This window comes from Xyrauchen texanus, chromosome 22, assembly GCF_025860055.1.
Source record: "Xyrauchen texanus isolate HMW12.3.18 chromosome 22, RBS_HiC_50CHRs, whole genome shotgun sequence".
In the NCBI taxonomy this organism is placed as follows: domain Eukaryota; kingdom Metazoa; phylum Chordata; class Actinopteri; order Cypriniformes; family Catostomidae; genus Xyrauchen; species Xyrauchen texanus.
In genome coordinates this window covers 22,106,417-22,167,364 of record NC_068297.1, presented here as the reverse complement: position 1 = coordinate 22,167,364, position 60,948 = coordinate 22,106,417, and the positions used below count along the sequence as shown (strand labels likewise).

The 60,948-nt window shown below is 37.4% G+C and overlaps 1 protein-coding gene across 2 annotated transcripts; it reads left to right on the top strand.

Annotated features, from left to right (window-relative positions):
• The first annotated feature begins 802 nt into the window (after positions 1-802).
• Positions 803-49,812, top strand: LOC127662638 (bromo adjacent homology domain-containing 1 protein-like). 2 transcript variants are annotated; one of them, XM_052153916.1, is made up of 7 exons: positions 803-1,136; positions 34,367-35,962; positions 41,167-41,534; positions 45,253-45,412; positions 45,564-45,643; positions 45,962-46,053; positions 48,221-49,812. In XM_052153916.1, the coding sequence occupies exons 2-7, from the start codon at positions 34,387-34,389 to the stop codon at positions 48,402-48,404; spliced, it is 2,460 nt and encodes an 819-aa protein (XP_052009876.1). In that variant the 5' UTR covers positions 803-1,136; positions 34,367-34,386; the 3' UTR covers positions 48,405-49,812. The 2 variants fall into 2 exon arrangements, with proteins under 2 accessions (XP_052009876.1, XP_052009877.1); XM_052153917.1 differs by lacking the exon at positions 803-1,136 and adding an exon at positions 26,998-27,216.
• Positions 49,813-60,948: the final 11,136 nt, after the last annotated feature.

Sequence of the window (60,948 nt, the reverse complement as noted above, 5' to 3'; positions counted from 1 at the left end):
CATAGATTTGTTGTGCGTTTGAGGACCTTTTAGATTATTGCACCTTTTTGCACACTAGTCGATTGCCTCACTCTCTCTTTCCTTCTCTTACTTTTTCTTCCTTATTTACCTAGTATCTCATCTCGCTTTGACCCAGTCCCCATTGCATTGGCTGCAGACATGCAGCTGGGTTCCTCTTTCTTCCTCTTAGACCATATCATGTTTTTCATGAATCAGCAACACAAACTACCTCACAGGGCTGCAGGCCTTTTCCAAAAGGACCTGCTTGAATCAAGATTTCTGAACTACTACTTCACATTTCTAAAGATTAAAAAGAGAAAGAAACAAAAAAACATCTAAATGATTAAAACATCTGAACATGTCTTCATTTAATGGTGTTAAATAAAGGAAGATTTCAATAAAAATAAAAAAAAATCACAAAAGGAGGAATTTATTTCTTATCCCCAATTGGATATTTTTAAATATGTTTTGAGAATCAATCAATTTCAATGGATTTGCTGATTTTGTTTAATCACATGACTAACTTTATTTAAATCAGAAAATAATCTGAAATTCACATTTGCTCTTATCAAGACAGTTCCGTTTAGCACACTGCAATTAACTTCATCTAAATAAACATTAATGGTTTGCTTAAAATGTGCTCATAGCCCTTTAAGAAACTCCATGATGTCCAAGCATGTGATACTTCAACACACTGGCTGTGGTGCAAAACCAAGTTAGCTGGCTACCTAGATAGTGTTATTAGGTGTCATGGGCGCGTGCTAAGTTCCGCGTTGCGAGCACGTTTGGCATCATATGCACGTGCAATATTTTTTTGGAAATCAGATGAGTTTAGCAAACTCAAAATGCAGCTATTGCGCTTACATATGCTATCTAGATAGTCAGATCACTAGGTTTTGAGAACACCGCCATTTTAAAGCGGATGGTGGTGTTACGTAAAATCCATGGCAAAAAGTGTTTGTGTCAGTTCTACATGAGTCTGCTCTATTCCAGGTGTTCTCCTCGGGATGACAGTAGAATGTGAGCTCGCTTTTCCATGTAGTTAAAAGATCAACCCGAAGTCAGAGACTACATCGGATAACATCAGTGTGTGGCGAATAAAGGCTGTCAATTAAATCCGCTGCACACAACACAAGGTAAGAAAAATTGTACATTTTGAAGAACGGAGGTTTCTATGGCATTTGGATTTTCTGTACGCGTACGTTTTTCAGCACAAGAGGCTACTTATTTAGCGCGGTGTCCTCCAATTTTATGTTATTTTGTCTTTATTGCAATATTGCACATTGTTAATTAATTTAGAGGTCAATTAATTTCCTTAATTATTCACGAGAAAGATTTATAAGGTTAAATAAAGTCTAATTAGGCCTATGCATCTTTTTCGTTTCCTAAAATTAATCACAATGGCGATGTATCTTTGCATCACATTCCGTCGCGACGCAACACAATTAGAACGCTCCGATTAGGGGTCCGTTCACGCCAAACGCGTGTTTTCGTTCGTCCGCTCTGTTTTTCAATTGCTTTTCTTTGTAATCCTTCGCTAAACGGACTGCTAAACGAATGTTGCGCCGTGTTTAGTTGTTTTTCCAGTGTCTTGGAAAACTTTAACTTTTAAAAATGCGTCTCGTGACACCTGCTTTCTACTCTATTCTTGGCGATGTGTCTTGGTTTTTTCCTGTTTACAATGTTATCAACTCATCTTTTCGAGCCCACTCGCTGACAGGATATACAGCTGCGCCGATTATAATGAGAGCATTCTAGTATGTCGCGTCGCAAACATAGTGCATAGAGTGTACATGCATCTGATCTTTTGTTAGCAATCTTTTGCATAGACACTGGTGGTTGTTCCCTGTTGAAAACACTAGAACATCAACTTGAATCTGACATTTTTGCCTTGTTCACCCTATCTTACGTCAAGAGCCCCTTTTTTAAGCAAGTGAAGTTTGTTTGGTATGTGATGTGCTGTAGGCTGTATCACTGATACATGTCTGAGACTGATGTTTGTCCGCTACCTCCTTCAAAGCTTTATCTTGGCTCTTTATATGGTTCAGTGTTGAATGCCATGAATGCCTTCCATAAGAAGGGTAAATTGTTGCCCTCTATGTGACTTTTGAGAATTTAGGTGCTCTACAGTTTCCTAGAATTTTTTTCTCATGTAAAAAAAGATACCTGAAGTTATAACATGATTATGAATGTGTAATAACATGTTATACATGAAGAAGGTCACTGTTCAATAACTGACTGGTTTCAGTGAATAGGATTATTATTTTTTGAACAGATCATTTGGAACAGTCACATTTTCAGTTTAGGCTACATGGTTGTGCATTAAGTCAAGTCAGTTTTATTTGTATAGCGCTTTTCACAACACATATAGTTTAAAAGCAGCTGTACAGGAAATCATGCATTAATAAAAACAACAAAAAAATGAAACTGTAATATCTATAATGTCTTACAGTGTTCATTGTGTAGTTTGATTAAGTATGATTGTAAAATGTGTATAGAAATTGAATAATAATTGTATTTATAACCCCAGTGAGCAAGCCGAAGGTGACTGTGGCAAGGAACAAAAATCTCCATAAGATGTTGGTTAATGGAGAAAAGGTTTTAAGTAAGCGTTAAATTCCAGTGTTTATAAAATAAAAAGGTTTAATGACTAATGTCTTTGAAGTCCATCCTGGATCAACTGCAGAAGTTCACATAGATGCATTGTCCTTTGTAAGTTGTCTGATGAAGGCTTTTGTTGGCAATTAATTGATAGTCTATGTATTCGATTATATGAGTGTAGTCCATCAATAGACAAAGGTGATGTAGGCAGAGATCAATGATGAGGTTCATTGCAGTTCAACCTGAAGGCCATTTTGGTGAGGTTCGGTGGGGTCCATCCTAAGTCCAAAGTTTTGGCAGTGGCATATGAAGCATCCAATGTCTTAAAGTTGGAGTTGGCATCAGTTTATCCTCTGAAGTCAAAAAAGTGAAGTGATGTCTGGCTAGAACCGGCAGTAGTTTGTCATCATCTCTCAGCGACACGTACCAGTGGAGTCCATCACCAAGCAGGAATGGAGCTGGATCTGTCAGGCTCTGGTAACCTCTGGATATGAATCCTGAGGTTGAGACATGGAAACAAATAGAATAATATTAGCGTAGAGTCCATTCAGTTTTATGCAGAGTTATAGATCATGATCACTGTTTCTTGTTCCGGCAGAACCAGACATAGTTTAGGAGCCAAATATTGAAAGGATCTACCTCCTTTTGTGAATTTTGATATTCTTGGCATTATAAACAAGCCAGAATTTTGCGATCGTAATGAATGTGATGGAATATAGTGTGGTAGAAGGTCACTTAAGTACTGTGGAGCTAGACCATTCAAAGCTTTGTACGTAGTTAACAGAATTTTAAAATGAATACAAAATTACAGGTAGCCAATGTAACGAAGATAAAATGGGGCTAATATGATCATATTTCTTGGTTCTAGTCAGCAGTCTGACAGCTGCATTTTGAACCAATTTAATTTTTTTATTGAACTCCCAGTAATGCATTACAATAATCTAGTCTTGAATGAATGCATTAATTCGTTTTTCAGCATCAGCAACAGAAAGCATGTGCTGTAACTTAGTAATATTTATGAGGTGGAAGAATGCTGTTCTACGAACATTGGACATTTGATTTTCAAAGGACAGATTGGTATCAAATATATCACCAAAGTTCTTCTCTGTAGAAGACGACATAACATTACAAGTTTTTGGTCCAACAAGTAGTATCTCTGTTTTGTCGGAATTGAGATGAAGGACATTTCTGGCCATCCAAACTTTGATTTCATTGATACACTGCTATTTTCACACTGTGAATTTTTGTTTGGTTTTGCAGACATATAAAGTTGTGTATCGTCTGCATAACTGTGGAAACTTATTCCACGATTCCTGATAATATCTCCCAGGGGAAGCATGTATAAGGAGAAAAGCAGAGGCCCTAAAACTGATCCCTGTGGCACCCAATATTTTACTTTTGTTTGATTTGACAAATCCTTGTTTACATAAAGTGCTAGCGGTCTGATAAATAGGACCTAAACCATGCTAATGCAACATAATTCTCCAGCCTATTCAAGAGAATGTCGTGATCTATGGTGTCGAAGGCATCACTAAGATAAAAAAGCACTAGAAGAGAAATGCAGCCGCGATCAGATGATAAAAGCAAGTCATTTGTATCTCTGATAAGTGTAGTCTCTGTACTGTAATGGGGCCTAAATCCTGATGGAAATTATTCATATATTCAATTTATCTGTAGAAATGAACATATTTGTGAGGATACTAGTCATGTTATAGTCATACATGCCAGTTGTCCAGGATCAAGCTGTGGCTTCTTAATATCAGTTTGATAACTGCCATTTTAAAGTTTCTTGGGACATGTCCTAAGGATAGCGAGCAGTTAATAATATTAAGAAGAGGTTCTGAGATTACAGGAGATACCTCTTTTAAGAGCTTATTTGCTTATATTGGATCTAAAATACATGTTGTGGCTTTAGTTGTTTTGATAAGTTTTGTTAGCACTTCATGACCTATGACAGTGAAGGATTAAAGTTGCTTGTGAGAACAATTATGAGACACTGTTTTCTGAGGTATTGTGACAGATGATTGCATAATTCCAATTTTATTTCTGATTTTTTCAATTTTATCAGTAAAGAAATGTATGAAGTCATTACTAATGTGCTGCGATGGAATATTTGGTTCTGTCAATGCTTTATTCCTAACCAATTTAGCCACAGTAATGAATAAACATCTAGGATTGTTGTGCTTACTTTCTATGAGTTTGCTAAAATATTCTGACCTGGCAGCTTTTAATGCTGGTCTGTAGCTACAGACACTATCCTTCCATGCACCGCGAAATACCTCTAATTATGTATTCTTCCACTTTTGCTTCATTTTCCGAGCTGCTCTCTTGAGAGCCTTAGTGTGATAATTGTACCATGATGGAAGGCTTTTTTCTTTAATCATAGGGGGCCAACAATATCAAGATTGTATTTATAGAAGACTGTATTTATATTTTCTGTTATTACATCAAGTTCTTCTAGGCTTTTTGGCTTACTGAGTATGTGATACAATTCTGGAAGGTTATTAGTGAAGTTATCTTTATTGGTCGAAAGAATAGTTCTACCTGAACGATAGCATGGTGGAAATTAAGTGACATTAGCTGATAGCAGCTGAACAGCATACAAGAGATGAGGTAATGATCTGAGATGTTATCACTCTGTGGTATAATTCTATAGTATCAACATCAACTCCATATGACAGAATTAAATCTAGCGTATAATTATTGCGATGAGTTTGTAATGTCACGTTTTGTCTGACTCCAGAGAGTTGAGAATATCAATAAATGCTAATCCCAATGTGTAATTTTCATTATCTACGTGAATGTTGAATTCACCAACAATTAAAGCTCTATCCACAGTAAATGCAAGATCAGATATAAAATGTTCAAATTCACCAAGGAAACCAGAGTAAGGCCCGGGTGATCTATATACTGTAGCAAGGGCAACAGATGACAGAGATTTTTATTTATATCCGACGATGTCATATTAAGCATTATTAGTTCAAAAGACTTAATCTTATATCATGTCCTCTGAGTAACACCCATTAATGGGAAATTGTTTTGTTATTTTTATCAATATTTAATCCCCTTTTTTTTTTTTTTTACTATAAATTGTCCTCCCTGCCCAGTGGGTGGCGATATTCAAGAAGAATGTGAAATGCCAAAAATAAAAGAAGAAAGGGGATAGTAAAAAAGGAGTTAAATATTTATGTGTTTTTCACCCACACTTATCATATCACTTCTGAAGACATGGATTAAACCACTGGAGTCTTATGTACTACATTTATGCTGCCTTTATGTGCTTTTGGAGCTTCACATTTTTGGTATCCATTCACTTGCATTGGGAGGACTAACAGAGCTGAAATATTCTTCTAAAATCTTCATTTGTGTTCAGCAAATGAAGTAAGTCATTCACATCTGGCATGGCATGTGGGTGAGTAAATGTAAAGAGAATTTTCATTTTGGGGTGAACTATCCCTTTAAGATTTGCTCTATAATGCTTATTTATTCATAGTATTCTTCAATAGTTTTTACATTAGCACGTACATTTATTTATAGCATAGGTTAGTTTGGTCAGTTAGCTAACTTTGTTTTTCCATGTTAGTTATCCATTTGAACATATACACACAGTATACAACTAATTTTATGCTTTCCAATTAGGACTGCATTCCTGAATTATGTTTTGTTACGTAGTTCAAGATGCAGTGTGGCTTAATACACATTCATTTATATTGGGTTGTTCATGTTAAGTGCCTAAACTGAGAAAAATTAGAAAAGATAGGCTGACAGTCAGAATTTATGTTTTATTATTTTTGTATTGGTTTTGTTTGACCTAAATGTCCACATAAAAGTAAATGTGATCTGTAGGTTTACTAAAGTGCATTTAAGGCAATGTTTTGAAATCTTCAATGATCTCCTACCATCCATCCAAAACGGTGGTTTGATTAAACCAACACTGTAAAATGTAACCTTAGGTCTAAATGTCACTATCAAGTCAGGGCATAAATAGCACACAAGCCTGCTGAATATAAAGTGACAGTAATTATGCTATTACGTAGATGGAAAGCTTGAAGTTGAAACCAAAGGGAAATTAAGCCAGCAGCGTGGACAAAGATTATAGAGGGTTTCATTGGGGGTTCAGGATCCATAATAAATAGTGGTCCTCTTGATCATTACCTTCCCTGTAAATATTAGCATTGGCAAATATTTCTGTAATTTCTTAAAAGTAAGTTTGAGTAAGTGAAATATTATAGACTTCAAAGGAACTATTTTAGTGTGTACTATACTCACTGCTAATAGTTTTATTATATAAAAAGGATTATATGAGACCCTCTTAAAACAACAGAGTATTCAACATCCCATTTAATCTTTTTTTCAGTTACACAAAATATAGATTTTAAAGGAGGAAAGTCCGTTTTAAATGTAAACATTTTGCCTCTTGCTACCTGGGGTGATTTTATATATATATATATTTAAAGAAATATCAAACGGAATGTGTAGATGGAAAACATTTTCCATTGCACTTGTCACAGTTTTCTATTCAAATGCGCTTAGATCAGTCTCACACAGAATTTGCATAACTCATATTTAACATGAATTATCACCTCCTGGGAAAAAGAAATCCATCAAACATGTATGCATGATTAGGATATCTTTGCTGAGCAGATCATCAGCAATATCCCATTACAGAGAGCAGTTTATGTGCAGCAAATTTACTTTTAGATTAATGGTCCATAACCACGTTTACCAAATTTGTACAGCATGGAGTGAAATGGGACTACGACTTCTCCAGTTGTTTTACACTAAATCGAAAAATTGACATGGTCAAATAGATTTGAAAAGGCAAAGCTGTAATGATTACACAAGGATTTGTTTTGTATCATATTGTTAGGATAGATTACAAGTGGGGGTACATTAAATACACCAGTTTATCTTTAGTGCATTGATTATTTTGCTGATATGCACCAGATACCAGAGCCTCTATTGATTTTACACAATTTATTTGCTGACCTGCCAGAACAGAACCAAAGTCACTAACAGAATTTGAACCAAGCAGAGCTTTCAAATACCTGTGGCATTATCCTTTTTGTTCTATAAATAATGAATGAATCATACAAATAATCCTAAATAATAATAGTAATAATCTTACCAGATTTATTAAAATAGGGGTGGGCGATATGACCAAAATCTTATATCACGATAATGATATATATCACTATGTAGTTTATATATTAAATAACCATGTTGTTATGCCTATATTTGAAAACCCCAGTCATTGAATTAAATACTTTATAAATGAAAACTATTTCTTCTTATATGATTTTGTCTTTATTTGGAATTTGACAAACATAGAGTAAAAAAAAAAAAAATCAATTGGTGGTAATCAGAAATTTGTAATCAACCTTAACACAATGCTCAGTTTTACATTTTAATCTGATGTTGTTGACTAGTATTATTCCTAAACAATTAATTTGGCTCTTAATGGTTTAAATCATCTATGTAGACAATATTTGAATATCTGAAAGCAAAGCTTTGTTTTCTAATATCTAAAATCATTTGAACTGAATTGTATTAAGGGTGAAGATGTGTAGTTTAAAAAATCAGTTGGCACATAATTGTTGGCGCATGACACATTGTTTGAGGTGTTTTCCTCTTCAGTGTTGGTTAGAATGTCAGGCTCTCTCGTGACTTCCACCAAAGCACTTTAAGGTAAAAAATTCAGTAGAATTCAAATGGGTCACGCAAGTTTTGAAACCGGGTTGAGTAGTGCAAGTGTATGTGGAGCCCAATCAAGAGCAGTTTTTGTTGTTGTTGTAATGTTCATTTATCTTTTCTTCTGCTGTCTTCCTCCTTATCCTGCATTAATAATACATTTTTTGCAATTAGTTCTTTGAATTATTATGTGTAATAAAATGTGTACAAAATGTCAGCTGACTAATCAGTGATGACTAATCACTGTTTTCCCTTGTAGCCAGTGAAAGCTGTTCATTCAAATAATGAAATCATATACAGGCACAATATCTAAACTGTGACACTAAGGTACAGTATAGGGAACAAATGTGTCATTTTCATTAATATAACTTTGGTTGAAGATATCAGTGTTATGTGAATTATAAACTCAGAAAGGCTCACATGAAATCCCTCACCTCCCATCCTTTCACCTCAAATGAAATCCCCAAAGGCAAGAAATTCTTCAGGCTACATCAAAAGTACTTTGATTACATAGTATTTGTATTTGAATGAGGACACTATGTAATGTTCTTCATTACCTCCAGGACTGAGGTAAACTGAGGACCTCCCTGAAATTTTCAATTCGCACATATGTTCGAAGAAGAAGAGTTGTTTCATGTGGCTTATCTTAAACACATCAAACACAATCTGGTCAAAAAAAGCAGCAGCTGTGAAATTTACTAGTCTTTTCAGAGAGAGAGTGGGGTAAGAGTGGCCACTGAAACCAGATTCATCTGTTTGCGGGTTTGCAGCTGTGGTCAATGCCAAGGGGTTGAAGCTCTATATTATCACTGTTAAAATGTTTACACTAAAGGACAGTAAAGCCTGTTCGTGAGCCACACAAAATTTTCCCAAGTGGTTGAGAGACCTCGGGCTTCCACTGATACTTGTGAAGCACACGGTCTTCAAAATCACAGATGGCAACACCCAGTGTGCGAGAACACGACATTCAGCCTCTGTTGTTTGTACTGGTCGTTATTACACAGCTGGAAACCCAGTCAATCTTTTGTTGATTTTTTTCTCAAAATGCTGAAAGCTTTTTAAGGACTTGACAGTCCTGTTAAATCTTAACAGGATTTGTCATAAACTGTATTCTGAGAGAAAATATCCCTAACGCTTCCCTGGGCATGTTGCCCTACATCTCTCACGCCTTTGTAGACACACTTTAACAACTAACAAGAGTTAGACTTCCTGTCTTCTGCCAGTTCAGTGGTGGCAAACTGTCATCTGAGAGGCTGAACTAACAAAGGCAAACAAATTAACATGCTCGGTATATCCAAACTGGCCATTTCTCCTCTCCTTCTCTTTTTATAATCAATTTAAAGACTGCAAATTATGCAACTCTTTGGGGATTTGTTAAATGTGTGTGTAGTGCCTTGCATGTGGATTCTATATTCACATTTATTTGGCTATGCACTGTGAATTTGATGACAGAAGTTTGAAAGCACTTTTAATGGAAATTTGTTAAAAAAACATCTGCCCCCAGTGGCCGAAGCTGTTAGTGTTGTTAAACGAATAGGCACTTGTGAGTAGGGCTGGGCGATATGATGATATTTATTGAGGCGATGATATAAAGTGTCAGACGATAGAGATTTTGAAATATCGAGTATATTGCGATATGTAAATTTCCATGTGCGCTGTATATTTTTCAGTTGGCAGGGCTTCACGTGAGACTTAGGGTGAAATTAATTGCGGCCGGTAAAAGCACCGGTATGCACGCATTCATTTAGTGCCCAATTCACTAAAGGAATTATGCAGATCCGGCAACGGAACAAATGCGGCCACAAACTCATTGCTGAACACAATAGGCCTTTTTCCACCTACAGTCCTGGTACTTATCCCTTAGTAACGATGTAGATGAGAACTCTTAAGAGGAACGGAACTCCCGTGGACACTTTTCCACTCTTGCATTCCGACTCACAATAGAAACCCTCGTAGTGACAACATCTAGTATCAACCATTTTTATTTTGCCATTATTTGCACAAGTCATTCAGTAGCAACAACAGCAAAAAATCTAAATTAACACCAACAGAGGATGCTGGGATTGGAGCAATGCTTTTGTTTGTTTAGGGCTCTTTTATACAACTCAGGCTGCATCGGAAAACAGGCAGCTGCCTTATCAGGTAACTGTTTAAACAACAGCAGTTTTGGATGAATGGAACTCTCTGGACAGTTTAAAAGGCACCTTTTTTCATCCTAATTTAATCCATCCTTAAACAGCCTCCGAAGGCAGCATTTTATTCAGGTTACAGTTTAAACTGAGCTCATGAGCCGCGCATGCAATGCTCCGTGCGGCACCCGGAGTGAACTCAGCAGACAGCATGTGAAAATGCACTATAAACCTATTGTGACGAGGTGGAGGGCGTGGCTGGGCCGTGAGGGTGCACGCCTGGCACTGAGTTGCCCAAATCAGCTGGAGAGAGATATAAGGAAGACCGGGGATGCCAAAGAGAGAGAGAGAGAAAGAGAGAGAGAGACACACACGGCAGTGTGTGAGTGTGTGTGTGTGTGTGTGTGTGTGTGTGTGTGTGTGTGTGTGTGTGTGTGTGTGTGTAGTTGTCAGTGTGAAGCAGTGTGTTATTGTGAGCAACTGAAAAGTGCAACAATAAATGTCTGTGTACTGTTCAATCCGGTCCCAGCTTCCTCCTTCCCACACAACAACAAACCTATTTATCAACACAATCTTTTACAATAAAGGCTTTTATCACTCAACATAAATTACTGCACTGAAATACTCACTCATTGACTTAAAAAAGATGCCTTGATGCAAGTTAATAACACAGTAACAGGCACGCAATACTTTCTGTTAAGGGAATTATAAAATTAGCGCAATACTCTGAATAGTAGGCTAGCAACTAGTTTGTGTAAATATGGCAGCTGTGGTGCACCTCTCCTTTTTCAATGCTTTGTGAGTCATAGGTTTTTGACCAGTCATGGACTGCAGCACCTCCCACAGTCTGCCACAGTCCCTATATGCCCCCAAAAGTACCTACCCCTGGGTAGGAGCTAAAATGTCCCCTTAAACGGCTTCGAGGAGCTATAGTTCCTCAGGTGTGAAAGCGATGAAAAGCACTAGTCCCTGGGAAAAGCACCTTTAATGGGCATGGTAATTTTGGCCTAATTTACACATGCAACGATCTTGTGAGGCGATTCTGAGTGATATGTAGCTGAAGATGCTGCAGACTACCATGATCTGACAAACTCTGCTGTGCAGTGTCACTGTGACTATAACATGCCAAAAATGCACATGGCAACACTGCACATCTGTACTTCTCCATCATTTGATCATTATTTTATCAAGAATTGCTGATATGATCGATAGAAACGTCAAGAAATTGAAAAAGAGATGCAACATCTTTGGTGTTAGTTCACAAAAGCCGACACGGAGCAGAAAAATGCAATCTGCAAACCGTGTCGTGCAAAGATAATCACTTGTGGCAATATAAGCAATATGTTTCACCACTTCAAAATGAAGCATGCTAAAGAAAATGATGAAAGCCAAAAGATGCACTCTGCATTAATTCATTTCTTCTCAGTCATTGTTTTGATGTTTTATTTTTTGCAAGAAGTGTTTATTTTTATTTGCTATTTAATTTCTGCAAGAAATGCTCGTTTCATTGGGTATTTTTTATTGTGTATTATTATTATCTATTTTCTATGTTGCATTCTTTTGAGAAGATCTTAATGAAAGTTTATAATAATAATAAAAATAATATTCAACAACATATCAGACTGAAATGTGGCATCATGTGAAATTGAGCATTATAGGTGGATTTAAAACCTTTCAAATAAAGGGAGGATTATATTAGTAGTTTAATTTATAAAGTTTTTAATTCACTGACTGGATTTTCCAAAAATAGGCATTACAGTATGTTTTTTTTAATATATTAACCAATTTTTGAGTTTACAGAAAAATTATTATATTGTGATTCATACTGTTATCGTGACATAAAATTACTCTTTTCGTGAAATAAGGTTTTGGTCATACCGCCCACCCCTTCTTGTGAGCTCCAGTTTCTGGGTGAAATGTCCACAGAGTTGCTCCACAAGCGAGTTGTATTTTTAGTTGTTAATTATGTAATACAGTCAAGAGGAATGCATATCAGAATCAGAATCATCTTTATTGCCAAGTATGCTTATGCTTGGAAGCTTCCAGTGCACAAACAATACAACAAGACAGAGATAATAATTAAAAAAGAATAAAAAATAAAAAGTAAATATAAAATATAAGTATATATAGAAATACACAATAAGACATATATATATATATATATATATATATATATATATATATATATATATATATATATATATATATATATATATATATGTTAACTTATATACAGATGGAAGAGAATGTATGGCAGAAGAGGTAGATGTGTTGGATGAATATAAATAGACTAAGCTGTGTATTGCACATAATTGTTGCTCAATGGGGCAGTTTTAACTGTTCATGAGATGGATAGCCTTCGGGAAAAAAAACTGTTCCGGTTCCTGAAGGTGCCTTGTCCTGAAGGTGATTTTTCCAGCCCTTTTCCTCACTCTAGAAGTGTACAGTTCTTCAACAGTTCCTCTCAGCAGTCCAAACTGTCCTTTGTATTCTTCTGATGTCTGATTTCGTAGCTGAACCAAACCAGACATATAAACAAGATATATTATTAACTCTACACCCTAATCCCAAACTCAACCTTAAACCAAACCATCAGTGGAGAAATTGTTTTTATTATAGAGTGAAAATGCAACCTCAGAATCACCCTCAACATTATTTGTATGAAAGCAATTACTGCCTGGTTTCCATAGGACCAGAACCTGTGTCTTTTGGTTGCTCACGCAACCTGCTATCAGTAGAGCTAGAGGAAAAAGTTAATATGTTTAAGTTGATGCAAATATTTCTGATGAGGGATGACGCTTGTCAGTAATCCAGAAAATGGGGTCGATTTCAGGGGACATGAACATTTGAAACAAACATGTCGATATCCCATGTGAGCATGTTGCAGCAGAATGCAGCAGGTCTTTTGTGGAGTGCTAAATATGGTTTGGTGACTCTACTAGGAATTTAGAGAGTGAGTTTGGTTGATGTGTGCTGTATGAATGGAACAGCAACAAGCTGTCTGTCACCAAATTGACAAGCTGGATGATATAAGGACATTTCATGGGTTTTTCTTTCTTGTCAGTTTCTAATTGTAGTGCTGCCAAGCTCTCTCAGGTCATTAAAAATGGCAGAAAATATTGCTATTGTTTGGTGATGTTAGAAAATATTGGGTATTGGAGTGAGACAAAACACCTGCAAGTGTTAAAGTGGCATTTAAAACCTGAATCCTGAACTACTGCCCCACCAGATTTTCTCGACGCATGCATGTGCCACCCATTGACTCTACTTATAGAGTATTGTAAAGAAGCTGTAGTGGGCATGCATCAAACGTGTTAGTATTCACTCACGGTCAGAAGAGTATACTCACAAACTTAAAGAGGCAATACAAAGTTTTGATATTTACAATCATTATCTGTCATTAGATTAAGGGAATGATATTGGCTACCTAATCATAAAGACCATATTGAATCTACTACTGTCTGCTGTTGTATGTACAGGACAATTTGAAAATCACACCTGTTAGTCAATACAGATATCAATCCCAAACATTGACTGTGTAAACAGCCTTGGAGCGCGTACACTTACATTGAAGCTTGCTTATTTTTTATATCAGTAATGATGAGGGGGAGTTGGAGAGCTAGACAGCATCCCTTTATTACAACTCTTCAGCTTTTCTTATTTGCCTATTAGAGTGTAATTGTATAATAATAATGAGATTTGATTCCATTAAATATTATTGGACTTTACATCAAGTTCTTCTCATGTGAAATCTTCTATTTGTTTTTCTATTGTTCACTTTGACTCTGTGCTTGTTCTTATACACAGATAACATAAGAGCATAGGTTATAATGTTATCATGTCAGCTTGATTGTGCATGATGTATTATCTCGATGTAGCTAGATGTATTTGCTCTAGATGAATTAGATGCATTAGCACAGACAACATCATTTTGGCCTTTGTCCTTGTGTTAATGGAAGATGAAAGTGTTGGCTATTGAGGAAGATCTTTTGGTGTTCCATCTCAGAAGACCAGCCAGAGTATCTTGTTTCCTCAAGCATCTTGACATGTGGAGTGGTGGTGGCGTAGTGAGGTTAAGCACTAAACTGTTAAGCAGAAGGTTGTCACAGCCACCACAGTCTTTGAGCAAGGCACTTAACTCCAGGTTGCTCCAGGGGGATTGTCCCTTTAATAAGGGCTCTGTAAGTCGCTTTAGATAAAAGCGTCTGCCAAATGCATAAAAAAATCTTGACTATACAACTGCTGAATAGGGAGCAACAGTGAAAAGGAAAGGCTCACTTGTTTCTCAATATGTTACTAGTGTGTTTTTTTCCCCACATGTGTGTCTTTAATTGGTTTGTCGATTTATCATCATTTTGGAACTCAAATCATCTATAGAAATTGGCATTAATGAACAATGATAATGTTTAATAGTAAAAATAAATAAATAAAACACTGAAAAAAGGTGTATTTTTGCTAAATGCTTTCGTCATCAATGCGAGAACCATTGGCAGCTGTTTAGCACTGTCCCCAGGCAGCAGATCTTAAAGGTCCTAAAAACGGAGAACAATGTTCTTTTTTCTTTTCTGGGGATTTAATCGATTAATCTGAAATTGGCTTTCTCCTTACTCAGATTATTTTATGCAAAATTGATTATTGGCCAGCCTCTAATGCAACCTTAATTAAGTCATTACACCCTGTGCATCTTTTGAATTTTATATGTTTTTATTTTTTTTTTATGCTTATGCAACTTTATCCCCATAAATGCATATATCGTTCTAAAAAGAACTAAGTGAAATCTAGATGCTTATTATTTACTTAATAATTATTTAATTAATAATTAACATATTTAAATGGTTGAAATATATTTGTAAAAATTCCAGCCTGATCTCATTAATATACGTAGCTATTTGTAAGTTCATATTTGTAACATTTAAACGTACATGTTTGCATGTTTGTATAGACACTAAAACGTAGAATATTGACATTTGAATGCATCTAAAACTTAAATATTTGTACTTATTTACAGCTTTAGAATTGTTAAATATTGACGAATCCATTACAAATTTGAATACATGAATCGATTATAAATATTTTCCTTTACATTTTTACTGTTTTATACATATTTTAGATATCTATTTGATTTTATTTATTTTACTTTATTCAGTACAAAAGTAGTCCTGAAAAGGTTGATGCTCTGTATCCGATGTGCTCCCTCACAGCATACAAATTGTGTGAGGTAAAGAGTGGGATTTAAATTCTTCACTTTAAATCTTCTCCTGATGTAATCCATACCTCTAGCTGTGATACCTCACTCAAACATATCAAGGCTCGACATTAAGCATTGTCATGAGCTAGTCCTCCAGACAAGTAAATTGGTCGTTCACTTGTCTGAGTAAAAACGTTACTTGTCTCGAGAGAAAAAAGGACATTTAAGTTACATGCTCAAGGAACATGTCAAAGTTTATCTTGTATATTTTTCTCAAATTATGACCGATGCCCAACTTGAGATGCAATCAACTCAATTCTGTGCAACAGAAATGTAAACTGCACTGGGTAGGGGAGGAGGCTATTGTCATAAGATAAATATTTTATTTTATGTATGTAGTCAAATAAAGAAAAGCCTCCATCACCATCATTAACAGCTGGTATGCTCATAGTTCTATGGAATGAGATCTATTTTTTCATCATGTTATTGCAGCAAGATCTACCATGTACAATAAAGGCTATACATTATCACAATACCAACATTTCAGGAGTCTGTAGTGAAATTTGACAATTCTCAATACCAGCATCAAAACCACAACAAATAATAAAACAAACTAACATGTTAATTATGGAAGAATGTTTTCAAGTTCTTAAGTAATTATTCAAGACTAGTAAACAGTCAGTAATAGAGATGTCCCGAAATCGGACGATATTCGTCTTAAGTCCGGGATCACCGATCGGGCCTAGATTTAGGGCCGATCTTATTTGCAGCATGCAGGCAATCACACATACACTGCTCCTCTAATGACTGAGTGCTTGCTCAGCCCTTGATGCATGACAGAATGACTTATGGAGGGTGAGTTGTTGGCAGTTCTAAGCATTCACAAATGTAAACTTTCAGACATGATGTAATTGAGATGAATATGCTGGTTTGTTTTTAAAAATGTGTAAGAATTGCATGTGTATTGATATTAATTGGCACCTTTTCTAGAGTCGTTACGGTAGTTATTTGGACTTGTTGCACAGTGAACAGGAAGAGGATATAGAGGCTGCTAACAGGTTTAAAAACAAATGAAACAACAAATAAACATTCAAATACATGATACATGATGCGAGTTGTTTTGAGTGATAGGGACTGTTTGAGCAATCATGAGCGCTTTTAGCTTCACTCTCTTTAACATGAGCTCTCTCTGTGTCAATCACTTCAGGTGCTCTCAACATCTCATCAGTCTCTCATCCCAATTTAAATCAGATTAATGTTGGTCACAATACCACTAATAATAAATACAACCGTTTAAACTTCAATAACGACACTGCGTCTTCATGCATTTGCTTAATAATTAGTGATTTGTGTTACAGCAAAACTCAAAGACAGTAAACAGTCCATAGATATTAATGATTTCTCACTGGAGCAGTTTTAGAGCTTGCTATGAATATATTTTTCTTATTTTTGAATGTGTCTCTGCGGTGTGTGATGCTTTCATGGTTTTTGGTTGTCTGGTTGTCAGTATGTCACAATGACATTTTGATATTGACAACAGAACTATTAATAACTGTTTCATTGTTGTTGAACTTGGGCCTGTTCAAGTGTAACTGTTTAAGACACTTTTAAGTGGAATTGCGAAATTTTGAATGAGTTTTTTTAGAATAAATTTTTGTTGTGACTATTCAAGTCAAGCTGGTTACACCATTTGTAAGTGTATGTAAGATTTCTATTCATCCATACAGAACTCAATGGATTTGTGATTTATTTTTGTACCTGAATATTAAAGTTAAAATAAGCTATTACACCATTCTAGTAGAAGTTGATTTTATATGTGAGTTTTATAAAAATGCTAGCTGCACTAAGTTATATCTAGGCAAATACAAGTATTGGATTGGGACTCAGTATTGGCAGATAATTAATATTTAAATATCGGATTGGGATCGGGGGTCAAAAAAGCTGATCGCATCCCTAATGACAAACTACAGCATCAGGTCTATTAGATTACATTTATATTCACAAGTCTGACATTATAATATGAATCTGCTTTTTACGTTCACTTTAGACATCACTCTCTGTGTTTACATGAATAACTCACCAAGATGGGGATTTTGGCGGAATTTTGTGATGTATTTGACCATCCAGGTGCTCATTTTCATAACACACACGCATGTTCAGCACACTAGATTGCAAGCAAATTATAAAATTGCACACTCTGGATTATTTTCAACAGCAGAATAAGAATATGAACTTTCTAAGTGACACAGGCCTAGGCTATCACAAATATAGCTGGCTATTTGTTTTGTTATTGACGTTTTAATCAGTCTGCTTGTCCGGTCAGGCAAGTTAAATTCTCTTTCACTTGCCCCTTCAAAAATCCACTTGTCCCAGACAAGCGTTAATGTTGAGCTTTGCATATACATAGCAGAATACGGCATGTCGCAAACGGTCACGAGACACTTGAGAGCCAATGAGCATTCGACACCACTGCTGTAAAATCACTGGTCATAATGTTTTTTGAGGCTGCAATTTTTTAATTTTGAAAATGAAACCAACGCATGTTGATGGTTACGGCAGGCATGATGGCATGGTGGTGGATGGAGATCGTTGAATAAAAGGCTTGAATTTGGGTCTGTTCTTCACAGAAAGTATTTTGATTATTGGTAACAAGTTGTATTATTGGTATATGGTGCTTTTTGTGGTTTATTTATTTTTTTTGGCCTATTCAGAAACTCCTTTTGTGTCCCATAGCAAACTAGTTTTTTTTTCATTTTAACATTTTATTGTTTAGTCTTGGTTAAAATGATATAATCCTTTAAAATGTTGTAAAGGGCAGCAGAAACGGTTTCATTAAAAAACATTTTAATGAAACCGTTAAAATGTCATATTATAATGTCAACTGCATTACAAAAAGATTATAAATTAAATGTAATTAACTGATTAATTCTATGAATTATTCAATATTAATACATTCAAAATAAACATTTGTACGTTTCTATTGGTGTTAATATATAAAAGATAGTTTATCAGTTTAGATGCTGTCAATACCTCAATATTGACGTTTCATTGTAAATTCAGAAGAGTTTCACACACATTGAAAATGAAGCAGGGGTTTAGGGTGAAAGTGTAAACAGCCTGTTTAACAGTTATATGAGCAATTTCCATGTTTGGTGGCAAAATATTAAACATCTCAACAGCTCTACACATAAACAGTGTACTTTTACATATAGATACATATAAGTGTACTTACATATCTTTACAAAAAAACTTTGTTATAAACTTTAAAATGAGAACCTTATGTACTCTATTGCTATAGGCCTATTACTCTAAGCAGCTGAATTTTAAAAATTCAGTTCACATGGTCAAACACACCTTCATTGAGGAATACCTTGAGTGTCTGATCAAAAGACCAATTCATGTAGAAATTATAGTCAAAAAGTAGACAGTTGTATCATTTTTGATCCATATATGCATTTTAGGGTCAATATCTAATTTATTTATTTGTTACTTTTTAAAGGCCAATGTGAAGATTAATATATATATATACAGCTTTTTAAGTGCAAATGTAGAAATATAAAAACAATGTAGTGCTTTGCCGCTTTTTCCTGGAACAACAAAATGCTGAAGAACTGGAGTCTAACAAACCAAAAATAACACATAACACAAATTTCTAATGTGGGTGCCACTTTACACTACTGATTATATAGTCACTACAAATCTTGCAAAGATGGGAAAGATGTCAGAGAGGAGCAGCTGCCTCAATTTTAGGGAATATAATGCTTCACTTAAGTGTTTAGTGAGTCGCTAAACTGGCAGAAGGCCGCACTGTGGTCAGTGAACTCTTGAGGAATGTGTCAGTGCTGGTATCAGACTGTGCTGCTGCACTCTTGGTGTTATGACTCAGTTTAACATTAGTGCCTTTTCAGCCTCTTCTCTGGAAATCTTTTCAAACGTCACTGTGCAAATGAACAGAATGGGACAGCCAGTGTGCTCACTGCCACCTGAACTTACTGTATAGTACAAAGCATCTTTGTTATGCTCATAAGTTGTATCTCCCTGTGCAGTATCATGTGGAATTAAATTAGATCATTTAAAGAAGAATCTTTGGAACTACAGTAACTGGATTAAAATACAATAAATGAAAAACTGCTCACTAATAGTTTATTTACATTGTCACAATTTGTTATACCAACGGATGTAGGCTACTAATATCCAGGACTTGATTTATACCCAAAGGGAAATTCAAATATATTTTCCCTCTTGCCTTTATCAAAAACATATAGCTTTATCTATAGCTATTCTGATCTATCAAAATCATTGAGCTCTTGTTAAATCAGGCTGTATTATGTAAAATAAATGGACTATTTTAAAAAAAATTCTAGTCTAAGTTTAAACTCCTAAACGATTGCATAAACACCATGTTCATGAGAAAGGTTAAGGCTAATCTGCAGGGATAACATCTTTACATTGAGGTTTATGCTATATGTGCGTGTCAGCAAAAAAATTAGCTCAAGAGACTTTCTTTAAATGTTTCTTACTTCTGTTCATTTGTTTACAATTTGGGAGTTATTGACCCCAAAAGAAGGAACTGATTCTGAACACCTGAAACGAGTCGTTAGTAATTCCAGACTTATTGTACTAACCTGGTAATTTGGTAAAAAAAAAAAACACGCCTCTGGTCTTCACTGGCTGCTCGTGAACAGGTTTGACCCGCCCTCAAACACTACACTAAGTGGTAGACCAATCACAACAGACTGAGACATCTGACCAATCAGAGCAGAGTAGACTCTCTGAAAGGAGGAGTTTAGAATGAATGCTTTAGAACGGATCATTGAATGAGTCGTTCCCTTTCAAAAAGCTACACTTATGATGCTGCGCTGAATTAGCGCTTTGGGAACAACTTTAGGTGTGACCAGCTGTGAATATGTGTAACACATCAATGAAAATTGACCGGAATTTATAGCCTCTGCCGGTGACATCATTGGATGCACCTGTAGCAGGGCTATAAATAGATGCGTCACAGGTGCATCGTCAGATCTTTTGTCTTCAGATCACTCTGTGTGTGTGTGTGCGCTTCATGAGCCTGTCAGAAACGTTCTACTTTCCTCTGTTAGGAGGCAGCGCACAGAAACCTTTCCCTTTCTCTTTCTCTTTTCTTAAAAAAGAATGAAAGAATGACTGATAAACAAAGCAAGCGGTGTGTGTTCTCATGTTTACGCTCTATGGCTGAAACAGACTCACACCAATTTTGTTTTTTGTGTTTGGGGGAAGAGCATGCTGCTCTTGCGTTGCGGCAGGGCAGGTGCAGGCACTGCGATCTGTTTACAGTCACAATGCTTCACACTTGTCTCGCTTACTTCCAAGAGCCAGCGCCCTCACTTTCATCGTGGGGCTCTCTATCGTTCGCTCTCTCCCCAGATCTAGCTGATCCTTCTCGTAAGCCTGAAGCGCGCCTCGGTGCCTCTTCGGTTCACGAGGGGACGCTGAACCTCTGTACATTCCACGCACAATAATAAATCGGCTGAGGAATTACTCTAGGTGGTTACTCGGGCTGTGGCCAGACTATAGATAGTCCAACAAGAGACCACCCCAAATGCTCCAAACTAGAAGACAGATTTCTGTCTGGTGGCCAAAAATAAAAAAAATAAAAAAGAGGAACGCTATATCAGTCCCTTCATTTCTTCTATGACCTCCATAACGAGCATTCTCATTCATGGAGGAATCCTTATACTTCCTGTGTCTTTGTGCCCTCATCGTGGGTGCTGAGGCTCGGGGGTATTCGGTGATGCCGCCGGTAGAAGAGACACTTGCGGGTAATCTCTCGCCTGGCTCGGCATCATCGCTAAAGAGACCCACTCTCCCCACAAAGCTGTGAAGGACCACTTCTATGCTTGTGGGGAAGGCTTATCATGCAGCAGGTCAGGCTGGTGCTGCCCTGCACACTATGGCAGTGTTACAGGCATACCAGGCTAATCTGTTGAAGTTTTCGGTGATGCCGCAGGTAGAGGAGACACTTGTGGGTTATCTCTCGCCTGGCTCGGCATCATCGCTAAAGAGACCCACTCTTCCCACAAAGCTGTGCAGGACCACCTCCACGCTTGTGGGGAAGGCTTATCAGGCAGCAGGTCAGGCTGGTGCTGCCCTGCACACTATGGCAGTGTTACAGGCGTACTAGGCTAATCTGTTGAAGGACCTGAGTGCAGACACCACGGTCGAAGACGAGGCTTTCTCTGAGCTTCGTCGAGCCACGGATTTGTCTCCCTGCACGACCAAGCAGATGGCCGGTCCAAGCAGACCAACCATTGGCTGGTCTATGTCTGCTTTAGTCGGCATGGAGAGACACTAATGGCTTAACCTATTGGGCATCAATGACAAGGGCAAAACTTTCCTTCTCGATGCCCCGGTTTCGCCTTCTGGCTTATTTGGTGACGATATGAATATAGCCAGGTTCCAGGAGGCAAAAAGTCACGAGGAAGCCTTAGGGCAATTCCTTCTTTGCCACACTCAGGGGAGGGGCCGTCGGCCACCCAGTCCCGCCCCGGTCCTTCTAGACGGGAGGTTCAGAAACAGAGTGTGGTGAGTCGTGCTCCCCCTCGTAATGACTGGGGACAGGCTCTTCACCCTCAGTAGCCCCCAAAACAAGACCTCAGGGGAGTAATTTCTAAAAAGAGAAAACCCTGATGGCCTTGCACCCAGCCTTGTGGGGGTAGCCCTCCTCGGGACGGGGTGCGTGTATCATCCACTTCGACCCTCCCGGTACCCCCACGAAACCTCTCCATTCCCACCGCCTCTAGTGTTTTGGGAGTTAGAGGCATCCAACGAAATGCTGGGTATACCGCTGCTTCCTGCCTTAGTCCAGGACGCGGAACACTCGACATCTCCTCAACAGGAAGTGTCAAAATTAATACCCATCTCAGACAACCTGGCAGTGTGGAAACTTCTGCCAGGTATTTCTATGTGGGTCCTAAGAACAGTAGAAAATGGCTACAGAATTAAATTCGCTCGCCTCCCTCCATGTTTCAGTGGCGTGGATTCCACTACCGTGAAACCGGAGCAGGCATGTCTACTGTGGAAAGAACTGCAAAATCTAAAGGGGCCATAGAACATGTTCCCCTTCCAGAGAACGAGTCAGGTTTTTACAGCAAATATTTCCTGGTTCCCAAGAAGGGTAGGGGGTTGCGTCCAATCTTAGATCTTCGAGGCTTGAATCACTCAGTCAAGGCGTTCAGGTTCAAGATGCTAACTGTCAAGACGGTTGTATTACAAATCTAACATTACGATTGGTTGGTCACGATCGATCTCATGGAGGTTATCAAGACCATTTTAAGTGCTAGGGCTCCCTCTACCAGAAGAATCTACGCCAATAAATGGGGTGTCTTTGAAAAATGGTGCAGTGCAAATAATGCAGATCCAGTTAACTGCCAGATTGTTTCAGTTCTGGACTTTCTGCAGGAAAGATTGTCAGCAGGCATATGCCCCGCCACTCTCAGGGTCTATGTGGCTGCCATTTCAGCTTGCCAAGCCTTGATGGACGGGGTGCAGTTGGGGAGACATCATCTACTTGCTCACTTCATTCGTGGAGCTATGCAACTGAGGCCTCCTGCTAGGACCAGGACCCCTTCATGGAACTTAGCAATAGTCCTTGAGTGTCTGGTTGAGACCCCCTTCGAACTTCTGGAGTCAGCTTCTGATAAACTTCTGACTCTCAAGATGTTTTTTCTTATGGCAATTACCTCTCTAAAGAGAATTGGGGATCTACAGGCTCTGTCTGTCTTGCCAGCCTGTTTAGATTTTGCCCCAGGAATGGCTAAAGTGATGTTGCACCCTCATTCTGACTACCTGCCTAAGGTGCCTTTCTCGACCTTACATCCGGTTACTCTCGAAGCCTTCTGCTCCCCGCTTTTTACAATGCCGGAGCAGGAAAGACTTCACATACTTTGTCCAGTCCGTGCCCTTCAGACTTATGTTCACCGCACTAGCCAGTGGCGTAAGTAAGGGCAACTATTAGTTTGCCATTGTGGCCACAATAGGGGGGCGGCAGACACCAAGCAGGCTGTCGCATTGGGTTAGGGACGCTATTACCCTGGCCTACGAGGCACGCGGTCAAGCTTCGCCAGTAGGTATCAGGGCTCACTCTACCAGAGGGGTCGCCTCCTCTAAAACCTTGGCTAGAGGTGTCCCTCTGCAGCATTTTTGTGATGCGGCAGGCTGGTCCTCTCCGCACACATTCATTAGATTTTATAGTTTGGATGTTCGTGCCACTCCGGGCTCTTATGTCCTTGAGTCGACATCACAAGCTCATGTCTGAGACCTCTCGCACTCTTGTGAGCACACTACACAACCGTAAGGGGTCCGGACATCCACAGTGCGGCGGCGTGGGTATTCTCGTTCCCAAATCGCTAATTCAGCGCAGCATCATAAGTGTAGCTTTTTGAAAGGGAACGTCTCAGGTTACTTGACTCTAAACCTTGTTCCCTGATAAAAGCGGAACGAGATGCTGCGCTTCATTGCCGCACTGGGATGCCCCAGGACTGTTCCTCAGACAAAATACCTGCCGATGCACCTGTGACGCATCTATTTATAGCCCTGCTACAGGTGCATCCAATGATGTCACCGGCAGAGGCTATAAATTCCGGTCAATTTTCATTGACGTGTTACACACATATTCACAGCTGGTCACACCTAAAGTTGTTCCCAAAGTGCTAATTCAGTGCAGCATCTCGTTCTGCTTTTATCAGGGAACAAGTGTTACAGTCAAGTGACCCAAGACGTTTTTGACACAGGGAAAAAAAGTTAATGCTGCAGTTTAAATTATGAGCAAATTAAAGTGTTTTTTGACCTTGGATGCATGTAAATCTTTTGTATGAGACCTTTAAAACAAAATTAGGCATGTTTAAAAACCATAATAGGTGCTTTTTAAGAGTCACCAGAATAAGAAGGACATTTGAGGTCACTGAAGACAGACATTTGCCTTGCTTTTACATGATTAATTCATAAAGCAGTTAGCCTCAGTTTCAGATTTTTAAAGGTTTTTCCACTCAAGATACTAATGGGCTCAAATGCTCAATATTCATATAAATAATTATTATATTTCCAACTACTTTGTTGCTAAGGTTGATGACGTCATAGTTTGGGCAATGTTTGCCCTTCTGCAACACAAAATTTGTGTTTTTATTATTGTCTTAAACTGGTCTGTAGGATGGGCAGTCATTTTATGCACTTTTCCTTAAACATCTCGATTTGATACTCTCCCAAATCAGAGACACTGCAGACTCAGAAGAAGAATCTTTGAGCATGTAAAAATTCTTGTTAATTTCCTTTTGTATGTCTTAAGTCCTGGCCACAAGCAGGTTTTGTGAAGATTTGCAAGTGCTTATCCGTTTGATCGGTGTAGCTTATTGGTGTAAGTATGGTGTGTTCATTTTTGTGTGAAATTAAACATGTCATATTTCCTGAGGGTATAATACAAAATCTTAATTTAAGTGGAAAATTAAGATTTTAAGTATTAAGGTTTCTTTTGAGATAAGATTTGTATTTGCAGTATCTTATTCTTTTAAACCTGTAGAAGTTATATTGGCTTTTATTGTACAGGAGGATTATACTGCAATTGTGGATTACTCAACTCAACAAGCTCTTAAGCATAAACTATCAAACTTGGTATGTATAGCTTCATATATCCAGTTGTGTATTCATCACTAAGTGTATGGTTGTTCTGGTTTGTTATGTGGCCAAACCCTTTACGGACATCACTCCATGTCTTCATAACAGTAAAAAACGCTGGTGTTTTTAAGCTTCAGTTATTAAATGCTATAGCTTAAACCTATGATCAAATGTCATCAACTATGGCAAAAAAAGTAGTGGTATGATAATATTCAATTCAAAATAGTGACAGCCTATGCGTTTTATACCAAAACATTATTTGCTAGCCACCAGTTATTTTAATTAAATTATAGTTCACCCAAAAAAAGAAGATTCTCTCATCACTTATCTCACCCTAATTCCATCCCAGATGCATGACTTTCTTTCTTGTGCAGAACACAAACAAAGACTTTTTGAAAAATATCTCTGCTCAGTTGGTCAATTGAATGCAAGTGAATGGTATCCAGAACTTTGAAGCTAGAAAAAGCACATAAATGCATCATAAAAGCAATCCATACAACTCTGTGGGAAAATCCATGTCTTCAGAAGCAATATTATAGGTGTGGGTAAGAAACAGATCAGTTTTTAAGTTCTTTTTTTTACTATAAATTCTCCTCTCTTCCCAGTAGGTGGCAATATGCACAAAGAATGCGAATCGCCAAAAACAAAAGAAGAACCCGTAAGAGAGAAGAGAGCTCTTAGGAGGGCTGGTTTAAGTAAAAAAGGACTTCATTATTGATCTGTTTCTCACCCACACCTATCATATTTCTTCCGAAGATATGGATTTAACCACAGGAGTTGTATGGATTATTTTTACGCTGACTTTATGTGCTTCTTGAAGCTTCAGAGTTCTGGTAACCATTCATTTGCATTGAACTGGCCAACAGAGTTGAGTCTTCTAAAAATATTTGTTTGTATTAAGCAGAAGAAAGAAAGTTGTTAAATAAATAAATAATACAATTATATATATTTATATTATAACAAAAGCTGTTAAACAAATGCCATTGTTAATATAAATGTGGGTCTGTCATCCTCTTTATGCAACAACTTTCAATCTCAAACCAATGTGAATCCAATACAGCCTAGTTTGCAAATGAGAGATCTTAGGTAAATTCTTAAAATAAACGTCAGTAAGGGTAGGACAATATGATTTTGAGGAACACTTGTCTGTGTAAAATTTTGTCTATATTTTAGGGGTGCCAAATCAATATTTAGTTGAAATTACCATGTTGATTTTTAAACCCTACAATAGGATTACAGTGATTGCATGTCTTTTACAGTGATTTTGTTTATTAGCCGTATGTACTTGTTTATACATGCATCTCACATTAACGAGTCGAGGACCAGGCTTAAGAGTGACAGGCATCCTCTTGACTTGCTTTAAAGGGAAGGTCAAAATCAACCAGTTTGGATTTATATGTGGGAGATCCAACTAGCTGGATTTGGAATAAAGAGTTCAATATTTTTGAGTAAACTATAATCTCTTTCCATCTTAGAACGTGTACCTGGACAGCTCTGTTAACCTCATGCAAACTTCACCACCCTACAATTATTCCATTATCTATTTGCTGAGTATCACTGGTTGTCCAAGGCAGCCCATTATGTAATAGCTGTTGATCCAAGGCACTTACTGCATGAAGCCAACCACTGACCAACAGTGAGCTTTAATGAGCTATACCTTGATCCGGCTCTCTGCATGTCATTTATGCATTTATCATCATAACTCAACTACCTGAGTGAAACCAACGAGACCTCGTCCCAGCGCAACAGCGGCTGTCGCGAATGCAGCGCATGAATATTATCTCGAGCAGCACGCTACTTCGGAAGTAGGTCACCGATTAAACGTGTCTTGTCAGCTGTGCGTTACTCTCGTTTCGTTTCACTGTTGAACATTGATATTATTATAACAGCCCAACAACAAGAACCTCGTTGCTCGCGGAATGCGATTCTTTTATTGGGAATACAGCGGAGCGAGTGGATGACGAGGTAAAGGAAGGTTTACTCATCTGTTTTATCTTGGTTTTGGGTATGCGCTGCCTCTCTGTCTCTTTGGCGGAGAAATAGCCTGAAACATGACATGATCCGCAATCATTGCGATATTAATTCGGTTCGAGAATCGCTTTTGAGTTAGACTAGAGAAACTGTTCTTTTATCGTGCTCAGGATAGCATCGCGAGCTCGGAAGGGTGAACGCGTGTGTTCTCCGCTTGACGGTTGGTGGTTTAGTGTACATTTCAGAGCTGGTATTAATGGTCGGGTTTGAGTTTAACGTGCATGTTCAGTCGAGGTATGCGGTGGCAGAAATCGCAGATCGAAGAGCGCTGTTTTGAAGCAAATTGTGTGTGTGTGTGTGTGTGTGTGTGTGTGTGTGTGTGTGTGTGTGTGTGTTTGGGTGGTTTACAAGGACATTTTTTTTAGGTTACAAACTGGTAATTACAAGGCCATTATGCTATAAATGTGGTTTGTGAGGACATTTTTAATGTCCCCGTAATTCAAATCGCTTAAAAAAACGTACCAAATTATGTTTTTTAAAATGTTAAAATGCAGAAAGTTTTTGTGAGGTTTAGGGGTAGGGTTAAGGATAGCCGCACCAACGTGTGTGTGTGTGTGTGAGTGAGTGAGAGACGCCCTATGAGCCGCGCGAGCTCGTCTCATCATCATCATCATCATCATCATCATCATCATACACCTTCAGCACGCGCTTTCCGCTTTTATCCAGGATTACTATAATCACGCTGTAAAAGACGGTCTGCGCTGCATTTCTCTCAAGCGTGTTTCCTTCTTTCTTTTTCAGTCTTTCAGATCCACACCTCCCCTTCCCCATATCTGCAGTGGAGGAAAAAGAACAACATACTGAACAGTGAGTGAGTTGGAGGTGAATTTCGAATTGCATGGAGATCCGAGCAACTTTCCGTGTCAGATAACGCGTGAAACCCGCATTTTCGCTCATCATAGCGTTTTGGGAATCATGCACCGAATCATTTATTTCTCTTTAACATTTTTGTTTTAAGTCTGAAACGCCAGATGGCAACACGGTTATTGGCCAGTAAGTCATGTGTTAATACCTCAACCCCAAAAACGGAATGGTGGTCAATGCTGGGCAAGAGTCAGATTCTCTTCACCATTCTAGAAAGTGAGCCTCTAATTTCCCACAAATTCGAGACCCTGGAGTCAGCAATTCATCCTCCAGCCATATTCACTTGAGAGTTTGGATTGTCACTCAATTGGATGTGACCAGCAGTAGTCTATTATTTGATGAGCACCACTTCCAGATCAGTAACTTGTGACATTCACAGAATTGCAGACTGCTGATTTACTATTTGAAAGTCCCTTTGCAATGTAATGTAAAGCTTAATTTGTGAATACACATTGTCGGATTGACTAACAGTAATTATCTATCCTTAAAAAGCATAATCAGACAGAAGTGGTGTGACAGTTTAATTTTATTTGATATTTGGTTATTTTACTTTTGAATGTTGGTCAGTCTTCTCTGTTCGAAATAGTAATTTTTGTGGTTAGTTTAACTACAGAATGCAGTGTTTTCCCTAGGATTTCTTTCAGCAGTGGTGCTGTTGTGCGCGCGTCCACAAGCCCACAACGCTGGACCCATATTAATGCATGTTGGTCAAAGAATAGATTAAAACAGCGGTGTCAAACTCAGTTTCAGCCTGGGCCACATCAGAGTTTATTTGTGCCCTCAAAGGGTCTTTTGAAAATGTGGCACCAGCACCTGCTTTGGTAGCACCCATGCAAATAATATTACATGTTATGTGCATTGAAATGCACATTTGACAGTACAGCATTGATTTTGATGTTGGGATGCAGCTGAAAATGATAAAATTAACAACTGTAACATCTGTGGAAAAAATTAGCATTACATTTTTTATGGCTGAATTGAAATATTCTGACAATGTGAATAAGTTGGGTCTTCTTTATTGATTCCTTTCATCAGGCTGCTACTAATTAAAATACAGTCATGTCTTGGAATTTCTGAAGGTAAACAAAACAACTTTACATTTTCAGAGAGCATTAAAAGAGTACAGATTTTACACAGATGGAAAACTGATAGTATGGTCCATAATTATGAAAATGCACCATAGTTCTTCCATAGTTTTACTTTTAACAATGATATATGTTGGCATGCTGAGTGACTCCAGCCAAGTCTCCTAAGCAACCAAATTGGTCCAGTTGCTAGGGAGGGTAGAGTCACATGGGTAACATCCTTGTGGTCGCTATAATGTGTGGTTCTTGCTCTCAGTGGGGCACATGATGAGTTGTGCCTGGATGCCAAGGAGAACAGCGTGGACTTCGATAACACGCTCAACAAGCCACGTGATAAGATCTGTGGATTGACGATCTCAGACAATTAGGCAACTGAAATTCGTCCTCTACCACCCGGATTGAGGCGAGGCACTATGCCACCATGAGGACTTAAAGAGCATTTGGCAATTGGGCATTCCAAATTGGTGAGAAAAGGAAAAAAAAAAATAAACAAATTCTGATATTTGTAATAGTTAATGTTAACCATAGGTAAAACAGTACAGTTAGTGTTACTACAGTAAATCCAAGGTAAATATTTGTAAGCGTTGTGATCTGTGAATTGAAAAGCCTTCTAATTTATGTTTTCTTTGTCAGTGCCATTTAGAATGTGGGGGCTGTTTGTTTTAAATTAGTTTCATCACAGAGACATAAGAGTTTTGCAACATATACTTCTGTACAGTATTCAAACGGGTTTCGCAATCCCCGCTGCGCATCTCACTGGTTCATAAGCACATTTTAAAAAGTCTGTGCGGTTGAGACCAGTCCAGCACCTGCCCTGCCCTCGCACTGCTATGATTAAGCCGTGTTGATAATTGACCAGTGTTGCGCTGCTTTATTTCCGCTATTGAAGCAAGCAAAATGCGCTCCAAAAACATGCAGATAACAGGGGAAGGCTCATTTATATTCACAAGGGAAGCGCTAACTTATTGTTCAGTGAAATGTTGTAATCCCCTTCCATCCTACATTTAAAAAATGAGCTTGCGGGCCACTTGAAATGAAGCGAGTTTGATACGTGTTGTTATGTGGTGACGTCACTGTAAGTAAGTGCTTGTATTTGTGTGTGTGTGTGTGGTGGGGTCTCTTTCGCAGTGTAGAAAGTGCACAGCTGACTGGGGCTGACAAACGTTGCAAATGTTGCTACAAGAATTTTAAATTATCCATGTGAAATCCCAACAGCGATGCTCATAAATCAGCAGTGGCACACGTGCATATTGGGGAAACACTGGAATGATTCCCCCACTTTATCTGGCATGGTTGAATGAATTCAAGTGGTAGAAACCAGGAGCACAGATGAAGAGGATTGTTACTGAAATGAGAGAATGCTGCACTTGCCAAATATGGTAGATGCATTTCTGTGTCCATATTTTAGAGTTTTGGAATGTGCAAAAAAATCTTTCTTACACGGATGCTGAATGTGCGTTGTTCATTGTAAAGGAGAGTGCTACATCTGAGGTTGACTGATGGTTATGATGACCTCTTTTACTGGACAGATGGAGTATCAAATACAGCAGCTGTCAAACTTAATAACCGAGCACATTAAAAAATGAATCCATTCACACAATCCAAGCAAGAAAATTACATATATTCAAAGTTCTTCTCTTTTATATTGAAACACAGTAATAATAATTATACACAACATAAAACCCAAATTCATGGTTAAAAATTTTGTTATTCATAGAAAAGATGTCCATATCGATGTTAAAAGTCTTTTACAAGAAATAGTGTGTAGGTAAACTGCAGAGTCATCCGGGAAGACTCAAGGATTTTGTTCCATTTATAGGAAGATCTAGTGATCTTCAGAACTTGTCAATAGGTCAAAGCAGTTAGTGTAAGATTTCATATGGAGCCCAGTTAATGTAGTATGTCTCCATTTGTGTTCACCTCCAATTTGACTTAACTTCAAATTAATAAATATGTCCTTGGGCAAAATGTTGGACATGTTGACAGGGTCGAATGCTATTTCGAATGTGATCTGAAAGGTCTGCTCATCCAACGTGATCTCATGAGAACTCATATGTCTTCTTACATAAAATTTGGTTCTGGCATGCGTACATTCTCTTACGTTTGTATAGACACTGAAACGTACAATATTGATGTATTGACTGCATGTAAACATCATCATTTTACGTATTAAAACCTATTGAAACGTACAAAAGTCTATGTATACTGTTTGATTTGAATATTAAATAATTCATAGAATTAATCAGATTATTATTATTATTACATTAATTTATAATCAATGAGATTAGTTAAATGCCATCACGTTTATTTAATGCAGTTGACATTATAATATGACATTTTGGTGGTTTCATTCAGTTCTGCTGCCCTATACAACATTTTTAAAGTATTATATCACTTTAACCAAGACTAAACTTTAAAAGGAATAAAATCTGTGTAATTGTTTAATCATTTATTAAGCTTTTAATTTTATTTTTGTTTGCCATGGGACACAAAAGCCAGAATATGCACACAAAAAAAAACTAAATAAACCACAAAAAGTACCAAAAAAAAACAACAATAAAATGAATCCATACATTTGTAAACTATAAGCCAAATCTTCAGTCTGCTTTCTGTGAAGAACAGACCCAAATTCAATCCTTTTATTCAACAATCTCCGTCTCCATCTGCCACATGCCGTCGTGCCTGCCCTAACCATCAACATGCGTTGGTTTCTTTTCAAAATTAAAAAATTGCAGTCTCAAGCATTACGACCAGCAATTTTACAGCAGTGATGTCGAATGCTCATTGGCTCTCAAGTGTCTCGTTACCATTTGCGACATGCCGTATTCTGCGATGTATATGTTTGAATGAGATATGACAGGGCAGTTATGGAGTGCATCAGGAGATATACAGCGATTAATAATTAAAATTCTACACTCCACCTCACACAATGATATTGTATGTTGTAAGGGAGCACATCGGAATCAGCGCATCACCCTTTGGACTACTTTTGTACTGAAATTTGCCATTTTTTGGAATAAATTATTAAATGTATAAATACAATTATTTAAATGTATAAGCCTTTAACGTAAACATGCTTAATGAATGGTTATGGTTAAGTTTAGGAGTAGATGTGGGATTAGTGGCTGTAAATATATATATAAATCAATATATTTTAGCAAAAATTATTGCTACTGTACATTAATCTACTTGTTACATGTTTAGAGTTTGGTGTAGGGTTAAGGGATCTAAAATATCTTTAAAACAGTAAAAATGTACAATTATATTTATAATCGATTCGCAAATCCAAATATAGTTGTAATGGATTTGTCAATATTTTATGTTTCTAAAGCTGAAAATTCATGACAATGACATGACGGTTTTACGCACACCAGCTCCAGACACTCACAACTCTCCTGTTACTAAATCTAAGATCACAACAACAGCATATCTGGGTTCTGTGAAACATAGCAAAATGTATGTTACCAACCTATCGAGAAAAAAAAGAGCAACTTCTGCATCCGTCTTCAAGCCTTTTACCTTTCTGAGGTCTCTCCAGATGTTAACACGGCTCCTAGCCCTCGATTTATCATAATCCTTCTTTTTTAGTTTATATTCAGCTGACCATTTTCTCTTGGTCTGTTTCTAGGCGATTTGTCCTCCTTAAAGTTTAGAAAATTCACATCAGCCAGATTTGCCATCCCTTTTCTAATTAATTTCCCTCTCGCTGTGCCCTCACCCCCCCATCCTGAGCATGCGGAAGAACCACCCCCTGTTGCTGATTGGCTGGCGTAGTGTTGTGTGGATCAGTCTGATACACTTTGTTTTTGTCCCATTTACAGAGCCAGGGCTGTGTACAAATACTAGATTTTGTTTTCAGACCAACCACTGAATGGACAGCTAGCAGACTGTGAGGAGATATTTGCAGAATATGGCAAAAGGTGTATTGGATTAGAATTACTGAGTGCACCTTTAATGTGAGTTAAGAATGTGCTTTTGTTTTAGTGTTTTGTTTACTGAGACCAGTTACTCTGAAACATAGAAGACATGTAGAGACATGGAGAATAAAGTTATTATTAACATTTCTTTCGAAGTTGTATAATTCATTATTAGTGATTTGAAACAAAGTACAGCACAAAAAGGCAGAATTACCAAACTATTGGTAAGAATCAGATATTGGTATTGACGCACAATGTTTACAATATATATGAGGGTGCATCCTTAATTGATTTCTCATTGCGTCTGTGACATGCCAACTGAATAGGCACACTTCAAAGCAGAATAAACGTTTTTGTGAATTTGAGAAAGCTACCACCTCCTAAAAGTCCTTATCCTTTAAGAATTATAAAAACGTAGAGTTTCATCAGGAGTGCAACAATATGAAGTGGCACTTAAGACACTATTAGAAAAGGACTCACCATTGTCAAGCAACATCTTAAATGATGCAGAACGTCAGATTAAACATGAATTACTGAACTGAGTTTTAAACAATCAATCATAGTAAACACATAGTCATAATAATGTTTTATTGGTTCTCTTAAATGTTTTTGCAATTTCATCCTCATACAGTTGAAAAACAAGTATGGCAGTGTACAAGATGTATTTATTATTAATATGATAAATTCTTGAGCCCTTATTTACTAGAGGAATTTTCAGACCAAAATAGCTTTCAAAAGTTTTTATAACAAGGAATTGTTTATCAGGGTAGTGATATTTGTTAAACACGAGTGAACAGAATAAGTAAAAATGTCAGAAGTGTTCCTAGCTTGTTAACATAAAACATTAAAAGAGCTCAAAGATGATTTATACATTTTACTTATTCAGGTTGAAGGATTTTTGTTTTAAAAAGGACAAGACAACAGATGCTCATTAAATAATCAAATACCCCAACCCCCCACACCCCCCACACATGCTGTTTAGTAACTGTTTTTGCCCCTGCCCAATTACATTTCTTGAAAATGTTGCTTGTCCAGCAACCTGATTAAGATGGTACATAAGGCCACATTCATGCTGGTCACTCAGCATTAGTTTACATAGTCAGCCAATTTGATCTTAATTAGCAATGGTTATGGAAGTCACAATGGTTCCTGTATATTCTACTTTATATCGTTAGAGCTTCCATGGAAATTTAACATGCTTTTTTATTTCTTTTATAGGGTTTGCATGTCAGAATGTGATGACCCATGCACATCAGAGGAACTCTTTATATGGATATAAGAGTGAATCTGTGGACCAGGTGACCTGTCAGACACATGTTGAAACTATGGACAGAACTTGGCCAGAGTGCCCAATGCAAAAGAAGGCTAAAAAATGTTTCGCCAAAAGAGGAAAAAGTAAGGAAATAAAGAACACAGAGAGAGACCGGAAGCTGTACCCCCTCAGGGGAAGGCATGGATTGGGCAAAGTGGGCACGCTTAACTGCAGTGTTGTACTAATGCGCTTGGATGAGAGTGGAACTTGTAAGAACAGAATGAAGTCCTTGCACAAGAGTGAAGGGAAGCAGGTGAAGGAAATGCAGGGAAAGGTGAAAATCTGCAAGTGTCGCAAGAAAGACTGTAAATCATGCCGTTCAGCGCCTAAACCAAAAAGGAAAGTGAAACCAGATAAATCTGCCTTATACACAGAATTCATCCTAGAACCTCGCCAGAGGCGGCTGGCCTCTCTGAATGCTGAAGCTGTTAACAGTCTGCTATTGGATAGAGAGAACCCACAGCAGACATCAAAACCTTCCAAGAAGCAGCAACAGACAAAAGGGCACAGTTCTCTGTCAGAAGATACAGTAAAAGAAAATGATTGCTCTAGAAAAGGGCAAGACAGCCGTAAACGTGTGTGTACAGGAGATACAGAACAATGTAAACCCCCTAAAAAGGCAAAGACAGAGACAGAGGATATAGATCTCCAGTCTCTTAATAGTCCAACTCCGAAACGTTTAGCAGGATTAAATGCGGCTGCCCTGCTCAAGCTGACCAGTACATCCACGGGAGTGAAACGAAGAGGTAAAACGGACAGTAAACCGAGCAGCGCAGGTACAAGAGGAAAACAACTTCAGGCTAAATCGCGTAAACAGCAGCAAAACTTGTCCTGCAAGTCCAAGCTAAAAGTATCGCAGCAATGCTGCAGGCTCTGTGAGAAGCAAGCCCTCCACTGGGATGGGAGTACAGGAAGCCATGGCTTCATTAGCCCTGGATATCAGTGCAGATCCATGCTTGGCTACCCCCTGAAGCCAGTGAAGGAAGAGAAAACAGAGACTGATGTGAAATCATATTACTGCTGTTCCCAGGAGAGATCAGTGGAGTACTGCCATAGACTAGCCCTGTTCCTTGGTCAGAAAGCCTATCCTGAAACGGATGAACATTCAATAAAGAGGTTTATTCCTTCTCCTCATACCCTGAGTCATCCAGCAATGCCCATTGGTGCCCATCCTTACCCATGTTACTCTGGGTACTATGTCCAAATTGCTCACCATGGCACTCCACCACATCCTGTTAGCTCAAATCCTGGGACCCATGTACCCTCGTCTGTATCCCCACTGACAATGTGCCCCACTGGGGTCCAGAGACCAAAACTGCTGCCCTCTTCAGTGTCCCATCCAACAGGGATCCCTCATCCGGCATACTGTAATTCTGTGGGGACCTGCTGTGGAGATCCATGCAGGCTTAGCAGCTATACCTACAGACCAACGCAACCCATTACTAGCAGGGGCTGCTCATACAATGCAGGATGCTCAAGCTGCATGCACAAAATGGAAACAGGTAGAAAGGAAAATGGGATAAAAGATGAAAGTTTTGCCATTTTGTCAAACTAGTATCTCCATAACATTTACAAGGAGTTCTGCAGTCTTCCTTGTGTGACCATGATTTGAAGTTCAATTACATTTCCTTGCGCCTGATGCATGCGCAGAGCAGGTGTACACGGGCAGTGCACATGTACATGTGCGCATGCGTCAAGCACAAGGAAATGTAATCGAGTTTAAATAATGATCACACCTAGAAGACTGCAGATGTGTTGGACTCTATTGACTTGCATCGCATGGATACAGACTATCTTTGTTTGTTTTCCACAGAAGAAAGAATGTCATATGAGTTTGAGACAGCATAAGGGATAGTAAAATGATGAGAGAATTATCCTTTTGGGGTGAACTATTCCTTTAACTTCCTCTGAAAAAAAAATTAAATGACTATATTTTTCAGCTGACATCACCTACAATAACTATAGCTATTTAGTACTTATTTAAGTTATTAGGCTATTTAGTATTATTTAAGCTATTTATTTATTTTAAGTAACCAATAGTTAACTGTTTAGGCATCATAGGCGTCTTTCATAAATCAGCAGAATATTAGTTAAATGGATCGTTTTCACAGTCTGTGATGACAAGTTTCCACCTTATTTAGCAGCATAAATCTAGCAAATATAAATGTATATTCACAATTTTTTGAAATTATTTAGTGTAAATTTATAATATTATACTTTGTATTGAATTACCCTGGAATTAGTTTTGAAAACAAGATACAACAGATGCAGTGAGGTTTCTAACATTGACTGACAGTAAATTTGCACTTTTCTCTCTTCTGATGTCGTAATCTACTGCTCCCTATTTTTTTTCTTAATTTGTAAAGTTGTGCAAATGTTAAAATGCTATTTTTCTTTTGATGTTGGAGCAAATGGGTAAGCAAAAATTTAATATGTTGTTGTCTCCCTTTCAGCACTATTGAAGGTTACCCTGCAATCGTTTTGTTCCGCATTCCAAAACCCTGAAGTGTGAAAAGGGTCCATTGCTGCATTAAATCCAGTTAATGTTAATATTAATAAAAGTTTCAGAAAAAATTACAAATAACAATAGATTTTAAAAAAATTATAATTACCATTGACGTATTTTGAGAGGCTTTGGAGTGTGAGCCTTACCTTCAACCTCCATTTCTTAGTCAACTTGCCTTCAGGTTTGGCTCCATTCTGGGAATGGAATGCCAATTTGTTTATGATCCAATTATATTCCTGATTGATAAAATCAAGTCCCAGCCCATTACACTTTTGTTAATATGAAATATGTCACATTAGGGAAGTAAAATAGGTTGTTTCAGCATTTCATGTTGACTTCAACTTAATGTTCTTAGTAATTTAATCATTTTTATATGATTTTAAAAGTACCTAGATCTTGCTTTTCAGTCTTATAAAAAATAGATTTGTAAAATGTGGATTCCCTGAATTTCTGAATGTACCTCAGATGGATGAACTGATCCACATCCCTCATTCTACACTTTTTCCCATATCCTAAGCTGTTACCCAGTCTCAGTGGTAGAAGTCATTGGAATGAGCTCAGGTGGACTGACGGTTTTAAAGGTGTACACAACAATTACAGTCACATTTAGAGATGTGAAACCCCCCATTGTGGACGTATCAGGGACTTGAGGGAAAAAAGTATTGGCTTGGATATGAGAGAAATTATATGAAATGTTATTGTGGCTACATGTTCCCTGCAGTCTGTTATCTGCTGGTTTGAATGTGAGTAATTGCCACAGGTGGGGCGGGTGCTGGTTATTTTTGTTGGCAGGAGACTTGAACTGTCTGTTCATTGTGAGGTGGCAGCTGTGGTCTCGCAGCCGCCTGTGAACCCCGGCACAGGCATGGAACTCTGCAGACATGCTGCTGCGTTGATTTTTAACCGCTAATCAGATGGTAATCTGACACTCGTGGGTTTCCTTTTAGGTACAGCATGACTTTATGGTGACAAACAAGGCAGAAGAATTGTATTATTATTTTTAATCCAGTATATTTTCATTGATATGTAGATGTAGGTGCACTAAAAGTGTAATTTTTTAGAAGTGTAAGGCATTTGTTGAAATACACTAGATAAATTGTGTACTCTCACATACACAATCCACTGTTTAATACTGAGTGCACTAGGTGTTCACAGTAAATGCTGAGTATTAGTGGATTTCAAATAGATTTAAAGCTCTATATAGAGTGAATTTTTCCTGCATTGATGCAACGCTTCATGTTTGAGTGAATGTGCAATTACAGCATTTTTCCATACATGCCTGCCCAGTTGAAGCCCCCCTTCTGTAGAGGCCAAGTGAACAGGGTTATCTTAAGTGATGATAGATTTTATTTGCATCGGCAGAATGTGATTGCAATACAAACCCACCTGTCACTTGGGCTTAGTCTGAGGGCTTTTTGATCTGGTCAAAATTGGTGTGTAATTAAGTGTGTAACCTCTAGGTTGATTGATTCCCTACATTGAAGTTGAGATATGTGTGTGGATGCTTTGATAGACCAGTCCTTCACATCTGATATTTTACTCAAGAGGTGCCTGAAGGGGTCTGCCCTGCTGTAGGTTAAAACTAACATCTGGTTAATCATCTATTAAAGCAACATTGCTCTTCCCTCACTGTGGTGAAGTGGCCACTAATATAGTAATTAGCCTAAATAGGACATACGTAATTGAAATTCTATGACTTGTCAGCTGAGTGAATAAATGGTTCCCCTGAACTCCAACATTGTGCTGCTTTGACCGTATATACAGAATGTGAGACCACATTAAATAAGTGGATATGACACTCACAAGCCACTGTCTGGTACTTTCAATGTCATTTAAAATACAATCTGTACTGAATATTAGGTATAGTGCAAGAACTTTACTGCAAGAGGAGGATAGAAAAATATTGTTTAATTCTTTGAATTGCATAATTTATGTTATAACAGAAAGTTCTAGTTTCTCTAAAGGTCAATGTATGAACTGTAAAACTAAAGATTTGCATTCAGAGGCTACATGTTCCATCTTAAAACCTGCCAAACTGTCTATACATTTAATTCCCAAATACTTCTAGGTAGTAAAAACTAAGAATGAGATTAATACACTTCTCTTAGCTTACCTAAACAAATGTAACACGTTTGCAGGCATCCACTGTTTACCTCAAATTTTCTTGAAACTGACTGCCTCCCCATCACTATGGGAACCATGCAGGCAATTGCCAGAAGCTTTCCTAAGGTTGGATCATCTACCATGAAATTTGCCGATCTGTGCTTTAGAAATATCCAAACAAGCCATTAATTTCCTTGGATCACAGTAATTGGATGATAATTGAGTTATAATAATGTTATTATTATAAAATATACATTAGAATCAGTTAAAGTAATCAGTTACATATGGTGAATGTTATGACCAAAATCATATATCATGGCATTGTCAGAGATTAACTTTTTTTTATTCAGGATCAATACATTCTACTCTGCAATTTTCCTTTATGCAAGCATAGTTTTTTATAACCACACAGCTTTTTTTTTAAATTTTTTTTTTTAAACACAGCATGTTATCAATTAATGTCAAATACTTGACAATTAATATAAATTATCATTCTAAACCAATGTGGATGTGTTTTTCAAAACCAAGTACAAAAGTAGCTGCAAATGTTGTATAACATTAATAACAGAATAAATGTTCTGCTAGAATTATCCCCCTTTTTTCCCTTATTTGGAATGCCCAAATCCCACTATTTAGTAGATCCTCGTGGTGTCACGGTTACTCACCTCAATCCGGGTGGCTGAGGACAAGTCTCAGTTGCCTCTGCTTCTGAGACGTCAATCCAAGCATCTTATCACGTGGCTCGTTGTGCATGACACCGTGGCAACTCACAGCATGTGGAGGCTGATGTTACTCTCCGCGATCCACACACAACTTACCACACACCCCATTGACAGCGAGAACCAATAATCGCGACCGTAAGGAGGTTACCCCATGTGACTCTACCCTCCCTAACAAGCGGGCCAATTTGGTTGCTTAGGAGACATGGCTGGAGTCACTCAGCACACCCTGGATTCGAACTCACAACTCCAGGGGTGGTAGTGATCATCTTTACTCGCTGAGCTACCTTGGCTGCTAAACTCAACTAGTTTGACTAAAAATATTTGTATAGTGGTATGATTAATACCAAAATATTTGTATCGCAGTGTGAATACTACCATTTTTTCATACAGTTTTTTTATGTATAGCATTTAACTTTTTAAAGTAATTGTATACAGTGCATCAAAATATTCTTATTTCTTGCATAACTTTGTTGCTAGTAATTTGCCTGTTTTTGAACCATCCAGTTAATTAAATTAGACATATTAAAGGTTCTTTATCTCATTTGATTATTTTCTATTTATTTGAAACTTAATAGAAGTAAACCATAAAATATGTTTACTCATAACAAATAAATAATAGCTCTGGCATTAGTGCAAATACAGCTTTGAACAAAAATGTAACATTTTTGTTAAAAAACCTTAACATGTGGGCTCAGGTAGTAGAGCGGGTCGGCTTCTAATCTGCCACCATTGGTGTACGAGTGTGAGTGTGAATGTGTGTGTGAATGGGTGAATGGGACACAGTGTAAAGCACTTTGGTAACCTCTATGCTATATAAGTGCAGACCATTTACCATGTTTAAAGCCATTGCAAAATAATATGTAAATTCACAATTATTACCACACAAATTAATGCCTGTTGCAACATTGCTTGACATTGTTCATAAATTCTTCCAATTATAATCAACTAAGCTGATTACACTACAAGTGCTCATCTGGGACAGAGTTTGCCAAGTAGACAAATTTTATTGCTTGATTTTTTTATTTTTTTTAATTGTGCTCAGGATATACCAAGGGATAGACAGTATAGCAGAATCACTTATGTTTAGATAGGTTTTGCAAATTTGTACCTTTCTCAATTGACGTGCAGTTCCTGTCACCAAATTCAATACCCTCAAGGTTGTATCTAATTGTGGTTACAGGCTCTTAGCTTTGCTTCTGACCACACAGCAGCTGGCACGCTGACTCATTTATGACTGCATTAGTCTGCAGTGTTGTATTACATGCAATATGGTGTATTACATGTTTTTTATGATTATACATGTTGTGACAGTAGCAATTTAGAAACCAATCATTTCAGTCAACCAATCAATCATGCTTTCTCCACCCCCCTATAGAGGACTATTCTTACCCGCTGGATGACCACAGCTCGTCCATCAGCATGCCTCCTGCCTTGCCTCTGTCCATCTGCCCCATCTCTAACATGTCTCCACCCACCCAGTCAGTGCCCCACCTACAGTCATCGCTTCCCGATCAGCCACAGGTGCAGATTAGAGTGGGTCGGGAGTGCCCTCAGAGGGCCAAGCCGCCCAGTGGCTCTTGTTCAGGAGAGCGGGACTCTGTTATTTGCCACCACATTAAGGATGGCCAGCTGGGAGCAGGCCATGGCAGCACCACTGCCAAGCAGTCTAAGATCAACCGTCGCCGGGCAACAAACGGCTGGCTGCCTGTTGGTGTGGCAACAGAAAAGGAGATATTCATTGTGGTATGTACTTGAGTTGCTCCATCCTGGAATGGTGTCATTATACACTGTGCGCACAATTATTAGGCAAATTGTATTCCTCAGGATTAATTTTATTGTTGAAGAAACACAATGCTCTCAGTCAATCCAAAATGTTATTGAACCTCAAACCTGAATGTTTAACAAAGTAAAAGTGAGTTTTGTCTTTCTCAGGAGAATATATTAGTGTGCACAGTTATTAGTCAACTAAATTACAAAAATTATTTCTCCCGACTCAGTTGTTATTCTAAATTTTTAGAGTAAGTGCAACAAATAAGTAACACAAAATGACAATTAAATAAACTTTTTGGCCTTTCAAAAATATTCAGTGATCAATATAGCCACCCTTCTTTTCAGTAACTGCCAAGAGCCTTCCATCCATGGAGTCTGTCATTTTCTTGGTCTGTTCACGTTTCATTGAAGCAGCAACCACAGCCTACGAAATGCTGTTCAAAGAGGTGTATTGTCTTCCCTCACTGTAAATCTCATGCGTGAAAAGGTCACACAAGTTCTCAATAGGATTTAAGTCAGATAAGGAAGGGGGCCAAGTCATTATTTGGGGATCTTTGAGGCCCTTGATGGCTGGCCAAGCAGCAGAGTACTTGGATGCATGTGATGGAGCATTGTCCTGCATAAAGATCATGGCCTTCTTGAATGCTGAGGACTTCTTCCTGTACCACTGCTTGAAGAAAGTACTTTCCAGAAACTGCCAGTAAGTTTGAGAGTTGAGTTTCAGTCCATCTTCAACTCGAAAAGGTCCAACTACCTCATCCTTAATGATAGCATCCCATAGCAGTACCCCTCCTCCACCTTGCTGGCGCCTGACTCGAAATGCATTAGTGATCCAGCCACGGGCCCATCCATCTGGTCCATCAAGAATCACTCTCATTTCATCTGTCCATAAAACCTTTGAAAAATCTGTCTTCAGGGATTTCTTTGCTCTACTTGTGAATATATTCAGTGGTGCTCATGTTTCAGCCTTCTTGACTTTGGCCATGTCTCTGAGCACTTGACACCTTGTACTTCTGGACACTACAGGTAGGTTGCAGTTCTGGAAAATGGTAGCACTGGAGGATAATGGGTTCCTGGTAGCTTCACGTTTAGTTCTTCTCAAGTCTTTTGCAGTTAATTTGCGCATTTTCTTCTCCTTGCATGATTTGCGCCCCAGTTGACTATTCGCAACAAAACATTTGATTGTCCGGTGGTCACGCCTCAATAGTTTAGCTTTTTCAAGAGTATTGCATCTGTCTGAAAGGCATTTAAAAAAATTTGAGTTTCGGTGTCAGTTAAATCTCTTTGTTGGCCCATTTTACCTGAGGTAATGAAGCTGCCTAATAATTATGCACACCTTGGTATAAGGTGTTAGTCTCTTTCGCCACACCCTCCCTCATTACACAAATACATACCACATGATAATGATTGAATCCAATAAGCATTCAAGTTTATATGGTTTGGAGTTGGAAAATGTGCATGGAAATAATGGTAAGATCAAAATACTCACTTGCCTAATAATAGTGCACACAGTGTAGACTGCTGAGCCTTCAGTATTTGAATATTTAAAATTCAAAATTGTGGTGTTGGGTGCCCTGAAGCAAAGCACTGAAATTTCTTCTGCTTGAAGCAGCAGTTCATTGAAAGATATTGTGTTTATTTCCTCTTCCTGGCAAAAATGTAAAATGGTGCCCCCTGGCAGTTTCCCTAGAAAAGCTGGTTGACTCCAAATGTGAGCAATAAACATTGTTGTATCACAATCACTGAAAAATACATTATTATCTAATTCCATTGAGGTGCTTTAAACAAATATTTTCTTAATGTCTTTTAAACAACCAGTGGGCACACCTGTGACATTGAACAGTTATGGTTTAAAAACATTTTCAGCCTGTTGCTTTTTTCCTTTTCATATCTTTTGAATTTTAGTATTTTTCAGAATTTAAACATCTGTATTAAATGAGAGTGCATAAAACGTTTTTACTTTTTCGCAAAAGATCTATTTAGTTAACCACATGGGTACCTAGTCTAGTTCCTACTCTTGTCAAGTACAGAACTTAAAACAACCAAGTCATTCATGGTGAAAGTACTAAAATGTACTTATGTTAATTACTATTTTTTACACACACTGGTGGCCAAACATTTTGAATAATGTACAGATTTTGCTCTTATGGAAAGACATTGGTACTTTATTCACCAAAGTTGCATTCAAATGATCACAATGTATAGTCAGGACATTAATAACATGACGAAATAACTATTACAATTAAAAAAACAATGTTCAGAAATTCTTAAAGTACTTTAAATAGTTCTCATCAAAAAATCCTCCACGTTCAGCAATGGCATTTATGCAGATCTTTGGTGTTCTAGCTGTCAGTTTGTCCAGATACTCAGGTGACATTTCACTCCACACTTCCTGTAGCACTTGACATAGATGTGTCTGTCTTATTGGGCACTTCTCACACACCTTACAGTCTAACTGATCCCACAAGAGCTCAATGGGGTTAAGATCCATAACACTCTTTTCCAATTAATGTTTCTTTGCCCACTCTAACCTTTTCTTTTTGTTTTTCTGTTTCAAAAGTGGATTTTTCTTTGCAAATCTTCCCGTAAGGCCTGCACCCCTGAGTCTTATCTTTACTGTTGTGCATGAAACTGGTGTTGAGCGGGTAGAATTCAATGAAACTGTCAGCGGAGAACATGTGAGGCGTCTATTTCTCAAACTAGAGACTCTGATGTACTTATCCTCTTGTTTAGTTGTACAGCTGTCCTTCAACATCTCTTTATGTCCTGGTTAGGGCCAGTTGTTCTTTGTCTTTGAAGACTGTAGTGTACACCTTTGTATGAAATCTTTTGGTGGGAATTTCAAGTATTGTATAGCCTTCATTCCTCAAAATATATTGACTGATGAGTTTCTAGAGAAAGCTGTTTTCTTTTTTGCGTTTATGACATAATATTGACCTTAAGACAAGCCAGTCTATTGCATACTGTGGCAACCCAAAAACAATCACAAAGACGATGTTAAGCTTCCTTTAACGAACCAAATAGCTTTAAATGGGGCCTGTCTAGATTTGATCAAAAATTACATTTTTCAAATAGTGATGGTGCTGTTTTTTAAATCATTAGTGTCCTGACTATACATTGTAATCAGTTGAATGCCACTTTGGTGAATTAAAGTACTAATTTCCTTCCGAAACAGCTAAATCTGTTTCAGATTTTGTATATATGAAACAGTGTATATATATGTGTGGTTTCCGTTTAATGTTAGTATATAAATATTTTCGGGTCGCACTTTATTTTACAGTATGTGTACTTTCAGTATACTTACAGTGTACTTACTCAAGAAAGCACTGAGTAATATTATATAACTACATGAACTTAATATGGGTTAGGGTTAGTAATTACTGTAGTTGTTTTAATTATATAATAAGTAAATATAGAACCATACTGTAAAATAAAGTGCAACCTATTTTTGTATCATGTAATATTTTACAATTATTGTTACTTGTTCATGTATTCATGGTTGAGGAGAATCCAAAGGCATTTTGACCAAATATAGATGAAAATAGATTAAAACTGTTTTGAACTCTTAAATGGGTCAAAAATGACCTGAACATTACAGGATGGTTAAATAAAATTTGTTTATAGGATAAATGTATAAATTGGAATACAATACAGCCATTTCTTGTTCTCTATATTTATAATTTTGTTCAAGGGTGAGGACTCAACATCCCTACGTAGGTGCTATGAAGGAGTGCAGAGGGACGGAGAGGTGATCAGGGTCAGAGACACAGTACTGCTGCGCGCAGGTTCCAGGAAGAAGTCCTTGCCTTATGTGGCCAAAGTCTCTGCCTTCTGGGAAGACCCTGAGTCAGGTATCCCAACTATTTTACATAACACTGTGAGTTATCAATGAAAGTCATAATAAAACAGCTGCACTCAATTAAAGAGAAGTCATAATATTTAAAGATATTAAAGAGACACAAATGTCTATGGTGCATTGATCCCGACTCTGCCTATTTTTAGGGGAACTGATGATGAGCTTGTTTTGGTACTACCGCCCAGAACACACTCAGGGGGGTCGCAACCCCAACATGCACTGTGAGGTGAGTCTACAAATTGTCCAAATTGACCAATGAAATAGGGACACTGGACAAACAAATTTTGGGTCACAGCACTCACAAACATGTTTTGAAATTGTCCACCCATATGGCCACCACTGTTTACAAACTGTTATTCTTGAAGGAATTATTCAAATGTAAATTTGTAATAGTCTCCAACATCCATTTTTGGTTTAATATAAATGTGTAAACATTACATTTTTCATTTTCCATTGTATTTGTTGCAATATTTATTTCTTACATTTTAGAGCATGGATTCCCTTTAGTTGAATATAAAGTATTGATGCGGTGTGAATTTTTCAGAATGAGATTTTCGCATCTCGGCATCAGGACGAGAACAGTGTGGCATGTATCGAGGATAAGTGCTATGTATTGACATTAGCACAGTACTGTAGGTAAGTCGTAAGAATTTAAACAGAATTGTTTTTATCGGCACATTGAAGGTAATAAAGGAAAAGTTCACCCCTAAAATTACAGTTATGCCATTATTTACTCACCCTCATGTCATTCTAAACCTGTATGCTGTTATTTTTGAATGCAAAAGTGTTTTTTTTTAAGAATCTTCACATAGATCTTTTCCATACAACTGTGCATAGTGACAATGTCCTGTCAGTTTTTCAAAAGGTCAAAGAAAGCACAATAAAAGTACTGTAAAAATTGTCCATATGACCCGTGCACTGTATTCCAATTACACTGAACTCATATGATAGCTTAGTGTGATGAATAGGCTGAACTTTAAGTCATTATTCACTGATAATCACCTTGTGCAGCTCTTAAAGGGATAGTTCACCAAAAAATGAAACATTCTCTCATTATTTACTCACCCTCATGTCATCCCAGATGTGTATGACTTTCTTTCTTCTGCTGAACACAACCAAAGATTTTTAGAAGAATATCTCAGCTCTTTAGGTCCATACAATGTAAGTGAATGGTGATCAAAACTTTGATACTGCCTTTATGTCCTTTTTGGAGCTTCAAAGCAATCCATTAGACTCCAGTGGTTAAATCCGTGTCTTCAGAAGTGATATGATAGATGTGGGTGAGAGACAAATCAATATGAACCTTTTTGCATATGAGTTTTTCCTGTACTGACAGATCTCCCAGCATGAGTTCTTTGATGTGTGCTGTAATTAAAATAAATCTTACATTACACTTCACAGCAGATGCACTGGAGGACATATTATATATTATCAAACATATAATGTGGTTTTTAGATGTTTATAATGATTGATTGTGATAGATAAAATGTGATCGCGAATGCACTTGCCTCCTATGCGCGTCACCATATTTTCGTGGCAATGCAAGATGGGATTCTGAGTTTGTATCATCATAGAACAAAATTAGGAGCATAGAAGGTTCTAAAAACCTTGCACTTCCACTCTCCCAGCCCCGGAAGTGGTTGTGATGGATGGAATGGGAGAAGGCTTGAGTGGACTGACTTGTGTGTATATTCATTGTTTGATGTCAGAAAACATGACCAGAGCACTGCATCAAAACTATGCAGCTAACAGCTTTACACATTTATTTAGTGATTGTTTGAAAGTTTGTAACATGTAAAAATAAAGATATTGTGATGTTGAAAAGACTATTTGAGCAGCTGGTTCATTATGATCACAGCTTCAGTCCCTCTTTTGCTTGTAAACAGCAGCACGAATGCAGATCACACCGGTTTGATCATATACGTCTGAGCCCAGCCTAGTGTAATCATACCGGTTTGTTTGTACATGCGGAAGGGTTAAAGTCCTTTTTTTTACTCAAAAATCTCCTCCCTGCCCTGTAGGAGGCGATGTGCATGAAGAATGTGAAGTGCCATAAACAAATAAGAAGAATGTGATAGGGGAGATTTATAGTGGAAAAAGGACTTAAATATTGATCTGTTTCTCACCCACACCTATTATATCGCTGATTTAAGCACTGGAGTCTAATGGATTACTCCCTTTAAATCAAATATAGCGGCAGAGGCGCAACTTGGAAATCAATAACATTAAACGTCATTGGTTCTTGATGGCACACATAATGTTTTCGAGTCTTTTCCTTGTCAGAGCTGTTTGTGCTCTCTGGCATTATGAGATGTTTGACATTCAACTTAGTGTTTCAAAGTAGAAAATTCAGATTTTATTTGGTCTCTGGATTGCGCTGTTTACTGCAAGGATGTGCACTAGACAAATGGGAAGCATATTTAGCCCTTAAAAAGCACTTTTGGGATAAACCACTGAATGTTTCAAGGGGTTCCAACACAATAGATTATGAAGTAAGAGCAGTCTTCATGTTTGCCAACCTCTGCGAAGTTACCATTCATCACAAAAGTGAAGTAGTTCTTGCAGTGAAGTAGTCAGGCATTCTGCTGGGCCCCTTGTCTGTCCAGGGCCCTTGGAATTATCTACATCTCCCCCCACATTTCGGCACCCCTAGTCTTGTATCTAAGCATCAAACATGTGTCTTCAGAAGTCTTGGAAAGACAGGAGGGAGAGTAAAAAATGACAACTTTCATTTTCTTTTAAAAATATTATCCCCTTATATCATTTGGGTATTTCATTTGAAGATATGCTCCTTATCTTTCAGATTTTGTGCCTTGATGAAGTGTCGTGAGGAGGGCTTTCCCAGACATAGACCCATGATCCCTCCCTCTAACTATGTAATTCCAGCTCATCGTTGCGTGCCCAGTGACATAGACCCCGAACTGGTGTTCGTTTGTCGCCATGTTTACGACTTCCGTTATGGCCGGCTGCTGAAAAACCTGCAGTAGGTCTGACAGGAGAAAAGGGATGACTTGATGGAGCATACACTGAAACCCTAATCCAAAATGCCATGACACAATCAAAGCCCTATCAATTGGATGCCACAGGAGAGGCCACAAGACTTTTAAGGAGTTGGATAATTGTTGTTGCTTTCCATTTGCCCTTTAGGATAAATGCTCTCTGTGTAGCACTCCCTTGTGACTTTGTATAATAGCATTCTGAGCACAACTGCCTTGAGTTGTAAGGTGCCGATTGCCAAAATGTGATTTTTCACTCCATGAATTTGAGTATTTATTTTTGCAGTTATTTTTTATATTTGTTGTACGAGTGTATAAAGAATCAAAAAGATGAATGCAGGTACATTAAGAATTACCTTGAATTATGGCATAGAGTTCTAATATTCTCTCTTTGGTAGTAAAAGCACCCTTATGAAGCCTAATTATCTGTAGCTGTAAAGTTTAAAATATTTATTTTTTAGATAAATTGAACACAAGCTCCTTCTTGTTGGAGTGCTTGTCTTTCTTGAATCAGATCCATGATGCATTGGCCAATCAGTCATTCATGAAATTGTCATAACAGGGTGTGGAGATTCACAGACGTACTGTGGCGGACCAAATATCTCAGATTACATTTGATAATCTAATATAAGTGGTACTTCTACAACATTTCTCAAATGAGCTTTTGTCCTCCCATTGCCCATCATGACTTGCCTTATATGCTACACAGAGTTATATCCCTATTTTCTACCTTCCCAGCAAACCAAAGGTTATCACACCAATCCTAAACATCCTGAACCTCCACATTATAGCATCTCCATTAGTTTGCACTAATTTATCATTCACTGAGTCAGCAGTTTGACTCTGCTCAAAATGTCACCTGCTACTGATCTCCAATGCAGGAAAATACTGTGTATTTGTTGTATGCGTACAAAGAGATTTGAGAGAACTAATCTTAGTGCAGGAGGCGCTCGGTAAATGTGAGTTCCAAATGTGAATGGACAAACTTTATCTGGTGTGCACAGGCCTGCTTTCAACGTGTGCCCTTTGCTTCTCATCCTACATGGTAGTTTTGTTACAAGATTGCTAATTAAGATTTGAGAAAGCTGTTTTATATGGTCTGTTTGTGCCTTTAATAGTTAACAGTCTGCTATGTGAAGAAATATGGTGTTAAAGGTTTTATTGTTTTCTCAAGCCTTTTATTTTAATGTTTTTTGCACCACATTGATATCTGTGCTAAAAAGCAAAGATAAGATTGTCTGATGGCACTATGCTCAAATGTTTTGGAGTTCGTTTTAAAAGCCATAAATCATTTCAAGCTGACTTCTCAAAAGACAAATGTTAAAGAGCTTCAGCTTGGAGGTGATTTTGTACTCACAATGTCTCCCTAAATGTTAATCTCTTATGGTTAAGGAGACCACTAACGTTTTATATATATATATATATATATATATATATATATATATATATATATATATATATATATATATATATATATATATACAAAACAGTGCCAACCCGCATCTCAGAATAGCATTGTGAGATGACATTCTTCTCACCACAATTGTACAGAGTGGTTATCTGAGTTACTGTAGACTTTGTCAAGTGATGGACCATTCTGGCCATTCTCTGTAGTCCTCTCTCATCAACAAGTCGTTTCCATCTGCAGAACTGCCCCTCACTGGATGTTTTTTGTTTTTGGCACCATTCTGAGTAAATTCTAGAGACTGTTGTGTGTGAAAATCCCAGGAGATCAGCAGTTACAGAAATACTGAAACCAGCCCGTCTAGCACAAACAATCATGCCACAGTCCAAATCACTGAGATCATGTTTTTTCCCCCGTTCTGTGAACATTAACTGAAGCTTCTGACCCAACAGACTGTTTCAAACTGACAAAGTCTACGGTAACTTGGATAACCCCTCTGTACAACTGTGGTGAGAAGAATATCATCTCAGAATGCTATTCTGAGATGCGGGTTGGTGCGGTTTTGGCGGCACGAGGGGCATCTACACAATATTAGGCAGGTGGTTTTAATGCTGTGGCTGATTGGTGTATATGAAGACTATTTATCCTAAGTTAACTGTTTTTTTATGTTAAAATATGCTTTGTGGGTGTATTCTAGAATTCATTCCTTTCATGTTATTGAGATCTTGAGTGAATGTTAATCAATCAGACTTGATTATATCATTGTGATGAAGTTAAGAAAATATTTTTTCTTTTTAATAATTTAATTCCCTTTTCATATCATGCCCAGCTTTAGTCGTGTTGACCAAAATATACAAAAACAAAAGTTAAATAATCTTGTATTAATATCTTCTGTTCTGTTCATCTTCTCTTTTTTCCCCTCTCTCTCCAGTTATCATGGTAAATGTTATCTCCTAGTGTCAGATATGTTTATTTAGACGTGGTAATGCCAGAGCGTTTTTTTGGGAATATTTAAGCAGCTTTGTTGGCGGTGTGGTTGAGTAGATTCTTTTATGGTTGCTGTGTGGAAAATTAAGTATTTTTGAAATGTATGCTTCTCTAGCAGAATGCTCTGGATAAGAAATATATAGATGTGTACCAAAATGGGGGGTAATTCCTCTGTATACAAAACTGACCTTGAATTCCAAGTTCTTTGCTCCTTTGATGTGTGCCATATGTGGGCGAGCGTGTCTATACAAATATATATATTTCAGTGCAGCATGGAAGTGCTGGGCATTCTTTGAAATTATAGATCTAGCACAGCGGATTTGTATTATTTAATATAGAAATGTATATTATAAGAGAAAAATATTTAAAACGAATAAATAATATATGAGCATCAACTCTTGCTTGTTTGTCTTTCATGTGTCTTAGTAATGCTATTCATATTGAGGTGTATTTGAATGAACCAGAAACCACTTAATTACAAAGATCACACAGATTTAGTGCTGACTGGTTGTGAGATGTTAATATGCCTTCTCAAGTGTTCCAGAGGCATACCAAAAGCTTCAGAAAAACAAAAAATCAATTTGAATTCCTAATGAATTATGTTTTCTTTAGATCTGTGTAAATAATTACAGATTGTGTGTTGAAAGACTTAATTACTTACGGTATTAAGTTAAGACAAAAACCTGTGGGAGTGAAGCCCAGTTATGATTTATAATTGAGAATGATTGTGCTGTCAAAACCAAATGTATAAAACAATCCAAAGTCACTGTGGTTTATATCCAGTCCCTATTCGTCCTTTATACTTAAGTGCCTCCCTTTGGTTGAATAATAGTTTGCAGAACAAAAGCTGCACTGGAGCAGAGTTACCACAGGGTGTCATACTGAACCTACCATGACCCTCATCTGCCTGACAGTAAGAAATAAATCTTATGAAATAATTTAGACTGCTTGCTGTTGTGGTCTATACATATGGTAATAAATTAATAATATTTCACCCTAAAATGTTAGCCCACAACTTAGGCAGAATGTTATAGGGACTGACCGTCTCAGTCACTATTTAATTTAATTGCATCTTTTTTTTACTCCCCACACAATAAAAGTGAATGGTGACTGAGGCTAACATTCTGCCTAACATCTCCTTTTGTGTTTCACGAAAGAAAGCATGTAAAATGGGTCTGGAACGACAACTATTTTAAGTTTTGGGTGAACTATCCCTATAATATGCAGTACCATCCACCTCTGCTTCATCCTTTATAATGAAAATAAACTTGCAGCGTATGTAACATATTATACATTCACCTGTATGTATGTAATCACCTGCCACTACTTTCTTGTGTAGATTCCACTTTTTTGGTGTGATGTTATGGAGATCTAGTTAATGGGATAATTCACCCAAAAATGATTCATCACCCTCATGCCATCCCAGATGTGTACAACTTTCTTTCATCTGCCGAATATAAAAATTAAGATTTTTAGAAGAATTTTTCAGCTCTGTAGGTCCATACAATACAAGTGAATGGGTGCCAAAATTTTTAAGCTCCAAAATCCAAATAAGGGTAACATAAAAGTACTCCAGACGACTCTGGTGGTTGAATCCATATCTTCTGAAGCGATATGATTGGTGTGGGTGAGAAACAGATACATATTTAAGCCCTTTTTCCTTCACTTTCACTTTCTACTTCTGTTTTTGGTGATTCACATTCTTCGTACATAATCCTTACCAGACATCAATCGAACCAGCCCGTTAGACCGGCAACAATCTTGCCTATGGGCACAAACCCACCTTCACCGGACCAGATAGGACTGGCAAAAAGTGCTCTTCTCTGACGAGTCACAGTTTTGTCTCACCAGGGCTGATGATCGGTCTTGCGTTTATTGTCGAAGGAATGGTCGTTACACCGAGGCCTGTACTCAGGAGCAGGATCGATTTGGAGGTGGAGGGTCAATCATGTCTGCGGCGGTGTGTCACAGCATCATCCGACTGAGCTTGTTGTCATTGCAGGCAATCTCAATGCTGTGCGTTACATGGAAGACAACCTCATGTGGTACCCTTCCTGCAGGCTCATCCTGACATGACCCTCCAGCATCTCAATCCCATTGAGCATGTCTAGGACCTGTTGGACCGGAGGGTGGGGTCATTCCCCCCAGAAATGTCCAGGAACTGCAAGTGCCTTGGTGGAAGAGTGGGGTAACATCTCACAGCAAGAACTTGCAAATCTGGTGCAGTCCATGATGATGAGATGCACTGCAGTATTTAATGCAGCTGGTGGCCACAACAGATACTGACTGTTTGTGTTATGTTTGTTACTTTTTATTTTCATACAAATAATTACACATGTTAAGTTTGCTGAAAATAAAAGCAGTTGAAAGTGAGAGGACGTTTCTTTTTTTGCTGAGTTTATATGACCTGCTCAATCATTTTGAGTCACTTTGACCCACTAACACATTTTGTGTTTTAATGCACGGAAGTGAAAAGGAAAGCCCCAGCTTTAATCATGTTGCTCGTTTAAATGTTGGCCTAGCCTTTCTGTTTTTTCTTTGGTGCATAAAACTGTGTTTCTGGGTCAAAGTGACCCATTTATGCAGCAGGTCACATATCATTGTGGTGAAGCTGATACGTGATATTTCAGTCTTTTTAATATTTAAATATCTTTTGCATATCATGCCCAATTTAAGGAGTGTTGACCAAAGCAATGAAAAATAAAAGGGAAATAACTATGTTTCTTCTTGATCATCTGCTCTGTTTTCTCAGTTATTTTAGTAAATGTAGTGTGGCTTTATTTAAGCATACGTTCTACTACCATACTACCGTCAACATTTGATTTAAGCATACACTGTTTTAGTCCCAAATTGCCCCAGTTTTGTGTTTGTTTTAGCTTTAAAAAAGTAGGCTTCCCAAGCTGTCCATGTAATTACTTTTGACATTTTGTTCTCCAGCATGCTCAAACTTTTAGAGAGCTTCAAGCATTATACCGCAATGGAGAAATATGGATCTTTCTGCTCCTGTACCTGAGTGCAGAGAGACAGAATGAATGGAGCTTACACTGAGGGCTAAATGAGATTCTGTTGAAATACCTTGTTTGCATTATTAATGGACTAGGTGAAAAATGATGCTAATGCCTTGCAATCAATAATGATGGTTTTTGTTCTTCAGTTCTGCTAACATTGTAAGCTAAGCACATTTTGATGTTGCTATCTTTCCAATGAACATGTAGGCTGTTAGTTTCACAGGCTCTTAAATGTATAGTAACTCATTTAAGCCAGAGCCATGCCAAAGTCAACACTGAATAATGGCTATTTACCATAAAGAGCAAACTGTTGCTTGCCATTTCCATCATTTCCATTTTGTCTGCTTCATATCTAAATTATTTGAAGTAATTTAAACCTGTCCAGGGTCGTATAACGCATGGACTTAGCGGGGCTTAATGCCCCATGGTTGCAGGGAGGCCCCTGAACTTTCAGACGGGGTGAACTTCTAACATCCCTTCCTATTCTTTCAATTGTATTAATTCTATCAAAGTTTTGATTCTTTCCATTTATGACAGGGAATCAAATTATTACAAAATGCAGACAACTTAAGATGATGTGGTTTGGTGTCTGAACACATATACACACTCACACATTTTTATTTATTCCCAGTTCAATACATAAACGAATCCCCAAACAATTTCAGAGCAGTAATCAAATCTAAGATAATAAGAGCAAATGGAAGGATATAAACTAAATGAAATTCGTCCCTTAATGAAACTCATCCCTTATCAACAAGGCACAAGTTGAGGGGGATGCCATCTCCCTTGTTGCTAGAAATCCCAATAAGCATCTCCCTTGTAAAACCACCATCCACTCTTACCATCCCCTTTTGATCAATTGTGTCATGTATTACTTAGAACTAATCATGCAAGTAATTTAATATTTAAGTTTTATAAGTTTGATAAATAACAGACTTTAAATAAGGGCGATTAGCTGATCAGAATTCAATTTCGACATGTGTGAGGTTGCCAGATGTCTATAAGTGAAATAAGTTGCAGATCTGCAGTTGGCGAGCGATCAAGAAAAACCCTTTTCATGATCATAATGTGGCTTCTTTTAGCAAAATTATTAATAAAATACAATTAGAGAGGGGAACAGGTGCATATTATGATCATGTGTCCTAAGGGTCAGTGCAGTGATGCTCATTTTTGTCATGATCTATTAAATTAAAAATACATCCAAAATGCAATTCACACAAACCATTTACTTGAATACACCTCTTCTATGATGAAAATTTTTCAGTAGCTGAGATAAATTCATATTGATATTTTTTTCTGAGTTAAAAATGTCATGTTGTGTCCAGAGACAGTAAAATCTGAAATCCCTGAAAAAAGAAATGTTGGCATGACTAGTGCAGAATAATATTTGATTGCTATTTCTTAAAATAAAATCAGTGAAACAAATGTTTTAAAATATGATTTATATTTTGAAATACTTTTTGTCCACCAAATCAAAACCTTTGGGTGTAACCAACATGTAGGTAGTCATTTTGTTGTTCACGTTGACCATAAAAACTATAAAACACAGTAAAATAGTACTTTGTCAGTAGTTAGTTTGCTGAGATAAGCATCGGTACTGAGACTATTTAGTATACACAGACCACTTCTATTAAAACGAATGTGAGAAATTGGAACGCCAGCAGTTTAAAAAACATCTGAAATTTATTTTGACATGTTTATGAAAAGGCACATTTTATTCATGCCTGAGAAAAATTATTGATATTTGTTACTCAAAAATTCCTAATATTTATAAAAAATAAATTCCTTGAAAATTTTGTTTGAAAACGTTTTGGACATTTATAAATAAGTTGTTTATACTCTCATGTATTCAAGGTGCAAATAAAGTATTATAATACTTTTTACTTAATGGTTACACCACATGACAATTTGAAAGATTTCTTTTTTTTTTAAAGGTTTTTCAAAAATGTATGAAACCAAATTGGACATTCTGACATTAAATTTCAAAGAATATGACATAAGTGTTTTAAACTTGATTTTTAAAAGGTTTCTCATTTTAATTTGGGGTGTAATTTTTAAATGTAAGTAATAAGTAATAGACTACACCCCCTTAAAAAGGTTTTACAAATCATCCAGTGCTTATCAACAGGTAAAGAGCATTATAAATATTCATGAGGCATCTAATTTATTTGTGGCGTTTGTTGTATTCCATCTCACATCCCACTGCAAATGCTTGATGGTGGTGCACCGTTTGCTTAGTCCCACCAAATGAGATCAGTGACTGGTCTCTGGATATGAGAAGAGAGGAATATCCCATCCCCATTGCTCACATTTGCAGTTTTCAAAATGGGAGGTAGAGCATATAAAATCAAGGAGCTGCGTTCTCAGTACTTTACTCTGTACTTTGTCCTTTACAGTCCATATATGAAGTATATAATATAATATATATCTTTAATTGCATTTTTCAGACTGAATATCAGCATTCACCCATTGGCTTAACCTTCAAATGTCAGTCAGTGAAATAGATGCACATGAGAGAGCAACAGATGTAAGAGGGCAAAATGCTTTTCTTTTTAGATGGAAGTATTTTTCCTTTGACTGAGTTTCTTCCTCTGTAAACAAACAGAAATCATTGAATATGAATGGATGGAGGCATTTAGCTTACTTTATACAGCACATTTTTAGTATAAAGCCACGCATATATCAGCTGACTTCAAAACCCATAATAAATCATATTAAGGAATTTCCCCAAAATTATCTGAACATTTACCTATGATTAGGCACCAACCAATGGTCAACAATCTCGATTATAAAACCTGTCGAGAAAATTATTTGACTGTGGTGACATTTTTGCAAACTTATAGTGTCATAAAAAGTAAATGATAGATGAAAAAATGTCAATTTGTGGTGCTTCTATAATAATTTCAACTCACATGTCAATTTGTGTTCGCTCCATAATTTGCATCTCAAGTGCAACACTGTTTTAGTAACTGATCGCGTTTTAAGAACTGCCATAGCCACGGATGGGCCTGGGTGGCCAGTGCCACCCATTGGGCATTCAAGCCCACTTAGTCATTGTCTTATGCCACTGTTCTACGGACAGTAAAAGCTTACTGGCCTTGAACCATGAACCAGTAACTTCAGAGGCTGTTGGGCAGGATAATGTCAGCACCAAATCTTTAAAAACAACAGCTGCAAAAAAACAAAATCAGATTGCTATCATTATAATGATATTTACACTGGAAACACCTTGATGCGGCAATACGACATGCATTCATTTGATGGAAATATGTTGCGCAAGAGAGCTCCTGGTTTTGTTCATCGATTGATAATTTTTTGGGTATATATCAAATTTGACACAAAATGCTTATAAATTGCATTAAATATGTGTTCAGAAGTGTCATATGTTAAAATTGAGTGTTTGTTATGGATCATTTTAAGGATGCATGTGGATCGCATGTGTGGAGTTTGACCACGTTTTGCACATGTAAGAACTGTGCATGTAAACTTAGAATTAATCAAATCTTATTTAATGATTTATAGCCCAAAGTGTTTTCCAATTGAGTGAACATGTGTAATGAGAATTCTATTGTTATAAATGTATACATGTTCTTAAAAACTGGTTAGAAATGCATAAAATGCTTTGAGTGATTTAAGCATTTGTTAAATGCATAAAATGCTGTGAATGATACAAGCATGTATTAAGGTGAAGTATGTTGAAGCATCTGGGTAGGCTAATGTCCTGTTTGTATTTTCTTTTGACATTGGCCTCTACCATATTTCGTTGAACCATATTTAATTTTTGCATCTCATTATCGTATTTCAGTTTCTGTATTTTCTTTATTCTTTTTTTTTAAATACAATACAGCCCCATCAACCGCTGTTATTTTTTTAAAATCCTTTTTTATAAACAGCTGTAAAAATAAAACCTTATAAGATATTTTTTGTATCCTGTGTTGTTTCTTTACAAACCACTGGCAACATATATATTATATTTCAGCTCTGAAGGTCCTCACAATGCAAGTGAAAGGTGACCAGAACTCAGAAGGTCCAAAAAGGACATAAAGGCAGCACCAAAGTAATCCATATGACTCCAGTGGGGAAATCCATATCTTCTGAAGTGATATGATAGATGAGGGGAGAAACAGATCAATATATAAGTCCTTATTTTGCTATATCCTCCTGAGACCCTAGCATGACTGCTGTGTGCATTTTCTATTGCACTTTTCGATTTGTAACTAGTAGCACCTAATAACAAAGCCCAAAAAAGCAAATGGTTAATCTAAAAAATGTGTGCCCACATACAGTATGTGAACAGTGGAAATAAGTTAAAGGAAATTCAAAATAATACCAAGCTAAAGAAAGTCTGATTTTTTATCAAATAGTTTATTATGTTTACAGATGTGTTGGTTATTCATGTTTTTGAGACGTTACATACATTACAGCTAATTGTCTGTAAAGCTGAATAAATAATTATTATTAAAAGTAATGGCCAGTGTGATGCTCCTGTTCTACCCACTCCTTAAATAACTTGAACCAGTGTCTCCGGCATGGGAGGCGGGTGCGTTAACAAGGAAGCTAAAGGCTACAATCCCTAGCGTCAGTCGCTAGTGCACCTCTTGAGGTCAAGAGAGTGAGATTTGTACACATTGCACAGCTATCTGTCAGTTGGCTACCATAACGCTCACCCCCCAAACTTCACTCCCATCCGGGTCACGGCACCATCGCACCCTGAAATGAACACATTTCTTTTAAGACAAAAGAGTTATTTATCATTTTCAGTTTTGTTTAAGGTCATTAAATCAAACAATTTTAAATAACTCTCCAATAAGTAAAAGGGTAGTGTTTGGGGTAAAATATCCCCCTGTTGCAGAACAATTTTTTGCATTAGTTGACATTGTGCCCTATAACTATTGCCCCAGTATCTACATGATATCACCCCCCTAGGGGCCTTTTACCTCAAGCGAGGGAGCTTTTACCCTAAGTGTGGGCTAAAAAGTTCCCTCACCACCTTTTTTTAACTGAATTTTATTCAAAACAACCTTCCGTTATTATTTCTTTTCACACAAATGATGTTGCTCCATCAATTTTCAATAAAAAAAAAAAATTATATATTGTTTGTGACTAGAGAAAAGCTAAACATCCTTAAGGGGTGCCGCCGTTGTACCCTTGTGATTACCATCCATGTCTGCCAAAAATGTTGAGCGGTCCAAACATCATCTGCAGCCTGAAACTGAACTTTTGGTTAGAATTTATGAGTGAATGCACTTGGCTGCTTAAAGCTAATGTATGTCCCCTTGCTACTTATTTAGTGAATGACTTATCCTCCAGTTTGCTCTCTGTCTGCCCTGGTCTAAGAACAGTTAGAAATATATATCATGTATATATAGCATATATAAACAAAACTAGAGACGCTACTCTTTACTCTCAAACAGGTTTCAATGAAAAAATGTAAAGTCGGAATGAAATGAAAATTCACACTATATATTTTCTAAATGCATGTTATTGATCTTATTGTGAACGATACATCCATGCATGTTTTTTATAAATTCTCTTAATCTTTAATCAAAATGTCATTACAAGATCTTCCGGTGAAACAACAGACTTCTCTCTGGTGACTTATTCAGGACTTCTCCAATCATTTAGTCTGCTTAAACTCTGCCCCTTTCTTATAAATACCACAACCTTGTGTAGAGTTGAACGAAGCTTCAATCACATGTTGGTGAAGAAGGCAAGGTGTATTTTCACCTGTATTCCTTCAAAACTATTGTTCCTTAACCAGACTTCCTTGTTTACGTGTCAGCTGGCTTGAATTTTCATTTCAAATGAGGGGGAATAATGGTGATTTCACGACTGTGTTCAAGACATATCATGCCTGAATTGCTGAGGTGATCACTAATGAATACAATGCTTCAGATGCTCCTGAAGCTTATTTATATTTTTGAATGTTGTTATCTTGGGACCCACAGCACAAGTGCTTTTTCCCTTTATATTTACTGTATTGTAATTCAAAACGTTAAAATATTATTCTCTTTTACGTAAGAACATTGTATCCGAACATTTACCTATGATAAGGCACCAACCAATGGTCAACAATCTCGATTATAAAACTTGTCGAGAAAATTATTTGACTGTGGTGACATTTTTGCAAACCGATAGTGTCATAAAAAGTAAATGATAGATGAAAAAACATCAATTTTTCATCTATCATTTTGCGTAAGCAAAGACCGCTATGTACTTCTGCATTTATGTTGTCAGTTTGATAATAAATGAGTTGAGATCGCTGCTCAATTTCACCGATAACTGCTCTGAATCAAGCAGCACGGTGGTAGGGGTGTGTGTGTTTGTCCACTGCCAACTTGCATTCAGATCTGCCACCGTTCCGCTACACAACACTCATATTTTCACAATTCAATCAATAACCAAAGGATAAACTCAAGTCCTCACCCTAAATTTTTTTTTCTTGTTCGATAAGCTGTTTCATTTGGAAATACATCACAATATGGAAGTTGGTCGTAACATCCATTTCATGCTAATTTAAGTCAAGTCAAGTAAAGTCATTTTTATTTGTATAGCACTTTTCATGACACACAGAAAATCCTGCTTTAACAGAAAATGAAACTGTAATATCTATAAAGTCTTAACAATCATCTTTGATAGTTTGATTTAATATGATTGTAAATTGTGTTTAAAAATAAGTAAGTAAATAAGTAAATAATAACTGTATTTAGAACCCCAGTAAGCAAGACGAAGGCGACTGTGGCAATGAATACAAAACTCTATAAGATGTTGGTTAATGGAGAAAAATAACCTTGGGAGAAACCAGACTCACTGTGGGCTGGTTCCTCTCTGGCCAAAGGGCATGAATGTAATGCCACTATTAGTTTTTTATGTGTAGTACAAGTCATGGTTTAAAATGAGTAGGGCCAGTGTTTAAAGAACAAGATATTGTATGTATTTACTATTAGTGCTTTGCTTCAAAGATTTAAAGAGGTTTCTCACCAGAGGCACTTTTGTTGGCTTTGCGCCCGTAGAAGCACTTCACAGAAATCGACCTCATGTTGTTGTCAAGGTGTTCCAGAAGTTTAACCCTTAAATATGATCTAGAGTGTAGTGAACAGTATTCTAGGACCAACCCCAAAGAGTAGGTGGCTGA

Excerpts from the sequence above, each read along its gene's own strand:
- LOC127662638 (XM_052153916.1), top strand. The coding sequence starts at position 34,387 with ATGACCCATGCACATCAGAGGAACTCTTTATATGGATATAAGAGTGAA. Across the intron at positions 35,963-41,166 it reads CATGCACAAAATGGAAACAG|AGGACTATTCTTACCCGCTG; the intron begins GTAGAAAGGAAA and ends ACCCCCCTATAG. Across the intron at positions 41,535-45,252 it reads AAAAGGAGATATTCATTGTG|GGTGAGGACTCAACATCCCT; the intron begins GTATGTACTTGA and ends ATTTTGTTCAAG.